Here is a 57,211-nt window from a genome sequence, read left to right on the forward strand (position 1 = left end):
GGGGTGTGGGGGGGGGGGGGGGGGGGGGGGGGCTGGAGTAGGAAGTGAGCCTGGAAAGGTGAACCATAATAACCACATACACACACGCACATGTGTATGTGCACACATGATGCATGTTCTCTGTGCCCAGCATTATGCAAAGCCGCTCACACACACGGCAGGAGCTGTCATGTGGACGGCACTTGGAACAGAGCCCGGCACAGAGTAAGCACATAATAAATGCTAGCTGCTATCATTAGTATCACAATTTTCTAGTTTTACTTTAAAAACAATCTTCTGAGGTCAGCACCACTGTTTCCCCTGTTTATCAAGGGAATCTGAGGTTTAGGGTGGTTAAGTCATTTGTTCAGGGCCCCCAGAGTTAAGGAAGTGGAGGAGCTGAACTGGAATCCAGCTTTTGATCATTGCACCATTCTCGTAGGTCAGGGTCAAGTGGTAAAAGAGCTTAACTATTGAGCCAAGGAGGGGAGATTTCTTCCCGACACAGTGGGGAACCATTGAGGGTTCTGGAACATGTGTGGGTCAGCATCAGAGTGATGCATGAAGGAAAGTATTTAGAGTGGGGGGTATGAAAGATAGGGGTAGAAAGTCATAAGAGGACAGGCCCCAAACCAATTGAGATCTGTTACCGTAGGCCAGACCTGGGACAGGACTGGGGGAAGTGGATTTGCAAGACATTCTAGAGGTGGGGTACCTGGATGGCTCAGTGGGAGTCTGCGTCTCTCTCTCTCCCTCTGCCCCTCCCCCTGCTCATGTGCACAAGCTCTAAAATAAATAAATCTCAAAAAAAAAAAAAAGACATTCTAGAGGCAAAATAGATGGATTTTGTCACCAACAGGGAAGAATCAAGATGGCTGAGGATTTTGGTCTGGGTGCCTAAAACAGCGGTAAAGTCGTAATAGAAAAAGGGTTTTGGAGATGAAAAGGAGAAAAAATGAATTCGTATTTGACCATGTTATTTCTTTGACTCCCATCTCCCTGGACCCAGGTAACAGGCAAGAATAAGAGCTGACAGTTCCTGAACACTCCCTGTGCCCAGCAGTGTCCCAGCACTTTCCAAGTATCAGCAAACTACACTCATACTCATTCAAACCTCCTAAGATTGTTAATGTAAGGAGCATTATTACCCCCATTTCACAGATGAGGAAACCGAGGCAGGCAGAGCTGATGATGCTTGCCCAAACTGCACTCTGCACACAGCGAGGGTCCCACTGATGTGGCTGACCTGTCTCTACTAGGCACAAGGCCTGGTCCACCCATGTCTGACTTGCAGGAGAAGCTGCCTTCCCCACTTGGTGGCTCCCGCTGACGCCTGGGGGCCCTGACATAGAGAGATAGGCGCTATCACTTGATGACAGAGTCTATCAGCCACCAGGCTTTGGGCTGGCAGGGCCTGGTATGCCTTTGTTCTGTCGGGAGATGGCTGACTTCACCACCCCCCTTAAAGGGGCATGACGTCCCAAGGCAAGTTGACCTGCTAAGCCAGTTACTTCCAGTGGTATCATAGCAAGCATGTATCTGGCACTTTTCTGTGCCAGGCTCTGTCCTAATTTTAATGTGTTACTAGATTAACTCTTTAAGTCACTGATATTAATATATGAACTCATTTGATTCGCCAAAGAATTTTATAAAACAACCATATGGAGAAGGCTTTCCTGTTTACCTTACAAGGTGGGGCATAATGGCTTGGATCTGAAATCCAGGAGCTAGAGAGGAAAAAGCACCCTACAAAAGAAATTAATTTTAAAATGCCCCCAGCTGGGGCTGGATTAAAACTTCTAAAATACCTAAAAGCAGAAAAGACGCTGACTCCCACAGCCTCATATAAAATGAAAGATAAAAACAGTGCGTAATGGTCAAACTAGCATAAGAACATCCCACAATGTTCTGATTTCCCCCCACGATGACTATTTTAATCCTTTTTAAAAATATATCTAATCCCTTCCAAAAAAAGTTTGCAGAGTTTTTCTTTGTTTTGTTCTTGGCACCCCTGCTCAGCTGGTGTTCTAAGAGCATGTATTAAGTGTGCCGGGTGCACGGCCCGGCTCTGCCACCAGCCTCTCGATGGGCCACAGAGGGGAAGATATGCATCCCATCTCCTTAGTGTGGGCCGGGACTCCTCTCAAGGCCTCCAAGGCGTGTCCTGGAATGGAAAGGCCCAGGTGGCGTGTGTGTGTGTGTGTGTGTGTGTGTGTGTTACCATTTGTGTGAAAAAGTGTATTTGTATGTTATGTATATGTGTGGTATGATATCAATGTAAAAAAATGTATATTTGTAGGTGCAAATGAGAGAGAGAAAGAGTTGGGAAATGCAATATGGTATCCTGGGACGGAAACAAGGACAGCAGCGGAAAGATCGGAGAAATCCGGATAAACTCTGAAGTCCGGTTAATAGTAATGTACCAGTAGGGGCGCCTGGGTGGCACCGCGGTTAAGCGTCTGCCTTCGGCTCAGGGCGTGATCCCAGCGTTATGGGATCGAGCCCCACATCAGGCTCCTCCGCTAGGAGCCTACTTCTTCCTCTCCCACTCCCCCTGCTTGTGTTCCCTCTCTCGCTGGCTATCTCTATCTCTGTCGAATAAAATAAAATCTTTAAAAAAAAAATAGTAATGTACCAGTGTCCCAGGGTAACGTAAGATATTAACATTAGGAAAAACTGAGTGAGGGGTATATGGGAATGTGGCAACTTTTCTGTGAATTCTAAAATGAAAATTTTATTTCAAGCAAGTCTAGAAGGAATTTTATGAAGTTCTACAATGGCAAAACGAATCTATGGTGCTAGAGGTTAACAACAACAAAAAAAAGGTTACTTTGGGGGGCTTGTTGATGGGCCCTGGGGAAAGTTTTGGGAGCTGGAATGTTCTGTCTTGACTTGGGTGGTAACACAGCGTGGACACAGGCAAAAACTCATTGCCCTGGGCACTTAAGAGACATGCACTTTCTCACAGGTGCTGCTCAAGTTAAAAAAGCAAACAATTAAAAATATAGTCTGGAAAACGTAAGAAGTGTTGGTGAGGATGTGGAAAAAAAGGAACCCTCGTGCAGTGTGGGTGGGAATGCAAACCGGTGCAGCCGCTGTGGAGGACAGTATGGAGGTGCCTTAAAAAATTAAAAATAGACCTGCCCTGTGATCTAGTAATCAACTGCACTACTGGGTATTTACCCAAAGAATACAAAAACGCTAATTTGAAGGGATACACACACCCTTGAGTTTTATTGCAGCATTATTAACAAGAGCCAAATTATGGAAGCAACCTAAGTGTGCACTGCTAAATGAATGGATAAGGAAGATGTGGTACACATATGTGTGTATATACATATATGCACTGGAATATTATGCAGCTGTAAAAAAGAATGACATCTTGCCATTTGTAGCAACACAGATGGATCTAGAGAGTATTATGCTAAGCGAACTAAACCAGTCAGAGAAAGGCAAATCCCACATGATTTCACTCATATGTGGAATTTAAGAAACAAAACAAATGAACAAAGGGGGAAAAAAGAGACAAACCAAAAACAGACTCTTAACTATGTATAGAGAGCAAACTGGTGGTTACCAGAGGGGAGGTGCACTACCATGATGAACAGTGAGTAATACACGGAAGTGTTAAATCACCATATTCTACTCCTGAAACTAATAGAACACTGTATGTTAACTACACTGGAATTAAAATAAAAACTTATAAAACCACAAAATGAAAACAAAAACATATAGTCTGCAGGACTTTACACCAAACACACAAAGACATTCCCTCCTGGGAGGATTTGCCTGCAACTATAGAAAGGAAGCTTTTTAGTCAATATATTGCTGTAGTATTTCAAACTGTTTTATATTAAGAATGCACTCATTCACATAACATTGATTTACCTTTTGATAGACATGTAACACGGACACAGAGAAGGGCACTGATACAGAAGTCCAGCTCCACAAATCTTCCCAAACTTAGTACATCTGTAGAACCAGCACCCAGGTCAAGATACAGAACATCCCCAGCACCCCTCGAGCCCCCAGTTACTTGTTGTTTATCCCAAATTCTGATTTAACAGGGCATTCTATATTTTTTTGCTAAACCCAGGAACTCCGCAGATGCATTTTGCCTATTTGACCGTGCATCGTTTCGAAATTTAAAATGTTAATGTTTACTTTAGAAGACCATCAGGAGAGCCCCGCTTCAGCTCCCTGCTCAGCAGGGGTCTGCTTGCTTCTCCTTCTGCCCCTCTGCGTCTCCCTCTGTCCCTCCCCCTGCTCATGCTCTCTCTCTCTCTGAAATAAATAAAAAAATAAAACCCTAAAAAAAAAAAAAAAGAAGTAGAAGATCAGGAGCAGTGATTAGCAAAGTGGGAATCAAAGCCTTATAGGAATTCAAGTGTTCCTTACCTGTTTCCCTCATTCCAAGCCTCCCTTCTACCCACTGAAAACACAGTCAACCAGGCAAAGGCATTAAATCCAAGTTCAAATGGAGACATTGACCCTGAGACCCTCCATGGTGCGCCATGGCGAGGCTTCAAATGGTCAATGGAAAAAAAGACTGTCTCCCTTTCAAAGATTCCTGTCCGCTAGGCCTGGGAAAAGGTTGGAAACTAACTTCCTGGCCCCAAGTGGGGGGTCTAACAGTCAAGCACCCCAAAACAATCACAGCAGCTAACATTTATGGAGTGTTCACAATGCGCTATCTGATTTAAGCCTCATGAAAACCCTATGAGGTCAGTGTTATAATTATTCCCATTTTACAGATGGGGAAACTGAGACTCAGAAGAAACTTCAGAAGATCAAACAGGCAAGCTGGCCTGGTTTATCAAACCTTGGTTTATCCAATTCCAAAACCCAGAGCCATCACACCAGGCCACCTTGAGGAAAATCAAAAGCAAACATTCTTCCTGTCCTCAATCGGTTTGATGACCAGGACCCTGTGGGACCTGGGGTCCACGGGCTCTCTGCTCTCTGATGTCCTGCTTCCAGCATAGCCAAGGAAAAGTCTGATGCCAGTCAGACTTAGCCAGATTTTCTCTTAATCTTGAGAGTTCGTGTATTTCACCAGGATACACCTTGGTGTCTGTTTTTTTCCACATCCATTCACCACAGATCCTGGGGGTCTTTTCAAGCTACTGATCTGGCTCTCTCCGCAGCGGGAGAAAATTTTCTTGTCTCAGTTACGTACTTTCGGCCTCTCCTCCTGGAATGCTGATTATTTGTACCTCTTCGTTATTTTGCCCCAAGACGCTCCCTGCACATCATTTCTAGGCCAGTATTTGGATCGCAGTAGGGACCATCCATTTTTTGCAATTCATCGACTTAATGTTTAGCTTAGAAATCAGATCTTAAAGCTCCAGGAAGTCACCTTAGAGTTTCACCTGAATTTCCCTAGGTGTTTTGTTTTGTCTTGGTTTTATGGAGTAAACCACATACTTGGTTTTTTAAGAAATAATCAAATTAATCCACTGCTCCATTTTTAAAAGAGAATATTGTGCCATATTACAGTTGAACATAACTACCCACTCTTCTCAGATTTATTACGTATGTGTCTCCGCTTACCCGGCACACAGTAAGGCTTCAATAAATATTTATGTAATCGATATTGAATTCGGGATCAAAATCATTCTTGCTTAAAAACAGAGTACATCTATAAGCACTACGTACATTTTCCCCCCTCTCCTCACCTCTTCTTTTAAAATTGTCAATGGGTAATTTTTTTTTAAATTACCATTCAATAAAATTGACCATTTTCTGGTGTACAGTTCCATGAATTTTAACTTAAGTTTTATTGTTGTAATTAATATTACTCAGTGGCTGATCTGTTTTCTCCAGCTGCTCTGTTTCTCTAGATGTGGGACGTAGGCAGCCTTCAAGTTCCCCAAAGATGTCCACGTCCCAATCTTTGGAACCCTCGAATACGTTAGCTTACATGGCTTTTGCAGATGTGGTTATGGATCTGGCAATCAGGGAACTATCTTGGATTATCCAGGTGGACCCAGTATAGTCATGGGGGATCCTTAGAATACGGGAGATAGGCAGGAGGATCAGAGACTGGAGTGATGAGGCCACCGAATGAGCCACGCAATGTGGACCGGCTCCAAAAAAGGCAAGGAAAGGATTTTCCACTGGAACCTCCAGAAGGATGCAGCCAAAAACTGCCAATCCGGTTTCCATGTCTGACCTTCAGAACAGTGAGACAGTAAACTGGTGCTATTTCAAGCCACCAAATTTATGATAATATTTTTTATAGCAGCGATAGGAAACTAACACACTGGGTTTGTTTTCCGATTGTTTTAGAAGTTGCAGTTATTTTTCTCTTTGGCTCCAAGGGATTTGTGTGGTCGGGGGACACTTCTCAGCCGTAGGAATCCATAGGCAGTAGAAAGGTGGAGGGTCTCGAGGAGGGTCTTGGGCCGTGTAAGCCTACGGCTCGTAGGTAAGATACAGCCACCCCAGCCTCGAGGACAGAGAGGCTCCAGCCCACCCACTCTCTCCAATGCACTCTTGAGGTTGATGCTGAAACCCCTGAAAGTCTACATGGACCCAAACCCCAAGTCTTCCTGGATTCTCCACTCCTAGGACCTTGTCCCAGGGCTCTAGGGGGCTCCTCAGTGCTGACCCAACCCACTGGCAAAGGGAGTGCCTCAGAGTCTCCAGTTCTCTCAACAGAGCCCAAGGCCTGACACACATCCTATGGGCCCTAAGTCCCAGCAGCCATGGGGCTCCATGCTATTCAGGCTGCCATGTTCCCAGAATCCGCCTGACACACATAATCTCACTCACTCCCCCCCAGTAGCCTTATGGGGTTATGCACTATTATGGTCTCCATTTTCCAGATGAGGAAACTGAGGCCCCAGAAGGTTTAGTGCCCTGTTTGAGACCCTGCACCTCTAGCTACTGAGCCAGAACTCTCCCCCAGTAACCCGTCCCAAAGATTCAGTCGAATAAAATAGTCCTCAGGGGGACTAGCTGTATGGGTGCTCTTCAGGGGCACACTTATACACCCACCTGCCTCTGGAGGGCCTGAGCCCATCCGAACACCTGGACCAGGGGCTCCCCATCCCCCACCATGCATTCTGCACATCCACTGTGGCTGCAACAACCATGTTGCTTGGCCATTTATAGCTACTGACTGCTCACACAAGTGTTTTAACGAAAATCCATGGTGTGCCTATTAGCTAGGGAAACATTTATTGTGGTGTTGTCAGAGAACCTTGGACAGAAAAGCTCTTCTTGACTGATCTGTGTGCACATGCATGGGCGTGTGAGTGTGCATGGGTGCGTGCACTACTGTGCGTGAGTGTGCGTGCATATTATGTGCTTCGTGTATGCGCACAAATACGTGGATATGTCTTTGTGCATGTGTGTGTCTGTGCATGTGTATGTGTGTGTGCATGTGTGTGTGTGTGCCCCCACACCTGTGCACACACAGAAAAACAAACCTTTTGTTACTAAAGATTCTGTCAGAAGATGCTCCTGGATAACTCTGACCCACGTGTGACTGGAAAAAGGAGAAAAATTTACATCTTTTTTTGTCACGGCAATAAATGGTTCCTGGGTTTGTGCCCTCAAAATTGAATTTTGTCTTCGCCTGAGAGGGGAGGTGAGTGATGCCTGCCTGGGCCTCATCTCCTTTCACCCTGCCAAAAGCCTCATAAGGAAGGTCTTTTTACCATTCCCACTTTATGTGCTGAGAGAGGTGAAGCCACTTGGCCAAGGTCACACAGAGCTCAGGTTCAAGTGCAATTTTATCTGACTTCCCAGCGTGAGGGCTAAATCACTCCACTCCCCTGCCTCAAACCTTCTCAGGTCGAATGGAGACATTCGAACAACCCCCTCTCAGGCCAGGAGGGCAAAGTCTGCCTTACTCCTTTATTAACTAGTTTGTTCATTCCTGGGAGCCAGGGATCTTGTTGGTTTCTCCCGGTAACGTCCATGGAAGGTTCCAGAACATCAGAGCAACTGAGAACATATTTGTGGATTGATTTGCTTGATAGGATCTCCTTCCACCATGGTACTTGATGGTCTTGCTCCCAAATCAGTATGTTCCGGGGCATTGGCAGCCCCCGGGACTGGTTAGAAAAAGGGTCTCCTGTTCTGAACTCCCCTATGACTCCCCTTGTGTCTGGAATGAAATCCCAAGACTGTGATCTGCCCCACCTGCCTTGCTGGCTTCAACTTGTACCCGGGACTCCCTCCTTCACTCAGCTCCAGCCACACAGGTCCTTCTGCCCCTCAAAGAAGCCAATTCACCCTCTGAGGCTTTTGTTGTCCCTGATGCTAGGAGCGTTCTCTCCCAGTCTCTGCTCAGAGAGGACCCCCGAGCTCACAGGAGGCAGCTCCCGCCCGTGACTTCCACAACTCTCTCATTCCTGTGTAAGATGTGTTACTACCTGAAATTATCTGGGTTATGCATTTCTTTATCTTTGTCCATCTACTCCTTACTCATAATGTCATGACAGGGGGTTTGTCACCGGACAGGAGTCCCCCCCACATTAGCACAGTGCCTGGCACACAGTTGGGGGGAGGATGAATGCTGGGGACACAGAGGATAAGGTGGCCTCTACCCCACAGGGTGTCCGGAAAATTAACTATGAGCATGAGACATGTGTACATGGTGCCTGGCACGTAGCAAGTGCTCGGTAAGTGAAAGATGTCATTTCTTCAATCAACAAGTATTCATTGAGCAGCTGCTGTGTGCCTGTCATGAGCCAGGAGCCAGGGAGAGAGTAGTGAGGAAAACTGAAAAGGACCCTGCTTTCCTGAGCTGACTGTTCACCGACACTGAACAAAATAAATAAGTGAATTACACAGTATGTCAGGAAGCGAGAAGTGCTCTGCAGAAAAACAAAGCAGAGAAGGGGTTCTGGAGGGCAGAGGGTGAGTGGCTATTTTAAACAGGGTGGTGGGGAGGTCTCACTGAGGAGATGATATTTGAGCAAAGATCGGAGGGAGGTGAGGGATGGAGACTTGCAAATGTCTGATGGAAAAACACTCCAGGTAGGGGGAAGTGCAGGTGCAAAGGCCCTGGGGTGGGACCCTGATCACGTTAGAGAATTGTGACAGTCTCCTCTCTGCCGTTTTCTTTCTCAAAATTGACAAGCACAAGTGCCTAACGCCCAAGTGTTGCCGAAAGCGTGCAGCATCTCTCGCTATGACCCAGCTGCCTGTCTCTTTAACCTTGAATGCCTTTTTGGGTCTCATGTGTCACTGGGTGGCGAGTGAGCTCCCCTTACTTCAGAAGAACGGCATGGGGTGGGGGGGCCTTAGGTGGTGTCTGCCTCACCTATGACTGCCAAAAGTGGTCATGGGGTTATTTTTAAACATAGGGAGGAAGTATTTATTGTTCCCAAGCCGAGGAGAGGAGAGTGGGGCAGACTGAGGGATTCTTCTGGGGAAGCAGTGCTGTATCCTTTCCACCATGGTGAGTAGCGAGGGCTCCGTGAGGTGTGATGCTGCGGAGAGGGGGAAGGGGGAAAGGAAACAGCACCTACGAGCAGAGGACCAGAGGGGAGGGGGGGAAAGGTGGCTTTTGAGGGCCCCAGACCCTGGTGAAAAAAGCCGTGCTTGCTGTGTGCGCACAGAGGAACCCCAATCAATGCCCCGATAAGCCACAAATAACAGCAGCTCCCAGGGACTCGCAAAAACAAAATAAGAGAGTTGGCTTTTTTATGGCTTGTCTACTGACCTCTCGAGGAATCAATAACTCCCAGGGCTTGCAAAATGGGATTGAACGCTTTTAAGGATCAAATTGTAATTCTTTTCTCTTGTTCAGGCAGCTGGGGAAAAGAATCTTTTTGTTTTCACCTTTTGAACTTGCAAATTTAAAACCTTTCTCTCTGTGTTGTTTGGTTAGGCGTCCCCCTCCCAAAGCGGGAAGCCACCAAATCAGGGCCAGTCTGGGGGAAGAATTAGGGGCAGAGACTCTGGAGTCAGACTGCCCAAGTGCAACTCCGGTTCTGCCATTCTGTGACTGTGTGACCTTGGGCAAGTGAACCAACCTCTCTGAGCCCAGGCTGACTCTCCAGTAAAATAGCTATGGTACTAACAGCATCTACTTGTGGGGTGCCTGAGTGGCTCAGTCGGTTCAGCGTCTGCCTTCGGCTCAAGTCATGATCTTGGGGTCCTTGGATACAGCCCCGCGTAGGGCTCCCTGCTCAGTGGAGAGCCTGCTTCTCTCTCTCTTCCCCATTCATGCTCTATCTTGGTCTCTCTCTCTCTCTCTCAAATAAATAAAATCTTTACAAAAAAAAGACAGCATCTACTTGACTGGGGGATTAAATGAAATCATGTATGTACGGTGTTCAAGCGTTTGTTCTGTTTCAAGTCAGAGAGAAGTGGGGTCGGGACAAAGGTTAACTTGCTCTTCTCTGCACTGTTTGCCTATGCAAGGACAGCACATTTAGAGAGGAGATTTCACTGCCATCTGGATCAAAGGAGAATTGGGGAGGGGGAGGAGTGGGTTTTAACACCCTGAAAAAGTATCATTTCGTAAGGGTATTCCTCACGGTTTAGTGAGCCTGACGTTCCCCCACCCCCATCAATTCTCTTTCTGTGCATTACTGAAATTTTGTGAAATGCGTTGAAACAGAGGCGGCTGGATCCTGCTGGGGCTGATCTCAAAGTGTTGCCTCCTTCCCCAGAGACGCATCTCCACCTCCCCTAGTTTGCAAAGGAGGTGCTGCAAGACCCAAGATCTCTGACGATCCACCAGAACCAGCATGCTTTTGAGACACATTACTCTGTTTTCCTCTGATCCCTCCGGTATCACCGTTTTGAGATGAGCGTGGGCTTCATACGCCCATTTCACAGATGAGCAGCTGAGGCTCACTCAGAGATGGGACAACCTGACCTAGTTCTCTAACTCCCAGCTTCTGTCTCTTTTCATCGATGCTCCCCTCCTCCCGCCCCCTCCAGGCACCGAAGAAAGCCAAGAAGAGAGCAGAAGGCGCCAATTCCAACGTGTTCTCTATGTTTGAACAGACCCAGATCCAGGAATTTAAGGAGGTGGGTGCAGCTGTTGAACCATCCGCCCAGATGGAGATTCCCACCTGTTAGAGAGAACGCTCCCTCGGTCCACATTCCCTGCAGGGACCTCTGGGCTAGATGTTTTTATCCTCCAAATAACCCCAGATCCAGTCTCAACATGTGCGTGAACCATTTAAAGAAATTATTTCTAATATTTTTTGCTGATCATCAAAGTAAAGCACATTTCTTGTCGAAAATGTTTGGGGGGGATTCAGAAAAGCACAAAGGAGAACAGTAAAACAACCTACAATTCTACCACCCAGAGATAATCCGTTAACATTCTGATATCCATCCTTCAAGTCATTTTTGCATTACGTGTATATAAACTATTTTAAACTATTTCGCTATTTTTCTTTGAGCAATTCCTCATCAACTTTTTCTATCGTTTATTGAAACCACTCCCTATGGTTGGAGGTTACCTTTGTTTAGACTGTACTACGATTATGAATAACACATCTTTGCTTGTTTCCTTGGGGCAAATTCCTAAAAGCAGAACTGCTGGGTCAAAGGCGCTTTGAAAAAGGAACTAAACACCAGGACTGCTGGCCCTCCAGAAACTCTGTACTGATCAGCCTCAAAAGGAAAAAGTGACTTTTCCCCCTGTATCTCCATCAACATTGGGTATTAATAGCCTAAAATATTATTTCTGCCAAACTGAGACGAGAAAGAATATCTCTTAGATTTTAAATTATATAGTCCTCCATTGTTGAATACTAGCCAGGTGGAAACCCCATCACATTCTATGGGAGTGCGCCTTATTAAGTAAACCTAAGTACCAATTAGGCCAAATTAAGCCACTGCCCGCAGGCTTAGAAGGATAGACTCTGAATTAATTTTCCAGCAGTCGTGATGGCTCACACTGAGTCATCCACACTCCCACCTGGGCCTTTAGAGGAAAACATGCTGCAGAGGCCGGTGTGCTCTGTACCAAAGGGGAAACCATTTGGGGCTTCCAAGTGGGACGCGAACACTTACACTTTTTTGTCCTCACTAATGTTGAGATCACAGGAATGCTGTCCCATAGGCCACCAGGGAAAGAATTCCCAGGACGAAATATTCGTATCTGAACTTGAAATTGTCACCTTGCTGGGAGAAGACGCCGCTGCCCCTTCCCCCTCACCCTGTCCCAATCCCTGGAATGAGATCAGCTGCTGGGGGCGTGGGGAAGGGGGTGCAAATACTTTCAGGAACAAGCTGCAAAGAATTCAAAAAAACGTGGCGATGATAAGTCATCTGTACAATGACCTGGGCATTTACAAAGCTCTTGGGAGCCTTCATGGGAGCTACCCAGGAAAGATTACCCGCCCCATTTTATAGATAACTGGGCTTTCTTTGGTGGTAGCGGGGGAGATGAGACCCCAGGTATTAACTTGATTTTTTTAAATAAAAACTTCTTGAGATGTAAGTCACACAACTCTAAATGCACCTTTGTAAGCTACACGTGCAATTCGGTGGCTATTTACTGAAGTCACGGAGTTGTGCAGGTATCACCACTAACTTCCAAACATTTTCCTCACCCCAGAAAGAAACCGCATAGCCATTAGCAGTCATTCCCCATTCGTTCCCTTCCTTCCCCAGCCTCTGGGGATCTATTTTCTGTCCCCATGGATTTGCCTGTTCTGGGGATTTTGTAGAAATCTATCATACAGCATGTGGCCTTTTGCCCTAGCTTCTTTCACTCAGTGTCCTGGGTCAGGGCTCATCCATGTTGTAGCTGGTGTCAGGATCTCCTTCCTTCTTCTTGCTCAGTAATAGCCCATTACGTGGCAAGACCACATTTGGTGGATCCATCCATCAGTTGATGGACATGTGGGCGGTTTCCAGGTTGGGGCTATTGTAAATAAAGCTGCTATGAGCCCTCAGGCACAGGATTCCGTGGGGACAGATGTTTTCAACTCTCTTGGGTAGATGCCTAGCAATGGAATTGCTGGATCCCATGGTAACTCTAAGCGTAACATTTTAAGGAACGTCCAATTTCCAATTTTTGACTCTTGATCTCATGTCCTTCAGTGCTCCCTGAATCCGAGTCCCAGAATCCCATTTTCCCTAGTCCGTAGCCCAATCTCTTGGGCTCCTCCACCCAACTTCTCCTGGGCTGACCAGCCAAATGCCCCCTTCCACAGGCCTTCACCATCATGGACCAGAACAGGGATGGCTTCATCGACAAGAATGATTTGAGGGACACCTTTGCTGCTCTTGGTATGCCCCCCTCCCCCACTAGACCTGCAGGAGGGTCTCCTTATCCCACCTTCCTGAGGGGTGGAAGGTATGACCACTGAAAAGGTCAAGAGCTTGTCATTTTTCAAAGAAACAGCTCAATCATGTTTGGACTTTAAGACAAACGTCGGAAGATAGCTAAGTGTTTTGGCTTAAAGTGTCTTCACATATCTTTCATTTTTCTTTTGAAAACTTTTTTCTGTGATTTTGAATGCAATGCCAGCCCACAATAGAAAATTCACAAAATTCAGAAAAGTATAAAGAAAACTTAAACATTAGGTCACATTCCACTGTAACATTTCAGCCTTTAAGACTTTTCTAGGTACATCTGGTTTTTTTGTGGGTTTTTTGTTGTTGTGGTTGTTTTAAGATGGGAATCATTCTATTTTGGATTCACCTTTTTAAATCTAACATCTCAATAGTGTGAACACAAGTGTATGGAGCTTTTCAAAATACGTGTGTCCAAACTGCCACTACCACTCACCCCCCTCCACTTCCACTCCCAGAACTCAGGGCCACCATGAACAGCTGCGCAGGTTGTGCACTATACCATTCTACAGATTACTATTCATGTCTGTAGCCACTGTAGATTTTTATATTTAAAACATAAATTATCTTAAGAAGTGGTGGCTTTAAAAAATTTACACAAAGGTGCGATATGGGCTTATGGCAGAGGCTAGCATAGGTATATCAGAATCTCCGAGGCTGTGTGGGTTACAGCAGATATAATCTGAAAAAGTTCCCTCAGGAGATTCTGATCTGTCTCTTCCACCTCCAACTGAGAGGGATAACTTATAATATGAGCATTTCCCATTTAAGCAAAAAGTTTAAAAATCTGTTTAAAATGTTCCAGGTTCTGAAGACACTATTATAAAAATAGCTAGTCCCTCCCCCATTAGATGTTTGAGTTGTTTCCAGCTGCCTGGCTATTATAAATAACACTGTGGAGAACATCTTTTCCAGTGAATCTGGGCCCCCCCTCAACTCCATTTCTAATTGTCCCTAGACTAGATTCCCTTAAGTGGAATTACGAGGGCAAATGCCAGGGTCCTGACAGCTGTTTCGGCTCCTCCCAGGGCGGGGGGGCGGCAGTGGCTGACTGTGTGTTTCCTGCCCTAGGGCGTGTGAACGTGAAAAATGAAGAAATTGACGAAATGCTCAAGGAAGCTCCAGGTCCAATTAACTTTACTGTGTTCCTACAGATGTTTGGGGAGAAACTTAAGGGTAAGTTCATGTGTAGGTCCATACGTGTATATTTGTGTATGTGTGTCTGCATTTGTGCACGTGTGTGTGTGTGTGTGTGTGTGTGTATCTTTACATGTCTTCATCTTTGGGCATGAATGAAAGCACCGGGAGGGCAGACAAGGGTTGGCACTGGGGGAAAAAATAAAATAAAATAAAAAGCAGCAGTTCCCATTGCTCCAAGGCTTACCCTGAGCTAGACCTCATCCTCTGCACTTCGGATGTGTTACCTCATTTAGCATCTAGGAGGTAAGTTCTACTCTTATCCCTGGTCTAAGGCTCAGAGATGGAAAGCCACTTGTCTATGGCCACACAGCTAGCAAATGCTGGAGTCAGGATACACATCCCAGTCTTTCTAAATCTAGATCTATGTTTGAGCTTGGGTGTGCTCAGAAATGACTGGATTCTCAGCCCACTCTTTCCAAATACCAAGTTCACTGCTCAGAGGAAGCAGAGCCTTTCCTCCAAGCAAACAGCCTGGCCCTGGCCCCTCCATCTTTGGAGAGAGTTGGGCCCTGCCTCCTGGGGTACCATGGGTTCCCAGCCACCCATGGCATGATGCAACCCTGTTTTCTCTTTCAGGGGCAGACCCAGAGGAAACCATTCTCAATGCATTCAAAGTGTTCGACCCCGAAGGCAAAGGAGTGCTCAAGGCTGATTAGTGAGTGGGATGTGTGGGGGAGGACATGGGAGTTCCCTGCTTCCCATACACACTCCCGGTGCCAACACCTGCTGTTCTCTCTCGGCAGCGTTCGGGACATGCTGACCACGCAAGCGGAGAGATTCTCCAAAGAGGAGGTAATGGCCCCTTGGACACACACTGCACCCTAGCTCCTGTGTGACCCTCTTTCCTAAAACACCCCTGGCCCCACACTGACAGAGAACCTGCTACTGAGCCCTCTAACTCATTTCATTCTCTCAACCACCTACGAGGTAGGGACTAGTATTACTGTCATTTTATAGGTGAGGAAACTGAGGCCCAGGGAAGTTAGTCACTTGCCTGAAAGGACACCACCAATGCTAAATTCCGAGGCCTGGATTCAAACCTAGATTCTATCTGACTCTAGGTCTACCTTCCTCACAGTGCATGGAGCCCTGGTTAGAGCACCAATTTCCTGATGGAGTGAGGGTGGCTTGCAGGGTGCCACACACTGTCATGTATGTGCCACATACTGTCACTGCACTGCACAATTCTTCTGGATGCTGTACTCATAAAATAATATTGTGGAATATCTAGTTGTTGCAACTATTTTCCAGCAGATGGTAGTAAAGTGTCCTGTTGTAATTTTATTATTTTTTTAAAGCTGTATATATGACTTTTTCTGGCAGGTGGCAGTAATGTGCCTGGAAAAAAGGGGCACTTCTGCTAATTTGCCCAAAGTCCTGTATCAATAAACAACGGTCCTGTCGATATTATTAATGAAATATTTAAAATAGCCCCTTCTCAGGCCTGATGCCATCAGGTGTCACATTTCACTAAAAATTGTATTTAGATTTTCCCCTAAAACTCCAGCAGTTAAAAAAGCCTGCCTTCACCTCCTACTAGCTTGGTGACTTGGGACAAGCTCTTTAACCTCACTGTGCCTCAGTTTCCTCATCTGTAAAGTGGGGATGGTAATAAAACTTCCCTGGTAGTGCGCTGTGAGGGTTAAACAAGCTAATACGCACGAAGTGTTGAAGCGTGTGGTAAGGACAATGTAAGTATTAGCTATTATTGGCCAATATGTATTTTTTAAAATAACTAGTCAATACTTTTTAAATGTGGAAACTGCATGTTGAAAAAAAAAATCTAGATTTCTCGTTTCCTCCAAAAGGTCTGGCCTCCTAGCCCACGTGGCCGCATTCGGCTGGCTCTGCCCAGCTGCCGCCCCTGTAGATGGGTTGTGTGTCTGCTTTTAGCCACAGGCCCCCCTTGCTCCCATACACAACTTACACATATGCGATTCCTGCTTTACCTGCTACAGGCTGGATACCCAGGAACATCCCACAGGGTGGTCCATGGGGTCAGCACCTGCTGCAGAGCAAGGAAGGGCAGGAAGCAGGGAGGCAAGGAGGGAGATGTGGAACCTCAGCTCAGGCCCAAAGAGGGTCTTGGCTGCCCCCCTACCTCCCAGGGAGCCCTGGAGCTAGAATAACCTTCTAAGAAGCCCCAAGTTGGGCCCCACACTGATCAGTTGGCTGTGGGCTGCCCCAGAAAGGCCATGACCTTGGGCCTGGCAGCTCTCTGCAGCAGCTGGATGACAAGGCCTTCCTGGAGGGGGACCCAAGTGTCGTGTCTCCACATACACCATAGCCCTGCTGCCTGTGCCTCTGGTTCCTCTCACTTCCCATCCTGTCATGCTCAGCACGTGTTGCTGGTTCATTGCAGATTGAACAGATGTTCGCCGCCTTCCCCCCTGATGTGACTGGCCACTTGGACTATAAGAACCTGGTGCACATCATCACCCACGGGGAAGAAAAGGACTAAGAGGGGCTCACCACCCAACCCTGGGCTTGTCTTTGGTGGGGAGGTGGTCTCTGCCCTCCTCTCACTTTGCCCGGTAATGCTGCCATCCCTGCTACTGGCCTGTTAAGCTGTGTGGCTGCCTCATTACCCACCTTTATCTTCTTTGCAGCCTCAGTGGCATATAGATACCTTGTGGCCACACATCCTGCAGATGGAAATCCATCTAGAAGCTGTGTTGAAATAAACAGGACGTTGTATATTTGTTCATGGTGTTTCTCTGACAAAAGTCCCTTGAATAAGGAAGATCCTTTGCTGGTTCCCATGAAGGCAGAATATGAGCTAGTGATGTCCCTGTTGTCATTATTATTGAATCCTAGTAACTCTTTATTTGAGATAGACCTTTACAGCCACTCAGGACTATTTCTATCAAGGACCACAATTTACTGGAATGTTAACTAGAGGACTACAGCCCTTTTCTTCAAAGAGCTCAAGCATCTGTAGAGCCTAGCTTCCATGACATCCTCTCCTTTAGGATGCCATTGGAATGTTTCTCCCATTGATGTGCTTGGACAGCACATGAAAATTTCTCCCATGAGAAATGAAGAGGAACAGGTCTCACATTCATTCTAAGAATATGGCTCATTTGGCAAAAAATCACATCCATTTACTATAAGAGGTTAATTTCTAATTTCAGAAGTACTAGTTATTTGTTCTGGTCACAATCTCAGGGGGTTCTCAGGAGCCATGGTGACCTCATACAACTCTTGCCTCCTGTCTCAGCTCTTCTGTCCTAATTCCTCTACCGCATCCCAGAGAGGCTCCCAGAACCCTAGTCTAGTCTCTTTGTAATGAGTGTGAGGAGGCACTGGGGTTACAGAACAAAACATTTATTCTCTCTGGTTAAGGTACAAACGTAGCCCCATCCACGTCAGACCGTTAACTTCTTCTTGAGCCTCAGATCATCCACCCTTTCTGGTAGGCTGTCTGAGTGTATGTCCCTGCTTCGAAACTCTCGTGCAGTGTAGTTGCTGAGCACCAGCTGCCGAAGGCTGCTGTGGTCCAGGGGCTGCTCCACTGTGTCAAAGACAGGACTTGTGTGAGGAGCTTGGAAATCAAACCCAGCATGGGGTGGGCATAGGTAGCCTCCTTTCCAGGGACGGTGCCTCTCTACCCGATTCACGGATGCCCAAGGCAAGGATGTCCAAACCTAGTTTGGGGTTCCTCCATCATGCTGGGAGTGGAGTGTGAGCATTCTTGAGGCTCAGGGAGGAAGAGCATCAGTAGAGATGTACCGCACAGGGATGCCCAGACAATAATTATTTTTTCTCCCAAGAGGATGTGAAGGTGAGTTTAGTTTAATGTCAAAGAAACAGGGCCACCATGCGCAGTCGTTCAGGATGTAGACTGCACAGTCATCTGGTGGAGACAGGTGAATAGATGGGCTGAAATCCAACCCCCACTTGATTGCCAAACCATGTCCACACAGAAGGGACCCCTTTTCTCAATTAATCTGTCCAGAGGGGGTGCCTCTTTGAATTCACACATAGGGGCCAAAGAGACTAGCGCTAAGAGAACCCAACGATTACCAACATGCCCTTGAGCAGAAGTGAGGGCATCATCTGCAAGTTCCTGACCTTGTGAGGGCAGCATTACCAGCAGCTGGGCCCTGCCCTCCTCCTTTTAGGAATGCAAAGGGCCAAGGGAAGTGGTGCTAAGGTGGCTACGCCAGACCAAGCTCTTACTCCTGCTAAGTTTCAGCTGCCTTGACTAAATCAAACAGGAGGTGTGCGTGTGTTGGCACTCTTCCCCCAGTCTCCCCCCTTCACCTTTGACACACCTGCACACGTGAAGTGTTGCTTAGAGAAGTGGGACAGGTGTTTTTTTTAATCCAGTTTTCTCTGATTACTAAAGTTGCCTAAGATTATTGTAAAATTTAAACAATTACAGAACTGTTAAACTTAGAAATGCAAAGTTCTCTATAAATTACCACCAGTACCCACTGTAAGTCAGGCTATAACTCCTTTGTTTTTATAGGCATAACCAAGATACTTTACTCCTTCCCTCCCTCTCAACTTCCCTCCCTACCCCCCTCCTCCATCCTCTCTCTCTCTCACTCTCTCGTTACATACATCTCTTTCCCTATTATACATCAGGGTTGTCAAGGGCTGTCTTGGACACTATAGGATTTTTAACAGCATCCCTGGCCACTAGATGCCAACAGCACCCCTGACCTCCCAGTTGTAACAACCAAAAATATCTCCAGACATTGCCAAAAGTCCCCTGAGGGGTAGATCACCCCTGGTTGAGAGCTACTGAAAAAATATATATGTATATTTCTATAATCCACATATATTACAATTATATACATAATTTATATACCCTGTGTGTGTGAGAAAGAGTTCACATTGTCCCATTGCATTCTTTTCCGTGTCTGCAAGGTATTATTATTGCATGGATGGGTGGACTGTAATTCCCATAACCAGTTTCTAATGGGTGGGCATTTCAGTCACTTCCAGTTCGGGCCTGCAGTGAACATCGTCCTACTTTCATCTTGGACCCTTGAATAAATGTTTCTTGAAGGACCAGTTTGCACAGGCGAGAATATGGGCTTACAGGTGTATTCACGTCTCAGCCTCGCCACACGTGAGGCCACTCTGCCCTCCAAAACCCAGGTGGGGCCAATTTTCTCCCCACCTCCAGAGAGAAGAGCTGCTTCCCACAGTGAGGGGAGCATCATGAACTTGTGCCCTGGAAAGGAGGGAAGGTCCACAGCAGAGTCACAGGGGACACAGTTAGGCATCTGGCTTCTGTTATTAGCCAAGCCGCTGCTCCTTCAGCCATGAGGTTGGGGGACATGGTTGGGGGGGGGCAAGGTGGTCGTGGGTGGAGTCAGACTCAGGGGCATAGGGTGAGGGTGACAGATGGGATCAGGGAAACTTGTGTACCTACAGTTTTCCAGTTTGTAAACTGGGGACATTCTAAGGTTCATTTTAAATGGTCACAAAGTAGTGATTTAAAAAATATATACCCAGGATCACTAAACTCCGGGATCTTCATTGCACTGTAGGGAGAAGCATCCTCCCTACGAAACAAGTCAAGGGCCACAGCCACGGTGGAACCCAATGGAATGCATGGGCCCACGAGGCTCATAAAGGGAAACTGAGGCTCTACAGGTCTCCTAGCAACCTGCACAGGTCGCGGGAGGACGAGAACTCACCTTCATCCAACTTGTCGCTGAAGGGGTCAGGCCCGAACACTGGGGGGATGACCTTGATGGGTTCTGCAGGCTTGAGGAGGGCGGAGCCACCCCAGAAAGGGTTGATGAAGGGCGGTGGGGTCTCTGTCTCTGCCCCTTCCATCTCCAGCATCCGCTTGTAGGACTCCAGCAGCAGCAGGTCGTTGGTCTTCTTCTCAATGATGGCTGTAAAAAAAAATCCATCAGAACCAAGAGGGCAGCGGAGAGACCTGGTTGAGGGTGGGGTGGGGTGGGGATTGGGAGTGACGCCCCCTGCTGGAGAGGAAGGGAAGGAACAGGACAAGGTTTTTCTCGTGGGTTATACCATGCATTCTCCAGGGGGCAGTATCACCCCGAGAGGGCAAAATTTGGTTGCTGAGAGGCAAAAAAACCCAAAAACAAACAAACGAAAAAACCAAACAAACCCAAGAAAACCAACCCTGACTTTATAACATAAAACAGATATACACACAGAACATAAACAACCATATAGTGTATCAAGAGAGTTAAAATTGCCTGAGGATGAATATTAGGAAAAGAATGTCTAAAAAGACTCCTCAGGAGGCAAAAATAATGAAAAGGAGGTTGAGAAACACTGGGTTACACCAAAAACTGGGAGCCCCGGGAAGCCCCTTAAACTACCGATTTTTCCCCTGTGCACTCTTTCTCAGGTTTCCACACCTTTGCTCATGCTGTTCCTTCGGTCTAGAATGCCTTTCCCTACACCCCTCCCTGAATAATGCCTGCTGGTGTTTTAAGACTTGGATCAGGGCTCCGTTCCCTGCAGGAACGTTTCTCTGCCTACTCTGGGGGACCTGCCCTTCCTCTGTGTTTCACAGCCCCATGCAGTCAGAGTCTTGTGTTCATTCACTCACTCAACAAATGATTACCGGATGCCTGCTATGCCAGGTGCAGGGCTGGATGTTCCAGATGCATGGAGGAAAAACAAAATGACTGTAACAGTAACAGCAAGGACACAGTCCCTGACCTGACGAAGCTCACAAGCTTCAGTGTATGTGAGGAAGATGGAGAGAAAGACAAATTCAACAAGGAAACAAATAGATACACATATCCCTTGCTATCCAGAGGCTCATTATCTAGATTCGGTAACTACTGGATTTGGATACAATATGTTAAATAAACCTTATACTACCTATACTGTGGCTATTCTTTCTGAAAATCAGGAACCAAAAATATTTGCATCTGGAACCTGCTATCAGATCTCGAAAACCTCATAGATTCAGAGAGTGAGAGCCACTGTACATGGAGACAAACTGGGTGACTGTTACATAAAGGGGCTGCCATGAGAGGGAATGATAGCGTGTGGGGAGGGGAGACCAGCTTCAGGTGGGACAGTGGAGGGAAGTGTTGCTAGAGAAAGGACATTTACACTGAGATCTGAGAATGAGGAAGAACTGGGACAAGGATTCCAGGAACAGCTTGTGCAAAGGCCCTGAGGTGAGAATGTGTTGAGGCGAGGGTTGCAAGACTACACTGGAGAGTGACTTGAGGTGGTAAGCAAGGACTGACAGCAGGATGACAGGAGTTGAGAAATGGAAGCAGGGGCCAGGCTGTGCAGAACCTGATAGGCTGTGGGCAGGAAAGAGTTAACACAGCATCCTGACCACTATCCTTCGAAGGGCTTGCTTCCCAGGTTAGCCTCAGGCTGGCATCAGGGAACTTGGGTTTCAGGAAGGTTCCTATCATCATTAACTGATAATAGCAGCTCAGTGTGCCTAAACTAGGTATACAAAACATGTTTCCACTAAACACCTGTTTTTTTTCCACACCCTTGGCACAGGCTCTCTAGTAAGCTTCCCTGGTTGACATTGTCACAACTCAATGCTGGGGGAATTAAGCACATCCTGTGTGACCCCACTGGGAGAGGATCCTTGGAAGCTTGCTCCTGGCTTCCTCCAGACTTCACCCCAGGCCCTTTTTCCTTTTGCTGAAGGATAAACTTTTGCTGTAACAAATCATAGCCACGAGTACCACCACATGCTGAGTCTGTGAGCCCTTCTAGCAAATCACTGAACCCAGCAGGAGTGGGCATCATAGGAAACTCCCAAACACAGACTGTATCAAGCACTGTAGATTTTATTCTAAGAGCAGTGTAAGCCGTTCATTCCAAACTGTCATGATCTGTGGAGGGGTATCCCTCCTTCTCTATCCTGAGCTCAGGCCTATGGCTAGAAATGTGTATTCTAGTTCATAGGCATTTGCTATGTGGCAGGCACTGCTCTGAGCACTTAATTTCTTCCTTTCCAATCTGTATGCTTTTTGTTTCTTTTTCTTGCCTTATTGCATTGCTTAGGACCACTAGTATGATAGTGAATAGGAGCAGTGAAAGCAGACATTCTTGCCTTACTCCTGATCTTAGAGGGAAAACATTCAGTTTGTCACCCTTAAGGGTGAGGTTAGCTGTAGGGTTTTTTTGTTTGTTTGGTTGGTTGGGGTTGGGTTTTTGGGGGGTTGTTTGTTTGTTTGTTTAGAGACAGAGCACAAGCAGGAGGGAGGGGCAGAGGGAGAGGAGATAGCTGACTCCTGCTGAGCAGGGAGCCCTATGTGGGGCTCGATCCTAAAACCCTGGGTTCATGACCTTAGCTGAAGGCAGACACTTGACTGCCTGAGCCACCGAGGTGCCCCTAACTATAGGTGTATTGTAGACACCTTCAAGGTTAAGAAATTTCCTTCCAGTTCTAGTTTGTCGAGAGTCTTTATCATGAATAGATGCTGAATTTGCCAAATGCTTCTTCTGTCTCTGTTGATATGATCATATAGCTTTACTAAAATTAAATTTTATTTATTCTTCCCAACAACCTTATGAAGTATTGGGTTTACTCCTCATATTTTTTTGGACGAGAAAACGAAAGCACGGAGAGGTTCAGAAAGTTGCCCAATGGCACACAGCTAGTAAGAGTAGAACCAGGATTTGAACCCAGACAGGCCGGCATTAGTGCCCACATGCTTCACCACCAGGCTCACTGCCACCCAAAGAGCAAGTCGTCGTGCCTGCTCATAGAAAGCTCTGGAAATGGTTCCTAGCGGTCCAACGGGCCCCAGCTTGACTCACCAAAGTACTGTGGAAGGTTGTCGTCGGTGATTTTCCCCGTCTCCCCTAAGTGACCCAGAATTGTGGTGGCATCACAGTTAATCTTTTTAAACAGCTTCTCCACCGAGTTCTTGAGATACTCCAAGGTCTTGCTGATTTCCTTGGAGTTGTTCTCATACGTATCTGCCTCCTTCGTGGTCTTCCTCAGTTTCTCCTGGTGACAGACCCCAATTCCCACCCCACATCAGCCAGACTGCCATCTGGGCTCAGCCCCCCGCCCATGAGGACTTTCAGTGTGGATGGGAGTTTGGGACCCTCTGGAAACAAGGTTTCTGAACTACAGATTTTCAAACCTCTGGGGGGATGCAAAATCAATTTATTAAGCCTCAATCAGCATTTTAAAGAAAGAAAGTAAATAGAACAGAAGAGAAAACACTAGTATGCATTGTAGGTAAAGATGGGAAATATTGTTAAATGTACATTTTGTTTCACTTACATATACGTATGTGTGCACAACACCCAGCGTGGAAGCCAAAGTGGGGCTTAAACTCACAACCCTGAGATCAAGACCTGTGCTGAGACCAAGAGTCGGATGCTCAACTGACTGAGCCAGCCAGGCACCCCAGGATTACAGTATCTTTTAGAAAGTGTTTCATGTTTTTAACATTGTGGCACAAGAAGGAATACATGTTAAATTGCAGCCCAATGTATGCATACGTACATACATACATACGTGTGCATATGGGTGTGTGCTTATATGTATTATCTAATCAAATGAAGTGAAAGTTTCAAAAATCAATACTCTCTCATTGTGTGTTTTAATATTTTCTGTTCTGTTTCACTACTTTTAAATGTTGGTTTGAGCCAACAAACTGATTTCACCACTGCAGTTTAAAAACACATCGCGCTAGCCCAGGAGTTCTCAAAGTGGGGTCCCAGGACCAGGAGCATCTGCTCTCCCAGGGAACTTGTTAGAAATGAAAATTCTTGGGCTCATCTGGCAACGTGTGTTTTAACGAACCTCCAGCGACTCCGAGGCACGGTAAAGTTTGAGAAACCCTGCAAGTCCGTCGGATCGCAACCTTCGTTCCCATTGGTATCACCTGGGAGCTTCAAAACACCTGCTGCCCCGACCCCAGCCTCAGAGATTCCGATGCTTTGGTCTGGGGTGCAGCCTGGGCTCAGGAATTTTAAAGCCTCCGACGTGAATATGATTTGCAGCCCGGGGCTGAGAATCCCTGCTCTGGGGCGAGAGCTTCTGGTCACTTCCTGTCTCTTCCTCTGAGTTCTCGGCTTGCTGAGGTGAACTGGGCCCTGTGAAGACTGCCCCATTCCCTGTGGCTCCATATGCATCATCCCAAATAACAGTCCCAAAGGGTCAGTCCTATCCGCACCCCCCATTTTCCAAGTAAGGAAACGGAGGCTCCAAAGCACACAGACAGGAGAGGGAAGCCAGGATCTGAACTGTCACTCAACCACCACACCAGGCAGTCTCCTCTGTCCCCAGTTCCTGGGGCTGCGTGTCCTCCGGTGACAGCGAGAGCTGCCCTCTCATTCTGAAGGTGCATTAAGGGATCCCATGGTTAAATGAACAGCCTGATGTGATGGTACAGCACCTCACACACGGCACCTCAACACCTCTTCACAGTTTCCAGATGAGGAATACTGAGGTCAGAGAAGAAAAGAGAACTTGGGTTTAGCTTCCTTCTACTGAGTGGTCTAAGCCCCTGACCTGGCCTTTATTTCTTGAGCAATTATTTAGGACCAAGGTGATGGTGGTTTTGAGGTTTCACTGATTAACAGGACAACCACAATGATAGCTACGTTCAGAATTCTCTGCCGTGCAGCGTGCCTAGCGTGTACTCGCATGACTTGATGCAAACTTCGCAGCCCACTGCAGTGAGGATGATCATTATTCCCATTTTACAGGTGAGAAAACAGAGGCTCAGAGAGGTGAAATCACTTTCTCAAAGTCGCACAGCTAGGAACTCTTTTCTGAGAGTTATACCCAAGCATTTGTTCCCAGAGCCTGATTGCAGAATAGCACCAGTTCCAACCCCAAGGAAGCAGCTGGACACTGGGTGGCCCTGAACCAAGGACATGGGACCCCAAGCACGTGCTCAGCTTGAGGAGGGTCTCCCTGGACTTGGGCCCTGCCTGGAAGTTTGATGCCCTGTATCTAGGTTCCTGGGAGTGGCCTCTCTGAGCCAGGGCTGCAAAATGGGTGCCTTGTGCTTTGCTGCCCCCGAGTGGCCCATCAGAGAATGGCACTGCCATCCCTGTAACCAGGTGCATGCCAACAAAGAACAAAATACGTCACAGAGAAGGAAAGGAAAATGACCCAGGAGCCTGCGCTGGGAACTACTGGATTAGAGCAGGGCTGTGCGGTCACACTCTCTGGGTTCATATCTTTGTCAGACGTTAGCTCTCCATACTCCCCTTACACCTTAATAACAAGCTCCTTATTGTATTTGGGGTGGCAATGTGCCCAGCTGAAGTTCTATTTCCAATCCTCCCCTGCAGTCGAGATGGCCAGTGAGATGTAAACACAGAAGGCATTGGCTGAGTCTTCACGGAAAGAAACTTTTAAGCTGCCTATCAGTCAGCAAAGTTCTTTGTTTTTGTTTTGTTTTGTTTTGTTTTGTTTTGCCTTCCCCACTTTCTTCCTGCCTGGAACATATATGTGATGGCTGGATCATTGGCGGTGACAATACAACCATGAGGCATCCTTGGGAATGTAAGCCACACACTAAAGATGTCAACCAGGAGGAGCCTCGGTCACTGATGACATCATGACCAGCCCTGAAGGACCTATCTCCAAACTTATTTCTTAACAGAGTAAATAATTCTACCTTGCTTAGGCTGTTGTTACTTTAGTTCCTGTGATTAGCATCTAAATACAATGCAAAAGCTCTTATCCGGTATCCCAGCTCCATGACGTTGGTCAAGTGACTTTACCCCTCTGAACCTCAGTTTTCTCATCTGTATAATGTAGAGATCATAGCACCTACCTCATAGGGCTGTTATGAGGATTAAATGAGATAGTACTAGCAAAGCACTTAGCTTAGTGTCTGGTATGTAGTAATTGCTCAAGAAATGTTCATAATAACTGTCATTGATTGAGAGCAGACCACAGCCAGGACAAAGGGGAAAGAAAAAAATACCAAGGCAGAGGTCTGTCTGGGATTTGCCAGTCCAGGATGAAATTATAGGCACAAGTGCCTGGGCTAGGCATCCTGAAGTCAGGGAATCTTTAAAACAGACAAAGAGACTATAGGGACAAAATTCTGCAGCAATATCTGTAGAGGCGGCAGCCGGAGACAAAGGCTCAGGACATGTCAAGACACGAGCCAGGCCGGTAGAGTCTCGTAGTGCAAATATCGTATTCCTCCTGGGAACCACCACACAGACTACCTGACAGACAGACAAACAACAGAGACTCCCACGTCCCTCCTCCCCACCCTGGTCTTACCTCCATCTCTCTCAGGACGGAGCGGTTGTCATCATGGGATGATTTCTGCTGGGATCGCAAGAAGATGATCTCATCCTGCTCAGGAGAGAACCAGACCATAAGGTATAGTGGGTGCTCCCCTCCACACCACGTCTAAAACTAAGCCTGTACCTCGAGGAGAGATGAGGATTTAAATTACCTGTTTTGCGGAGCCTCCAAACCCCTGGGCCCCTCTTACGCCCACAGAGGTTCTTTCTGATGTTTCTTTTTTTCTTTTTAAGATTTATTTATTTTTATTTTATAAAGAGGGAGAGAGAGAGAGAGAATCTCAAGCAGACTCCCCCGAGTGCAGAGTCCATCGTGATGCGGGTCTCAATCCCAGGACCCTGAGTTCACGACCTGAGCCGAAATCAAGAGCCAGACGCTTAACCGACTGTGCCACCCAGGTGCCCCTAATGTTTCTTAATTAAAAGGAGGATGAGGGCATGGGTGGGTGGGTGGTTCATCCTTTTTGGAGAATTGTCTAGAACAGCACAGTCAATAGAACTGTAATGGTGGCCGTGTTCTCTCAGCACCACCCAGTCCTGCGGCCACAAGCCACTCGTAAGTACTGAGCCCTTGAAGTGTGGCTAGTGCCACTGAGGAGCTAATTTTTAAATTTACTTAATTTAAATGAATTTAAACTTCAATAGCCACACGTGGCTAGTGCTACTATAATGGATGTAAGTCAAGTCCAGAGCAGGGGTTATCAAACTCTAGCATGAATCAGAATCATCTGGAGGTTTGGAAAACACAGACTGCTGGGCCCCTCTCCCAGAGGTTCTGGGCCAGTAGGTCTGGGTGGGGCCCAAGAATGTGCATTTCTTAAAAGTTCCCAGGAGTTGCTGCGACTGTTGATCCAGGGACCAGATTCGAGAACCCGGGCTAGAACACTGCTACCTTTTGAGTAATTTCATCTCTAGGAATCTGTCCCATGGAAATAGTAGGACATGTGGGCAAAGTGGCTGCTCAAAGCTGTCATGTTATTACTTATAATCGCCCCCAGTTAGAGACAAGCTAAATGTCTACTGATAGTAGATCAGTTAAATCAATGATGGTACATTCATGTCATGAGGGAAATGGGTCTCAAATAAAAATACGGTTAAAAATGCAGATTATTAGCAGATTCTCAGAGAATCTAGGTTTGTAGGTATGGGATAGAACTTGGGGAATCTGCATTTTTAAGAAGTAGCTTATGATTCTCCTACAGAGCATCCAGAGTCTCCAGAAGCCACTAAAAAGAACATTGAAGATGTTGGGAGGTATCTCTGATGAATTTCAGGGGAAAAAAGTTTCAAAACAGCATGAACAGTCTAGAATGATCCCAGTACTATAAATGGTCACCTTTCCTGCCTCAGGACATTTGCACTTGCTGTTTCTTCTGCCTGGAACATTCCTCCCCCAGAGATCTGGATAGCTTATTCCCTCACCTACAACTCTGCTCAAATCTTAACTTCTCAACTTCCTGTGCCCTCGCTTGGCTCCAGAACCCCTCCTTACCTGCTGTACTTTATCTTTATATCCACTTCTTACTTTCTAATATATGCTATAATTTATTATTAGGCTTGCTGTTTATTGTTTCTCTCTACCAGAACAGAAGTTCCATGAGGGCAGAACTTTTTGTCATTTTGTTCACTGTGCCATAATCAGTGTCTAGAATATTGCCTGGCACATAGTAGGTGCTCAATAAATACTTGCTGGATAAACAAAACCAAAAGAACATTTTTTGCAATTAGAATATGTAACTCTTGGGGCACCTGGGTGGATCAGTTGGTTAAGCGTCTGCCTTCGGCTCAGGTCATGATCCCAGAGTCCCGGGACTGAGCCCCGCACTGGGCTCCCTGCTCGGCAGGGAGCCTGCTTCTCTCTCTCCCTCTGCCTCTCCCCCCTGGTTTGTGCTCTCTTTCTCTCACTCTCTCAAATAAAATCTTTAAAAAAGAATACGTAACTCTCTATATACTATATGATAATCACTATGTTAAGTTTTAAAAGCATCACCCCCCAAAAAAAAGAAGTCAGAAGGAAATAGATCAAAATATCAATAATGATTATCTCTACAGAATGGGATAATGGATGATTTAAAAAATTCAATCCTTAGTTTCCAAATTTTCTATAATAAGCATATCTTTTTCTTATAAGATTTTTTTTAATTTTTTTTTTAAGATTTTATTTATTTATTTGACAGAGATAGAGACAGCCAGCGAGAGAGGGAACACAAGCAGGGGGAGTGGGAGAGGAAGAAGCAGGCTCATAGCAGAGGAGCCTGACGTGGGGCTCGATCCCACAACGCCGGGATCACGCCCTGAGCCAAAGGCAGACGCTTAACCGCTGTGCCACCCAGGCGCCCCCTTATAAGATTTTTAAAACATTAAGCATTTTCATTAGAAATGAGTGTTTTCAGGAATTATTCAGCAGGTAGTAGCAGCTCTATTAAGTTCCAAAAGGCACACAGTTCTGTAACTTCAAAGAAAAGCTCAGAAGCTACTGTTCTATCCAAACATCATTCTACAAATAGGAAGCCTGAAGCCCAGGGAGATCATGGACTTGCCTATTCTTCATCAGACACACTTGTGTTAAGGCCAGAGACAGGCTGTGTAGCCTATGGAGGGGGTAACATCTTGGTGAATGGGAAAGATCAAGGTCAATTTTGTTTAGTAACCATTTCTTGATTGGGTCAGTTTCCGACTAACGTCCTCACATCCCTCTGCTATGGTATGTCTCTGTCATCCCACTGGGACTAGTAAGGTACTATCTCCTAGAAAATGAGAATCAGGATCCTGCCCACTTCCCAGGTCCCAAATGGACTATCATTCATCCTTCCATCCTTCAGATCTCAGCGCCCGAAGACTTTCCGTGCAATACTGCAGGTGGCCACCTGAGGGCAGTGGTGAAGCGCCTACGCCGGAGGCAGAAGCTTTAAAGGCTCTCCGGGTCCAGCGGGCCTGGGACACAGGAGCACATCGCACCCAGCTGGTGTGGATGTGAGCCAGCAGCCTTCAGCTTCGAGTGGGGGGCTGTGGGGCCGGAGCTGTCAGATCGGATTTTCCAAAAGAAACCTGAAATCCAGGTTTTCATGTGGAATATCCTGATTTTTAAATGTTGGCAACTAATAATTTTTAAATTTGCGGGGTAGGGGATACCAAGCGGAAGAAGAATGAGAGCAGGATTCAACCAGTTATGACCTCTAACCCGGCTCTCTCTCCGGAAGGGGTGACATCAGTTGTTAGAATCCTCATTGTTTCGGATTTATATATTTTTCTTACCTGAACGCTAGTTCGAGCAGAGGTGCCAGAAGAAGACAAGACTGTAAGGGTCCAGGCAACCCCTCCAGCCACCCCTCCCCCAACCCACCCCCTTCATCCAAAACTGCTCCATTTTACCTGTTTTCTATACCGTGTTTCCTCACAACCTGGCTTTAAATGAAAATTTTTGCAGCTTTATTATTATTATTATTATTATTATTATTATTATTATTATTATTTTTGTACAAAAGTTTGGAAAGTACTGCTCTAGTCCAAGTCTGTCATTCTACAGATGTGGAGAGTGAGGCCCGGACAGGGCAGGAGTGGCCACCTGTCATCAGACACACTGGTCCTGACAGAGACAGTCTGTGTGGCTGAAGGAGAAAAGGACACTATCCTCATAGTGAATGGCAAGGTCAAGGTCATTTACTGTTTTTGAGCCATTTCCTGGTTCCTCCCACTGGGTGCAGGGCCATCCTAGGCATCCAGAAAGCAGAGGGAATCCATGATTATTCCTGTCCCCTGGAAGATCACCTTCCAGAAGGGAGACAGAGGGCCGTTCAAGCTCATCTCCCCCACCCCTACCCTCTCTACACACCCTGAGCTGAACATGCTCCATTTTTCCCCAAATCCACCTGCCTCTTCCCCACCCTCTGCCACAGACCCCAGGGGCTATGGCTCTGGGCTCCCTTGTCCCCTGGCTTGGGTTGGACCCAGCCAGCGGGAGGCACCAGCCAGAGATTAGTGGATGGAAAGAAGCTGGGGGTACTTGCCCTCCCTACGCCCTGACCTTGGCAGGTCACTAGCTTAGCCATAATCCCTCCAGGAGACACAAAGAGACACCTTCCACCACACACCTCATTCCTGATTCCAGAAACAGCTCCTTCCTCTCACCTGTTCTGGAACCCTCTCTTGCTGGTCCTGCACTTTCCCCTTGTAATGTCCTTAAACCTTTATAAATAGTCCCTTTTTAAAAAACCCACCTTAAAGCCAAATTTTGAAGGGCCCACCTGCATGCCATCTGTTTCCCATGACCACCCTGATACCACCACCTTCATCCCCGTCATGTTTGAGCGCCACCTGTATGATTATTACCTATCACTATCTATTATTGTCTACTAATAGTTTTCTTTCAATCAGCCAAATTGTGTTCATTTTGTTTATCATTATTTCTTTACTGTTGTTACTACTTATCACCCCAAATAATAATAACCATTAAATCACAAGTTTGCAAGCTACATTTGTCCTAATCCTCATAAAAATTAACTCATCAGTGATAAATTAAACTATTTTCACCTATATTCGGGCTACTAGCTATTCGCACTTGGCCAGTACACCTGCTCCATATTCAGGAAACAGTGACATTGCAAAAGGAAGTGGCTCCCTTCAGCATATGAACAGCACAAGGACCTCAAAGGGAGGAGAAATGAATTCGCAGTGGTGGTGACATTTGTGCAGGGTCAGGACTAATGAGCAGTATTTCATCAGATGAAAAGCAGGACATGGGGGAGAAAATGGCACGAGGAAAGCTTCAGAGGAGGGAAATGCACAGGACAGCTAAGACTGGAGGCTGTGGAAGGTGCCTTTGGGGTCATGAGGGGAGCTGAAACTGGCCGGTTGAAGCCAAATTTTGAAGGGGCTAGAGTGTCACACTAAGGATTTTAGATTCTATGCTAGTCAGACAGTTCCAAAGGCTGTTTATGTGTGTCCTGGGGAGTGAGTTGCCCAAGGAGTCAATTAAGTTTAGGAAATTATGGGCTCAACAAAGGTAAATCGGTTTCTTTACTGCAGGACTTGTCAGAGCCTTTATTATGCTCGAGTAAATCAGTTCTCTTCAAGATGGATTAACCATCTCTCCTCAATTCTGTGAAGCTATTAATTAACAGGGGTCAGCAAGTTCTTAAGGCAAAAGGCCAGATAGTAGATAATTTTAGGCATTGCAGGCCACATATGATCTCTCTTGTGTATATCCTCTTTTTTTTCCCCCTTTTAACCCTTTAAGAATGTAAAAACCATTCTTAGCTCATGGCCTATGCAAAAGCCAACCACAGGCTGTCTCCAGCCATGGCTATAGTTCACTGAACCCTGGATTACAGAACATACCATGGATTATAAATGTCACTTTTGGGGGTGTGGGGGCAGGACCACATTATGTGTTTGTGTCAATTGGAAAACAAATACCAGTTCCAGAAAGGTTAAAATGTAGGGGGGATCCCTGGAGGAATATAGTATTTCCCAAACCGATGAGACCTCGAGGCCCTCTTTATAGAGCATCTCAAAGAGTGTTTCGAGGAACCCACTTTGAGAAAGCCTGCGGTGAGGGTGTGAGGGTCCCAGAACTAGGAAAGAGGAGCTGCCCCAACCTGGATTCTCTGGGTCTTCTTGTGCATCATCTCCATGTCATTGTTGAGCTCCGTGACATACGTGAACCGAGCAAAGTTCTTCTCCTCCTTGGCCAGAAAGTCCTCGATGAGCTGATTTAGGTTCCCGTCCTTGGTCAGCTTCAGCAGCCGGAGGTGGGCCACCTCATAGCTCTCGAAACTCTCACCCTTGCTCTTCTTCCGGTGCTTCTTCGCCTTGAGAGCTAGAAAGGAAAAGCAGCAACCGTGAATCTGGAAGGAAGCTGCTCAGAGCAGTGCCGGGCAGGGAGACGTGCTCCGTAAGGTTGTCATTGTGCCCTGGGGAGGAGGCTAGACTTTTCCAGGAGAGGGGGCAAGCGCTTTACTCCTTAGTCACTTCACAGATATTTAATTGAGTATCTACTGTGTGCCAGACACTGTGCTGGGCTCTGCAGACACAAAATTCCTGCCCCGTGGAGCGTTTAGTGGAGGAATCAGACAAAAGGAGAAATGAAAAGCTGATACCCGTGTAAACAGAAGAAATACATCACCACACTGTGACTCAGGTCACAGAGGAGCAGCATGAGGTGCTGTGATGGGGGAGCTGGGTGGCCAGGGAAGGCCTCTCCAAGGAGGTGACATTTGAGCAGAGTGAAGGTCAAGAGAATCCTGCTGGCAGGCTCAGACCTTGGCAAATTCAAGGAATTAGAACCAAGAAAGTTCTCCAAGCTTTGTTCTCTCCAGCCTGATGCCTGCCACAGCCCCACCTTTCCTAATCTCAGTCTTGTCTCTGATTTAGCCTCCAAGTGGCCATCACAAAGATCTTTCTAGATCTTCCTAGGCACGTCTGGCCATGTGACTCCTTTACATGTTGTCATTTTAGAGAGTGAGAGGTGGGGTTTCTCAGAAACACACTTCTTGCAACACAGTCCCAGATGAAAAGGCAGGAGGAGACAGAGATGCCCAAAGAACAAAGCACAAATGCTGACCCCCAGGCAGGATGGGGGGGCCTCTCCGAAGAGCTCAGATTTTTCACTGTTCAGAAGAGAGTAAAAATAACAGTCCTGAGACTGTTCTCCTCAGAAAGGGCTCTTCTTGCAAGGGTGGCCTGTGGCCATACCTGGGCACCTAAATGGTAAACAGTGCCCTACACGGATATCAGACTTGCCCTAAATGCTAGGAGTGCTCACTGTGCCTAGGCTGTGCAGATGGTGTGTGTGTGGTTCATGCTGAACACCTGCTCTCCTTCTGGGAGGCTGGGACTGGGGTACGCAAGGGAGAGGACACCTATGTGACCAGACCCCAATGAGATCTTCGGCACCGAGGCTCTAATGAGCTCCCCTAGTAGACAACTCTTCATACACGTCACAGGGAGATGCTGGGGGAATTAAGCGTGTCCTGTGTGACTGCCCTGGGGGAAGACTCTGGAAGCTTGTGTCTGGTTTCCTCCAGACTGTGCCCCATGTGCCTTTCCTCTTTGCTTGCTTGTGCTTTGGGTCCCTACTGCCTATAGCCATGCACGTGACTACACGGTGAGTCTTGTGAACCCTCCTAGCAGATCACCAAACCCCACAACCAAGTCTCCTTCCCCAAACAGCGGAAGGAGAACCTCAGAGTAAGGACACAGCCTGGGGGTTAGGGTTGACGGATAAAATACAGGACACCCAGGTAAATTTGAATTTCAGACAAACCATACATTTTTTTCACGTATAATTATGACCTCATTGTAGATAACCAACAAATAACTTTTTATTTCATTATAAAAATTTATTCACTGTTTGTCTAAAATTTAAATTTAACTAGACATTTTGCAATGTTATTCACTAAATTTGGCAACCCTACTCCAGAAGGACTTGGGTCCCCTCACTTGAGAGGGAGAAAGAATGCCTGGAGAGTGTACCTTCTTCCTTTTTGGCCTGCTCCTCGAACTCCAGACGGTCATTCAGCTTGACAAGCAAGAAGGACTTGAGCTTGGTCTCATGGGCATAGACACGCTCCAGCTCTCGGATCTCCAGGTTGTACTGAGAAATGTCCTTCTGCTGGCGGTCCTTCATGGCAGCCATCCGAGCCATGGCTTCCAGCCTGAGCGAGGCAGTGCAGGGTCTGAGTGTCGGAGGCTCTTCCCTTGTCCTCCCCTCTCCCTCCCAGACCAGAGGGACTTGCTGCCAGTGACCATCACCTGTTTTACTCATGGAGGCTCGGGGAGCGGAGGAACAGCCCTCCTTACCTGAATGATGGAAGCTCCCAGCCCTAGACCATCCCCAAGAAATGACTGTTCTGTCATCATCCTCACCACCACCACAACCACCACCACGACCACCATCAGCACCGCCGCCACCACCTCATCATTATCAGCACTCGTGAACTACTGTGGCCCCACCGGTCCTTATATACATATACTATTTAATCCTCACAAATCTCCAAAGCAGTCCTACAATAACATAGTAGTGATGGAACCAGGATTCAAACCCAGATCTCTCCAACTCCAAACCCGGGGCTCCTCACAGCCCAACTATATGCCTCTTGCCCCTACGAGCGTGAGGCCAGGAGATAACCCAGACTAAGACACCCCAGGACTAGAGGCAGGGGCACCCGGAGGAGATGGCACAGCAGAGAGGTTTGAATCTCAGCCCCACCACATCCACCGTTTACCTAGCTCTCAGGTTAAGTATTTCGGCAGCTCTAAGCCTTCGTATCCTGGTCTGTTACAAAATAGGGATATAAACCCTGGGGCAGTTGTGAGGGTTGAAATAATACCCAGAGCACCTAGCATCATGCCTGGCACACAGTCAGTGCTCAGAGTTATGATGATGATTTAAGATCCCTCAATACATAAGCCCGGGGGCAGGGGTGCTCAGCAGGGGCCCAAGAGATGTCTCTGCCCCTAGGGTCTCCCCCCAGCCCACCTCTGCTCGTAAGCCTGGGCAGACTGCTCGATGGCCACGTTCATGGTTTTCTTCTGCATCAACAGGCGTCGTTGGAGTTGCTGGTACACGTTGTCGTAAGCGGCCTTCTCGTACCGTAGGTCCTCAATCTCCTTCCGGAGCTTAGCATTGGTGGTCAGCATCTTGTCGAAGTGCACGGTGACCTGTGGGCAGGGCTGTGCTTCAAAACTGAGCTCACTGCTGGGGCACGAGACAGGCTTCCAGAAGGCAGCCAGAGGGTGGGAAGGTCTCCCCCACCTTCCACCGCAGGTCCACAGCACAGCGGCTGGAGAGCTGGGTGAGAGGCTTGAGTTGGCCACCAAATGGCTAAGTGGTCTTGGGCAAGGTTCTTTCCCCCCACCAACCCCTGGATTTTAAATTTCTCCACTACTTTTATACCTAACTTCCAGTTTTTAGCAATGGCAGGGGATACAGGAAAAAGTAAATGACACCATGAGGAAACAATCAGCCAAGCCCAGAAGGTAGAACTCTCTATAGCACAGCTGACCCAGACTCTTCAACAGGCTGATGGCTGGGAAAAGTTGTAGAGCACTGTTTTGGACTGGTGATTCTTTGTGGGGGGGAGTTATCCTGTGCTTTGGGGTGTTAAAGAAGCAATCTCTGCTCTCTACCCACTGAATGCCAACAACACAGCTCCCAACCCAGCTGTGACAACAAAAAGTGTCTCTTTTTGGAGACAATGTCCCTTTGGGGGCAAAATCATCTCTGCTTGAGAACCACTGCTGTCGACTAAAGAAATTTAAGAGACCTAACGAGCAGGTGAAACTTGACTGGCTCCAACTTTAAAAGACATTTTGGGGCTAGCCAGAGAAATTTTAATGTGGGCAATATTCAGGAAAAAGTATTAATTTTTAAGGTGTGATATGGTTTCGTGGCTATGAAAGAAAACATTTGATCTTTAGAGATGCAAATAGAAGTATTTAGGGGTGAAATATCATGATCTCTGTAATTTACCTTAAAATACTTCAGGGGAAAGAAGGGTGAAACAAATATAGTAAAATGTTACCAATTATTAAATCTAAGTGATAGGTACGTGGGTGTTCATTATTTTATTCCCTCCACTTTTCTGCACATCTTAATAAATGTATCTTAATAAAAAAAACTTTTTTAATGCAAAGTGTTCCCATAGACACTGAAAAGAAACAATGACAGAAAATATTCCTAATGGATATAAAGTAGATTTGATCAGAGGTTTTCAAAGCATGTTCTGAGAAACTTTAGATTTCTGCAAGGCTGAGAAGGGGGAAGGCAAGGTAGGCCCCCAGGATGCAAACTTCAAGAAGGTACTCACTCTCCCAGTGTCAGCCCTGCATTTCCATGAGCCTAAGAGTGAGTGCCTCCTTAAATTTTGCATCCTGGGCTCTTTACTTGCCTCACCCTAGTCCTGGCCCTAGGTTCCTCCGTAGGATGCATCTGTGGCCACCACACAAGGGAAGGGAATCCAGGAACAGAATCATTCTTATTCTTTCTGTATCTTCCATGTATTGTTAAGAAGATATTGGTTATCAGTCCTTTGCACTTTAGTGTGAATTGTACTCCAGGACTGTTGATGTGCTACCCATCCTCTGATTGTGGGATAAAAATGGGAGGACTCTCAGGCCCCACTGAGTAAGTCGAAGAGGCTTTAGGGTCATGGGGTATTCTGGGACCCTGAAAAATAACCTTTAGCGATGGCTACCTAATCTACTAAAAGGCACAGCCCGACCCGGTCAGGGAAGAAGGGAAAAGGGGACCTGTTTGAGAAGCAAGGGAGCACTCCTCTCAGAAATGAAAGGGGACATTACTATAGACCTTACAGAAATAAAACGAATTATAAGGCGATGTACTAAGAACAACTGTAAAACAACAAATTAGGATAAGTTAGATGAAATGGACAAATTCCTAGAAAGAAATAAACTGCTTAATTGACTCAGGAAGAAACAGAAACTCCAAATAGATCTATTACAAAAAAGGAGACCTCTATAGACAAGTCATCATTAAATCATTCATTCATTCATTCATTCATTCATTCATTCATTCAACAGATGTTTGCTAAGTACCTACTCCAAGCCTCACACTGTGCTGGGCATTAATGATTCTAAATCAAGGGAACCTTCAGTTTCACTGAAGTTGTTAATAGTGCAGATGCCTGGGTCTAAGACTTAGAGGTTCTAATTCAAAACCAGTGAACATGGAGAATTACAGATTCTGATTCAAAACCAGGAATCTGCATTTTAACACACATCCTAGGCCTTCTGAGGCATGGGTGCAAATCACTATGCATGGATATTAAAAAGACACTGCCCTGCCCTCCATCCACTTCCAGGTTACTTGGAAGACAGAGATCAGATCCAATTAACTTCAAACATGCCTGGTTAAAGCCTCGTGGTCAGAGTTTGGGGGAAGCTAAGAGCTTTGTATAGTGAAGCACTGACAGGCTTCCCTCCAATTTGCTTGCTCTCCCTCCTGGCTTATGTTGTGGGAACTATAATTCCACAAGTCAGACTGGAACATGTTGTACGTGCTCAGCATTCTTTCCTCCTTTCTTTTTGCTTTTTACCACTTCTCAGCTCTCAGTCCACATTGTTGGATAGGCTGTCCTCTCTTGACTTGGGGGATGGGGGAGTGATCCAAGGATAGTCATGTGACTCAAGTCCATGTATTCCATTCTTCTGACCACAGTGATTGGTTGAGGAATGGGTACTTGACCCAAGACCCAATGGGAACCCTCCCTGGGACTTGTGATTGAACTCTTAGGATAAAAGAGATGGTCCTTTTCTGCTGGTGTTTGTTCACATTGGGGGCTGCCCAAGAACGAAGTCATCTCCACCCAAAGGAGAGATGGACAGAGAAAGTGTCCTCAAGACATATTTGGAGCACCTGGATCCAGCTATGCCTGAAGGCCCCACTTTTGCCCCTGAATTTTTCAGTTCTATGGCCAATTCATTCTCTCTTTTTGTGTAAGCCAGTTTGCAATGTAGAGAATCCTGCTTAATGCAAAAGTCACTATAAAGCGAAAGTGATCAGGAAACATCACTTTTCTCTTTATCAAGTTATGCATGTCTATGCCCAATATTTCCTAGAGACAATATCAACAACCAGAAAACGCTAGGTCTAATAGAGGCATGAGCAGATTGCAATGGGGGAAGAAGATCTCACTAATTCTGCTTGCTGAAGGATAGTATTTGAGCTGCTTCTTAAAAATGAGAGTTTTTAAGTCAAGGCACTAAAAATAGTCATCCCAGGAGGGGTGGGGGATTGGGATAGAGGGGGTGGGGGCAACAGCATGGTGCATAAGTGCAGAGAACAAGAAGGAGAAAGGCACCTGGGGTAACAATGGGCTGAGTGGGTGGAACAGAGCAGGTGGAGCAGGGTGGGTGGTAAGTCTAAAAGGCTGCCTGGCTTGTGTGAACACCATTAGTTCACCTTCTCCTGAGTCAACCAACAAGATGGGTAGGTTCTGCTAATGGCTCCACAGACATCATTCTCTACTCTGAGCAAGGGAAGGCAGAGCTGTTTGCAAAGCTGCAGAGACGCCCCTTACGTACGAGATTCAAACGGGTTTCCAGAACGTGGATCTGCTTCTGCAATTTCCGGGGGTCATTGGCTTCCTGTATCTTTGCGCAGAGCTGTTTTTGGTTTATAATTTTTTTTTCCATCTGAACAATCTGGAAAAAAAAAAAAGGAGAGAGAAAGAAACCCCCCAGCTGTGTTAAATTAACATCTATATGGGTACAAATGCTACAGCTCACTAATGTAAGCATGCTAAAATAAAAACTGCAACTTTCTTTCTTTTCTACAAGTAGAATTTTAATTTCTTTTTTGAATGCATGCTCAACTCAACTTCATCTTAGCCAGTCTGGGACATAATGAGGCAATTTAAAGGTTTTGCTTTTACCTGTGCACGTGAATTTCACTCACCTTTGGGTCCAAGCTTCTTTTGTATGGGTATCACATCACCTGTGGCCAAAGGCATTCCTAACACACTGTGCACTTGAGATTGATTCTGGCTTCAAATAAGTGAAATATACTCTTAACATGGTTGGCAGGGGAGAATTTGGGTGTTTCTTCCTACCCTTGTAGCTCCAGCCAAGTTCTCCAGACCCAAACACCCCTGCCATCACCTTCCCACAGAGCTCACTCTATAGTTTTTCATACAAGTACCAGTGGGTCATGTCATTTCCTCACACCGCCAACAGCGTGCATAACCAACCCGCCGTAAGGCTTCGGCCCACACCCAGGTAGATATCTGTATTACCTGTCCCATGGTTAGCCCCATCTAGAAGCAGCTGGCTAGTGGTAAATCCTAGCAGGTTCTAGAGAAGTTTCTAGAACTATTACCTGAAGACAAGTGCCTGTAAAGACTGGTGAGTGCCAGGTCCTAATGTGTCACAGGTACTTTATCTTCTTAGGGTTTGGGCTGAGATTAGCTCTGAGGCTTTTTTTTTTTTTTTTTTTTTTTTGAACCCTGGTGGGTGAAGGGTCAGGGCGCTCTCACTGTATTTATCCCTGTTTGTCTGGAGGGAGTAGCTTGAATTCACAGTCTGAAGCCCAGCTCCTGTTTGGGAATGGAGATGTTCTACATGAGGCAGGTTAAGTGCTGGGTGTAATGAAATATAAAGTTTGTCAGTTACGTGGAGGCTGGCCTCCAGCTGGGAGCAAGGCACCCCATCCAGGATGGTGGAGAGTATAGGAAACTAGAGCACACACACCCTGCCTTAAGGGGCAGCAGCTTGTATGATGCAACTACAAATTATAGAAAGTGCAACTAAACAGTGGCTCTTTAAAAAAGATTTATTTATTTTAGAGAGAGTGCATGTGAGCAGGGGAGAGGGAGAATCCTCAAGCAGACTCCCCACTGAGCACAGAGCCCCCTGAGGGGCTTGATCTCACAATCCGGAGATCATGACCTGAACCGAAATCGAGAGTCGGATGCTTAGCCGACTGAGCCACCCAGGAGCACCATGGCTTAAACAAATTATGACTTATTTTTCTGTCCATAAACATTGCTGGCTTAAAGTTCAGTAACTCAGGGAAATAAACACAAGATCTCTGTAATCCTCCAGGCTTTTCCCTGATGGCCAAAAAATGGCTGCCACAGCTCCAGCCTTCACAGTCATGTTCCAGGAAGGAAGGAAGAAGCAGCAATATGGGTAAAGGGGTGGTGGAACATATATCTAGAGAGCAAAACTTTCCCAGACACCCCCAAGAGACTTCCCCCTAAATTTTATTGTCCACCCTTAGCTGCAAGGGAGGATGGGGAACAGTTCTTTAGGAGTCTGTTAGAGAGGAAGTAGTAGAGAGTGGGTAAACAGCTATAGTGTCACCACAACACCATTTAGATGCAGTTGCCCCACAGAAATTCAGGCCCAATGTTGCCAGATCTTTCAGTCTTTTTTTGAAGAGAAGCCAGATATCCACACTTTTTATATGAAATCTCTCCATTTTTAACATGTTAACTAATTAAAACAAATTTTGAACACTGAATGGGCCAAAGCCTTCATGTTGTCAGGCTTAATCTGTCCTGAAGATCACTAATCTGGTATACACCCACATTTTAAGGTCTTGAAGGAACCACAGTAGACTGATGAAAGATGGTTTTAGGCAGCAAGAGATGCCAAGCAGAAGACAGAAGAGTGGGGGCGCCTGGGTGGCTCAGTCGTTAAGCGTCTGCCTTTGGCTCAGGGCGTGATCCCCAAGTCCTGGGATCAAGCCCCACATCAGGCTCATCCACTGGGAGCCTGCTTCTTCCTCTCCTGCTCCCCCTGCCTGTGTTCCCTCTCTCACTGGCTGTCTCTCTGTCAAATAAATAAATAAAATCTTACAAAAAAGAAGAAGAAGAAGAAGAAGAAGAAGAAGAAGAAGAAGAAGAAGAAGACGACGACGACAGAAGAGTGGTCCAGAGCCAGGCAGCTAAAAGAGGTGACAACAAACCAGAACTGTGGGGGACATGGTGGGTGGTTGACCCCCAACACCTGTCCCACCCCAGAAGACTGATCCAAGCCAACCATGGTAACTCTATCCCCTCTGCCTACGATTTATTCATTCAGGGATGGGCTGGACTAAACTACTTGCGGCCTCTGAATTTAGAAGGTGTGATTGCTAGGGAAGCTTCTGGAAAAAAGTTTCCTCATTTCCTAAAAAAGCATCATCATAAGAGATAGTCTGTCTTCCCTGTAAGAATCATTCTTTGCTGACGGGCCATCAACAGACCAGATTTGGCCCTTACACTATATTTTGCTGCCCCTGGTCTACCCCAAACAAATGATAAGAATTTCATTTCCCTTTGCCAGTGACTGACCTAGAAGTAAATATATACCCTTGCCCTGGCCAATGAGGGAAAATCAGCTTGAGAGATTTTGTGAAACTCTCCCCCATAAAAGAGGATATCATGTAAGAAAGAACCAGCCCGCCATCCTTTCTTCACTTCACTGAATGTGACGAAGTGAGAAGCTACACCAGCGAAGCCTTGGAAACCATCTTGAGACAATGAGGGGAGGGCCAACCAAGAGGATCAGAAAGAAAAAGACCAACCCACCACTGTAGAGCTACTAAAAATATCCCTGGGACAACCTTTTTCCAGATAGACATCTTATTATGTGAGAAAAACAAACTTCTATCCTTCCAGCCACTTTCTAGTCAAGAACTGCTTTAGTTTACAGCCCAACCTATTCTCACTGGTACATCAAGCAAGATGGCAGCTTGGATGATCAGGCGTCAAGGGAACCGCTGGGTCTCACACAATCTCATAAGGCACGTGGAGGCTGTTCAGGAGTGATAATTAGCAGCCAGGCTTTGGTTCAACTCAAGTCAGATCGCTGTTCTGCTTGGTTCTCCTCTCCTGTGCTCTGCACAGGCAGCACCCCCAACACCACCTCGTTTCAATCCCCGGGAGGGCAGCCTCTCCAGACTACAGCTGCCTGTGCTGAAGGCATGCCCGCCCCTGCCGGAGTTGACCCAGAGACCCCCGGGCTCCAGCTCCTTGTCAAAGGAAGGTGTGTGTCAGCACCTCCCCGTGGCTCCCGTGATTAAACTCAGCCTCCTAGTCCCTTTGGCACCTTTATGTCAGATGTTGCTCTGTGAGAGTAATTAGGCCTCTGCCCGAGTCCGGAGACACAGCCAAGGCTGTACCAACAGAGAAATGTATCGCCTACGGGAGGTGCTCTCTTCAGCATAAAGGCACAGGCTTATTTGCTGTTTGAGGCCAGGCAGGGCCCGGTGAGGTCCCTGCCTCCAGCAACCTCTTGCAAGGAAGCAGCTCTGGACATCGTGTGGTGGGCACCGCAGCAGGGGATTCTGGGACCCGCCCACGGTGGGATAGAACTGGGCAAAGAGGGTTTTTGTACAGGGCACTGAGTGCCATATCCTTTTGAGGATCCCAAAGTAGTTGGGATGCCTGGGTGGCTCAGTCGGTGAAGCGTCTGCCTTGGCTCAAGTTATGATCCCAGGGTCCTGGGATCAAGCCCTGCACCAGGCTCCTTGTTCAGCGGGGAGCCTTCTTCTCCCTCTGCCTGCCGCTCCCCCTGCTTGCGTGGTCTCTCTCTGACAAATAAATAAATAAAATCTTTTTTTAGAAAGTAGCTTGCCCTTTCCTACTGTTTCTGAGGACCCACATCCGCATCTTTTCTTCAATTTTCTGCTTTCTTCACTGTTACTGCCTTTCTCATTCATTCATATATTCATTCATCAATGATTATGAAACACTTGCTCTGTGCCAGACAACTAAGGGTATGATGGCAATCAAGACAGTATGATGGTCCCCGACCTCAACTCAAACTTATAATCTAGGGCTGGAAATGAGCTACGGAGCAGAATTAGTCCTAGGAAAAGGGAGATAGAAGGTATTTTGGACATGGACAGCAGGGGCATCTGGAGAAGAAATGAAGGGACAACCACCCAGCAGAAATAGCGTTTGGGCTAAGACATGAAGGATGACTAGGAGCTCCCCAAGCAGAGAAGACGGGGAAGGGCAATCCAGGCAGAGGGAACAGCAGGTGTAAAGGCCTGCAAGTGAGAGACAGCACTATGGGTTTATGAAAGTGGCCAGTGTTGACAGAACACATAGAAGGGGGATGCAGGAGAGAAGGTGGGAGGGGCAGGAGGGACATAAGATAGCGGAGCCAACAAACCACACTGGGGCATTTGGCCCTTATCTCAAGAACAATAGGAAATTACTGAAGGGTTTGAAGCAGAGGAAAGATGGAATGAGATTTCCAGATTCTTTCAGCCAGTAAATACCTACTATGTGCCAGGCACTGGGATAGGCACAGGATGGGTAGAGAGGGGGACAAAACAGACATGGTCCTTGCCCTCCTGGAGGTGACAGGTTATAGACAGATGACACCTGTGTTAAAGTATACTTACCACTAGGAGAAGGGCTATGAGGGAGGTGCCATGGGGTGTCATGAAAGAAGTTAAGGGATCTTCTGTTTGCCCCCTGAGGTTCACTCTCCACTCTATTCCACCCACCCTGCTCTGGCCCCAAGGGACTGACACAGAGGAACCTATAATGACTCCCTTGCACTGGAGGTCACTGGGTGAGAAGAGAGAGGTTGGGGTATTTATTCCCCCTGGCTTGTTCTCTGTCTTCAGGTTCCAGAGTGTCTGCCCTGCCCACTGTGGCTAACCCTACAGTGCTTCAATGTCCCTACTCTGTGCTCACACCCTTGTAAATAGAGCCTCATAAAACTCTTCTCAAAGTACCTTACTGAGCGTACTATTTGTTTTTGGCCAGGAACCTATTTAATGCAAGGGCAATACACTTAAAATAGGAGAAAGGGTATAGAAAAGGCCTCCCTGAGAAAGTCACATTTAGGCTGAGACATAAAGGACAAGAAGCAGGGATCAGGGTAACATCTGCAAAGGCCCTGAGGTAGGAACAGTTTTCACATATTTGAAAAAAAAAAAACCAGAAGTCTTCTGCAGCTGAGTGAGATGAGCTGAGGAAGGAATGACATGGGATGAGAACAGAAGGGCAGGCAGGGGCTGCATTATGCAGGGCCTTTCAAGCCATAGTAAGGGATAGGACCATTAACACTGTCCAGCAAATGTCTCTAGCTCTTTGTCTTCTGGATACAGGTACTTCCTAGAACCTTTTGTGGATGGGTAGAGTTGACTATTTGGGGGATGGGCAGTAGGGGTATATATGGACTTGGTCAACAATTTTGAGCCTATAGGTCATGGGCAAAAGTGAAGCACTTCCAGGCTGCAGCATTCAATTGCCAGTGTGAGACTTTTCAGAACTCTCTTTGTCTCTGTCACAACACCTGGCAATATTGAAGATGGTGGATATCCCATCAGCCTGGTCTCAGGATGAGAAGCTGTAAGAGCCCATAGCCAATCCATGCGAGACACAGTATGAACGGGGAAGAAACCTTCATTGTTTTAAACCACTGAGTCGAGACCAGGGGTGTTACTGCAGCATAACCTAATCTCTCCTGACTGGCATGGTAAGGGTTTGGGAATTTACTCTAAGTGGAGTGGGAAGGTGCTGAGAAACACAGCAGAGGAATGGACTGGGAGAGTAGGGGTCACAAGGTGGCGTTGTAAGCACAGTCTCCTTTAGAATATCTGGCCTAAGGCATCACAGGTATTCCCCCCCATTCCACCCCCTCCTCCCCTTGCTCTACACTCCAGTTAACCCTCTAAGGGAAAGACCACACCTTCTCATCCAGTTCTGCCAACAGCACTTTCATTGACTTAATCAGGGCCTCGTAGTCATCCTTGGTCTGCAACAGGAAACACAGCTCCATGTGGTTTTTCTCATTCAGATTCAAGTTCTTCGAGGACTTGATGAGACCCAAAAGCAGAGCGATCTCTTCCTGCTCTCCCTGAAGGGCCTTGATTTCCTTGCTGTTGGGAAAGCAGCACGTGATTAACCCTGAACCCGAGTTGACCTTGCTCTGACGCTCCAGGCTCCCTAGCGCTGCAAGGAGACGCAGAGAGGTACCTCCCACCCTGGCAAGCCCCCGCGGGTCCAGGTCCAGAACTCTGACCGCCTGCAACTCCAGGGCTCCGCTCCCTCGCTAGGGGGCCTTGATTTCCTAGGGAACAATTTGCAGCTGTGCCTGTCAAAACCCATTACCTAGACAGCGCGTGGGGGGAGGGGGGCAGGTTCCCTCTTTTGCCAGCAGCTCACGGGCATTTGTCTGATTTTGCTGACTTTCTTTCCAGACTTTACAGCCAATTATTTCTGGTAATGAGAGGCAAGCCCATCAGGCAGGCATTTTCAATTTCACATCAACACAGAGACACGCAGTAACCTCCAACCTCCCCCAGTTTCTCTACGCAGGGTGCTAATGATTTATTAAATCGGCTGACATGAGTCTCCTTCTCTCTCTCCCTCTCCCTCTCCCTACTCTGGAGAGGAGAGGGGTAGGGGTGTGGACAAACAGGGATTTTGAAAAGAAAAAAGGCTGAACAACAGGAAATGGCGCAGCAGCCCATGTTTCTGGCAAAGTCTGGGCACCCAACGCTGTGGACAGTGCAGTCTGCGGACCAGCTGCTTCGATATCCTTTGGAAGCTTGGAGAAATGCAGAAGCTCAGGCCCCCACCCAGGACCTACTGAATCAGAATCTGCTTTGTAACAAGATCCTCAAGTCATGCAGATGCACATTTTTAAAAGATTTTATTTACTTATTTGAAAGAGAGCACAGAAGGAGAAGGAGCAGCAGACTCCCTGCTGAAAAGGGAGCCCAATGCGGGGCTCCACCCCAGGACCCTGGGATCATGACCTGAGCCGAAGGCAGATGCTTAACCTACTGAGCCACCCAGGCGCCCCTGTCCAGTAGAATCTCTGTAATGACGGGAATGTTCTCTATCTGCGCTGTCCGATAGCATCCACCTGGCACCAAGGCTGCTGAGCACTTGAAATGCAGCTAGTGCAACTGAATAACTGAATTTTTAATGTTCTTTCATCAACTACAAATGTAAATAGCCACATGTAGGAGTGTACCCCTACTTCTAGAGCCACTTGTCATCTAAACCTGGCAGCTGGGACCTTTCTCCCCCTCTTAAGCCCCTCTTGGGAGGGGGTCTTTGTTAAGGTGGAGAGAAAAAAAGTGCACAAGAGTCCACCAGAGCTGGGAGTTCAGAGGGCTCAGTAAAAGCAAAAGGAAGGTTTGTCTGCCTCATCGGCAGGGCTGGGACTGGGAGTGAGGTACCTCCAAATTTAAGGAGGCCTTCCCTCTCAGGGGGTACAGGTCCAGGACAAGCACTGAGGAAAAAGTGCCTCCTTAAATACTGTACCCTAGGCACCTCGCTCAGCTCCTCTCTGTCCTGGCCCCTGTTTACAGGTGTTTCACTTGAAGAACCTAAGATCTCCACTTTTCCACCCAGTCCCCTTCAGGTCCATCACAGTGAAACCAGATCAAATGGGCTGCAGTAAAAGTAGTATGAAGGGTAAGATTCAAGAAAAACTGTCAGAGACCCACTAGGAAGGAGGCTTTTCCTGATGCCCACCGGGGGTAGGCTGTGAATCTGGGCTGCCAGGCACAGATGTGCAGGTTGTGGACTGCACAGCCCAAGGGAGCTCTACCTGCTTGAAAAACAATCACTGATTTCTTGACTTATTATATTTTACTGGGAGACGCTTCATCTTGGTCTAACGAAATCCCTACGTAATGACAGTGTTTCCAACAGATGGCAGTAAAGTGTCTTGAGAAAGCGTGCCTTTTCCTAATTCACATGAAGATCCCATATGGACTAGCTCTGTGTGAGTTAAATCCATAGAAAATCTGAACCACCCCGCTTCCCCTATCCGCTGAACTTCCCACATCATCAAACAGTAAGATTTTCTTTCTAATAATGGGCAGTTTCTGCTGTATAAACATTATGGATATACCTAAGGACTTATATTTCTTTGGAGGGACTCTAGGATATTTGTTTTTTCAACTCCAGGGAACACTTTTCTATTGTCTAAAAAAACTATCCACATCATAATCTCTAGGACAACCCAATTTCAAATATCTTATCTTACAGATCCCATAAGGACGCACAGCAGGAAACATCTTTTGGGATAGCCGCAGCCTGGTGATTTCCCCTCCTCTGGGAGCTCTCCCACCACAAATGCTAGAACCAGGGGAGCAACACTCAAGAGCCATTTTGTAGCCGAAGGCCCAGTCCCCGCCCCCTGGCCACAGATGATTGGACCAGGAGTAGACACCTGACCCAAGCTAAGCCAATCAGATTTCCCCTTTCCTGAGAGTTTGGGATTGGAATTGATTCACCGCGGCTGGTCCATGGTAGCTCAGGAGGTGGGGCAGCCATCTCCCCAGCCCCCACTGAGATGCAGACACGGAAGAACAAAACCCATGTGTAGAAAGAAACAGGAACAAGAAATTTTCATTTGGGTCCTTCCCTGAGACATGGGCGTCCTGCTCCCCGGTGGAGTCCTGGTAACAGCTGGCTTCTGAGAATCAATACTATTGAAGCTATCCCACCGAGGTACCCAGATTGGGTTCAGAATCGGGTCCCTGCCCAGAAGCCACATGAGAAGGCAAACCGCATGAAACCAAATCAAATCCAAAGTTTCCTCCAAGTTCACTCAGTACAAAACTCTGACCATCACTTACTGCTGGTTGGAGATCTTCTGCTGGGAGCGGAAGTTAAAGGACTTGCGACTTTCCACCATCTTCCTGAACTGCTGCCTCAGCTTCCGAAGCTCAGCCTCAGCCAGCTGCTCTTTGACCTTCTCCGAAGGTTCCTGGATGGTTTCAGAGCTTTTTCTCCTGTGCTTCTTTGACTGGGTGAGATGGAGAGAGGCACTGAGCAACGGGTTAGGTGACCAGAGAAGTCTACATTTCAGCCCAAGGGCAGAGGGCAGGAGGGTGTCTGGGGGCAGGACTAGAGGTGGAAGACCACCCTTGGGTGATGTCAACTGCTTATCTGTTACATGGAAAACCTGCTCTGGGTTGCCAGGTAGAGAGGAGGCTGGGCCTCATTATTGCATACTGAAGAGGTGGCCTTGCTGTGTGACCTTGGGTGAATCACTTAACATCTCTGAGCCTCCAGTCTCTCATCTATAAAATGGGTGCATATAGATTTATAGATGTGTTGTCAGGATTAGATGAGCTAATATGTGTATAGCGACTAGCACAGTGCCTGACCCACAGGAAGCACTCCATACACAGGAGCTAATACCTACCACCGGCATCTTGAAGGAATTGTGCTTTCGCTGTGCTCAGACACCAGGGAGGTCAAAGACAGTGAGTGCGCCTCTCTCTGCAATGTCCTGTGCACAGCGGCAAAAGAGAGACAATGTGTGAGCCACCCGGCTGGCAGTGTGGGACCCAGTGGCACCTTCTCCCTTCCCCACCCCCTGCACTCCCTTCCTCCTCCCACCACTTTGGCACATGTGGAGGACACGGCAGATGGCTGCCCGGGTGTGAGAAGAGCCTTCTCTCTCTCTCTCTCTCTTTTTTTTTAATAAGCAATGTTTGCCTGAAACCTGTTCCTCTCACAGTTTATTATTAGGAGCCGGGCAGATGGTTCTGGCATGTTGGTTACCCTTCTGCTCCCTGTGTTCCCAAAGAAGAGGGGGCAAATGGCATCAGGGCGATATGTCCTCTAATGGGGTTAAACTGCAATTAATCCAACTTCAGCTTCAGCTAAGGACAGAACACACACGTACAGCTGCCTTTTAAAGCAGGAGCCAATGGTACCAAGAGGCACTTTTATCAAGTCATAACTTGAACTTCATCTGGCCCATGTATTCAGAGGAGGGGACGACAATGTTAACCCTACAAGCCCCAGAGGGCTCAGAGGGCTGTGAGATCCACTGCACCCCGACTCCCAGACCTCAAGGGCTAGATTTCTAGAGCAGAAACTTCAAGCTTTGCCATGCACTGAGGGGTCCTGCAGTCCAGTGGTTTAAAGTATTGGTTGTGTCTATCATTAGATCTCAGCAAAAATTCCTCCTCCTCCACATATTAATCTTGGGCAAGTCATTTCCATTCTCTGGGCCTCATTTCCTCCTCTGGAAAATAAGAGAAGTTCTAGAAGGCACCTCACAGGTTGGAAAGCCTTAAGGCACCTCACTGAGCCTGGCACATAGTAAGTGCTCAGTAAACGGGCTGGAATGATATGGTATTGTATGGATTGTTTCATCTGGTGAAGGTCCAGTGTAATAACTGTTCATGAGGGCTTGAGGAGTGTGCAGCATTCCTCTAGCTCCTGGTAACAACACCCGGATTTGTTTTGGGAAACCGCCGGTGCCTTCGATTCCCATCATTTTTTCTCCTTGGGACTGACCCCACCCCTCCCTTTCGGATTGGAGCATGTGGCTCTGCAAGGGCCAGAGTGCCAGATCCCTAGCTGATCTGTATAATCCTTCCCCCACCCTCCCTGGCCAGTGCGATCATTTTGGGGATGGGAACATGACCCTAACTCGTCCCAGCAGAGTGGGGTTTAAGCTTGAACACTCAGAAGAGAGGGACTTTGGTTCCTGCTGCCCAAGAGCCTGCTGAATGAGGTAGGGAGTGGCTGGCAACCTTCTTGTCTCTGAGGGGAGTCACTCTCCTGGCTGCAGGGAGAATAAAGCTAACATGGAGAAGACAAAATGGTGAGAGATTGAAACTTGGGGACATCATCCAAACCCCTGGACTTAACCAAGCCTGAAGATACCTCTGGGTCATGTCCAGTTACATGAATCAACATATTCTCTTAAAACAATCTGAGAGGAGTTTTCTACCACTTGTAACCAAACGAGTTCTCATGCCCAAAATGCTTAGATCCATTTAGTACACAGATTAAACCCCTACTGTGTGCTAAACATTTTAGGGAATTCAGTGGTAAGTCAGCCTTCAAGATGGTATGAATTCTGTCCAGGGTAAAATAGTAGAAAAGGCTCCACAAAGGAGGTAAATTTTAATTTGGGTTTTGAAGGATGAATAGGAGTTCAACAACCAGAGAAGAAAAGTGGGGAAGGAATTCTGAGTAGAGAGAACTTCCTGGGCAAAGGTTGAGAGCCAAGTGGATGAAAGAATGGTGTGTGCTCTAGGATAGGTGGCAGTATCCAGTGGGAAATGACTAGCAAAGAAATCTGGAAAAGTCTGGATGTTCCTTAAAAGCAAGAATGTAATAAGATCAGTGTGTAAAAGAGCTCAAGATGGGGGTAGAGACTGTAGCAGGATTTACTTGACTGATACAATTTAGGCAAAGGATACTCACTTTGGGACATCTTTCTACTCGAGAGTTTTATGCAGCTCTAATTTCATATTGCCCAGGAGCTTTTCTATGTTCAAGGGCTTTTCTGGACCTCAGTGGATCTGTGATATACCTTTGTAAAAGCAGGACTCAAGTAAACCTGACATTCACTGACAGTGTGATCTACCTCTCTGAGCCTCAGTCTCCTCATCTGTAGAATGGGGATACTCATACCCCCTTCTTAGCATAAACTAATATTTATAAAGCTCTTTAGCACAGTGCCTAGCACATAACAGGTATGTGATCAATGTACCTTGTTTGTGTATCAGGATTGTCAAATATCAATTTATCTTGCTTTACCTTGATTTATTTGGTTGTGTTGTGTGTTTTTCCCCCAGGAGCTGGAGGCACCACCAACTTCCCACCTTTTGCTGATACCCACTCACATGCACAGAGCCGGGCTCCCCCTGGGCTCTCTCCAGCTCTCTCCAGACACCAACATAGGCCTTTCCCTGTCTGTGCCCACTGGGCTGGGCCCACTCTGTTCCCTACAGAGAGATTCACCCCCATTCTCACAGCTGGGCTTTCAGAGCCCCACCAGTATCCTGGCCCCTGGCTCACCACCCTCTCAAACTTGAGGCCCAAGGGCAGGTTCAACCTACCTTCCATCTTTTTTAGTAATCACTGTTTTAAAATGTGAATGTGGGTAATGTACTCACTCTCCTTGCTTCAGACTTCACTGCTCTCTGGTGCCTACCTAAACTCCTCTCTCCAATTCCCACACTCCCTGAAACTGCCTAGAGCTAGCAGGAATTTGAGTTTGCAATTCCAGAAAGGAAACTCAAAGCCTACCCTCAGGCACATGCCCTCCGGTTCCCTGGACCTCAGTCCACCCACTACAGTATCTGTAGTCCGGGTCACACCATAAGCTCTTAGCAAATAGTGTTTGAATGAATGAAGAGATCATCTTTACCAATTAAGATTTAATTAGCTGGGGTTGGGGAGGCAGGCTCCTTTTCTGCTGCTGCATTTTTACAATCTGCCATTAAAGGAAAAGCCAGACCCATGACTACATGGGTACTAAAATACCAGGTCTAGGGGCGCCTGGGTGGCACAGCGGTTGAGCGTCTGCCTTCGGCTCAGGGCGTGGTCCCGGCGTTATGGGATCGAGCCCCACATCAGGCTCCTCCGCTGTGAGCCTGCTTCTTCCTCTCCCACTCCCCCTGCTTGTGTTCCCTCTCTCGCTGGCTGTCTCTATCTCTGTCGAATAGATAAACAAAATCTTTAAAAAAAAATACAATACAATACAATACAATACAATACAATACAATACAATACAATACAATAAAATGCCAGGTCTGAGGGTGGAACCCATAAAACCTGAACCAAGGCTGCCTAACCTGGTTGTATATGCTTGGGGCACTAGCCAAGTCGGGGTACAAAACCCCAAAAATTTTTTTAAAAAGGGATCTTTATAGGGTGAAATGGAAGTTTGTTGGACTTTCTTGAAGTTATTTTACACATTGTAATTTATTTATGTTTAATTGAGGGGGCTTATGATATTTTCCAGGTTCGGGGCAGCTTAAAGGAATGGGCTGGGGCAGCCACCAGCAGGGGGAGCTGTGGAGCAGCAAGCGCGGCCGCCAGGGCGGTGAAANCAGCTGCGGCTGCGGGTCCGACCGCACCAAGACAAGCGCTCGCTGCGTAGCCCCGCTGCACACACCCCCACCCCCGCGTCTGGGAGTTTCGGACCCCTGGAACGGGCGCCTCTGTGACCCGCACAGACGGGCGTTCTCCCCTGGAATGCGCTGGAAGAGAACCCAGGTGAATGGCGAGAAGGTGGAGGGTGGGGGAGCGACACACCTCTCAGCGACCCCTTTCCGGAGTAGCTACCCTCATGATACTCAGTAACAGCCGCTCACACCGCCACTCACTTGCCATCTCAGGTTCTCCCTCATCGCTGGCATCTGCATTCACGGTGTCCTCACTCGGGCTCTCACAGTCCTGCATCCTTACCGCAGCCACACCGGGTACAACCTCGACACGCTCTAAAAGGGACCCATTTCTTCCTGCTCTGCAAAACAAGGGAGAAACAATTTAAGAGAAAAAGAACTTCACCAGTGCGGGGGAATTTGCCCACCATTTTTCTTCAGGAGCACCCACACCCACTCTCGTGAGCATGACACAGGGAACCCTGGTCTGACCCAGGTCACCTGTGACTCCTGGCATGAGGATTTTTCACAGGCCGAATGAAGTCTGGTAGTTTAAAGATAAACATTTTTCATACAAATGGCCCGAAACACAAACTGACCACTTCTTGCGGGGCTAAATTCAGGAAGCAGCCGCGTTACTCAAGGCAAATGATTGGGGGTACTGGTTTCCTAGGGTAATCTTGATTCCATGTGATTTCCGCCATACCACCTAGACCCTGGAATAATTGTAGCTCAGCCATACTAAGATCTCCATTCTCTTACCCCTAAACTCTTGGGACAGGTTGTGTTTTAGAACTTACCATATTTTTGGTTTCAGAAAGTTAGTATGGTACACAAGGAGACATGTTGTCCCTGATGTTGCTGGCAGCCACATTGTAACCATGAGGGAAGTTAGTGTAATGGTGTATCATGTATGGGGTTTGGGCAACATGTCATAACCAGACACATTAACATTTCTGAAATGAAACATATGAATATTCATGCCAAGTAGAATAAAGATTTTGAGCAGCCTCATGTCAGGCCTTGATGATTCACATGAAGTGTTTTAGGGTTAGTGTTCTCATCCTCATTTTACAGATGAGGAAACAAGCTTGAAGAAACAGAGTGAGTTGCAGTAAGTGGAGAAGCCAGAATTGGAATCCAGCGTTGCCTATCTTGCGGGCAACCCTGAGTGAAACCACAGACCCAGACCCTAGCCGCTCTTCTGGAAGCTGATAGCTACCATCTCTTTGATATTTAAAGGGACACCGTAGCCTCAGCTCCATACATAGCCTAGTGACTCACACATCTCAAGTGTCAACGACTGAAAAATGATTAAGTTCAATTAGGTTCAGGACTTGTTAAAAATAGGCTCTCCTCAGAAGAATTTACTCTCCCTGCCTTTATGGGCACAGATCTCAGCAGCCCCCATGCAGAGAAGTGTGAGGCTTTTTAAATTAGAACCTGCCAGAATTGATTCTGCTAAAGGGATCTTCAGCTCCATCAGCAGGGCTGGGAGCAGAGCGAGATGCCAGCTTGCCAAAGCAATGAGCCAGCGGTGAGAAATGCTGGCGATAACAGAGTCCACAGAATGGAGGAGGAAATTAGAATCAAGCTGCAGAGGAGCTGGGCAAAGGCATTTGGCTACAGACCAGGAAGTTGATTGTCCAAATGACTCTTTGGCTACAAGGATCAGAAAACCATTCAAAATAGTTCAAAATGATTTTTTTCCCCTTCTCCAGCATCTGTTCCCCCTTCTTCCTTCCTAGCAGATCCTAATTCGTTCAAGTAACCACCAGCCTTCTCCCATCCAGCTGACCGAAGCTGATTTGTACATGTATCTCCAGGGTAGATCTCAATTACCCTTAGCCAATCCTTTCCACCTTCCTTGCCAATGATTGGACCAGGAATATAAATGCAAGCCAATCAGTGCACAGCATTCTCCTGGAGACTGCAACGCATTCAAGAATAAGTACATAACTGACAATGGCCTAATCAGACAGAAAGGAAGTATTTATAGTCCAGGGTTGGAGGGGACATGCTTTTTCTAGCTCCATGGATGGGAACAGGAGGCATGTTGCCCCCGTTGTTGATGGCCCCTCTTGTAACCATGAGAGAAGCCAGTGTGAGATCAAAGCCAACACATGATGGAGGGAAGAGCCTAGAAACAGTTGCAGAGCAATATAGCTGGAACTCTTATTATACCATGCCTGAAATCCACCTTGACTCTATACTTCCTGTTATAAGGATTCATAAATTTTCTTGCGGCAGCCAAAATCATGCTAAATTATATGAATATTAGGGTCACCATGTGTAAACTGGAGGCACATCCCCATGAAGAACAAGATCTAGGAACTAGAATGCTATCAGAAACCAAATCAGCTCTTCTTTCAACTCTGTCTTTCAAACTACCTGGTCTTGCAACCTGACCTCTTGTTTTTATTTTTATTTATTTATTTTTTAAAAGTAAACTTTACCCCCAACCTGGGGCTTGAACTCACAACCCTGAGATCAAGAGTTGCATGCTCTACTGACTGAGCCAGTCAGGTACCACTGACCTCTTATTTTTAAAGACTATTTTCTTTGCTCTCCTCTTCTCCCAGCTTGCTTCTTTTGAGTTCTTACTTTGGAGTCCAGTTTAACAACAAAACAAAACAACAACAACAAAAACACTGATGTTCTAATCTCAACTTCTTAGGAAAGAGAATTCCAATTGGCCCAGTCTAGATTTGATGTCCACTGTCGGCCCAGTCACAAGGGGTCTGGGAACCATGATGAGGGAACACAATAGCCCCTTTGTAGGAACTGTGAATGTAATCTCACAAACGGGGGAACAGGCAGGGAAGGCACAGTGTTATAGTGGAGAGGACACTGGACAAATTGTTAAGATACCCAGTTCTAGTCCTGGCTCTGCCACTGATTTGGTGTGTGCCCTTACAAAAGTCAGCTGACCTCTCTGAGCCTTAATTTCTTGAGACTGCCAGGGCCGAATTGAGAACTTGAAAGCCTAAAAAGATTGTAAAATATTTCACTCCACCTATGGGTTCAAAATAAAAACAGTAGTAATCCATAAGATAAGGGTCAGGCAGTCTGATGGGATTCTGACTTCAGCCATAATGGTTTTTTTTGGGTTTTTTTTTAAAAGATTTTATTTATTTATTTATTTGACAGAGACAGACAGCCAGCGAGACAGAGAGAGAACACAAGCAGGGGGAGTGGGAGAGGAAGAAGCAGACTCCCAGCGGAGGAGCCCGATGTGGGGCTCGATCCTGGAACGCCGGGATCACACCCTGAGCCGAAGGCAGACGCCCAACAACTGCGCCACCCAGGCGCCCCCATGATGTTTTTTTTAAAACACAATAATAAATAATTTTTGGAAAAGTACATATGGTTTGGGTGTCCCTAATTCATGTTTACAGCTTCAGAGTCCTCCCCAGCAGGATTCAAAACTGACTCCCTCTTGCACCTTCCTTCTACTAAAGCCCAAATCATTGATTGTAATCTCAGTGGCAGGCCTCTAACATAAGGAGTGATGAGAACCGCACATCCTTCAGAAAGTAATGCGGACTCCCACAGCAAGAGCTCTAAAAATGTTTACACCCTTCGACCCAGGAAACCTAAATCTGGGGAGTCTTCCTAAGAAAATAAGTCAAAGGTGGGGGTGCCTGGGTGACTCAGTTGAGCGTCTGGCTCTTGATTTCAGCTCAGGGCACGATCTCAGGGTCCTGGGATTGAGCCCTGCAACAGGCATCCTGCTCAGCAGGGAGTCTTCTTGTTTCCCTCTCCCTCTGCCCCTCCCCCTGCTTGCATTCTCTCTCTCTCAAATAGATAATCTTAAAAAAAAAAAAAAGTCAAAGGCAAAAAAAAAAAATCCATAGACACAAAGATGCCCCTTGTAATAATATCTCTATAGGGGAAAGTGGAAATAAGTAGAGAAACAAAAAAGCCATGTGGAGTGCAAGAAGCCAGACCCCAAGTTGCTCATACTGAAGGATGCCATTTATGTAAAGTACAAAATTGGGGAGGGTGAACCTGTGCAATTAGAAGTCAGAATACAGGTTATCTGCTGGAGGGGAGCTGAAGCAGATATACCGGAGGGGAGTCAGGGGGCTTCGGATGTTCTATTTCTTGATCTGGTTACATGGATAAGCTCACTTGTAAAAACTCATCAAACCACTTCTGATATGTACCCTTTATGTATGTATATTGTGCTTCAATTAAAAAGTTTTCTACAAAGATGAACTAGAGAGAGATTTTTTTTTTAATTTTAATTTTGTACATGGTGGCATATCTATTAATGGGACATTCTGGAATATTAAAAAATAATTACAAAAATAATCACCTCTCTTGGGCATGTGCCTAACACCCCTGTATCGTTTTGCCCACCCTACCCCAGTTCTTTCTCTACCCTTCTCTGCCTGCCCTGAGTCCACATCACCCATGGGCTCTGTTGTCTTCCAGCTGCTGGTTGGGTGTAGCCAATGGGAGGGACCAGCAGGAGATCAGAAGGCTGGAGGAGACGGGGGTGGAGCATTTCTTTCAAACTCCTTTCTTTGAGCATCTTGTCTCTGGTGGTAGCCACCGCGTACCTCCAGCTACAGCTTCTGTCTGGTTGGCTATCTCCTAGCCCCAGCCCTCTCTGGGCCTGGATCACTCTGGTTCCTTCCTAACTTCCTGTCAAATGTTGAGCTGACAAACTAGAGCTGGGATCTTCCACCTCGAGACTTCCTGTTAGGTCAGATTGAATTAAGCATCGTATTTCTTAAGCCTTTATTAAGGGTAGTAATGACTTCCTTCTGTTGCCACTCTTCCTGTGCATCAACCTCCCTTCTCTTAACCTAAGTCTCTTCTTTAAAGTCCCTTGACCCACCTGAGTGGGATTCAGTTTTCTTCTGGGGCCCTGACCGTCATGGCCCCTCCCCCACCTCCCCCTGTGGCAAGCAAGTGACCTTCCCGGACTCAGAGCTGCAGAGAGTCTGCCCTCAGGAGGGGATGGGAACCAGCCTGGGAGTGAAGCCAGCATTAATTTCAATTTGGCACCAGGAGCAGTGCCAAATGCTTCCATCTTTTTTAAAGAACTGGGCCCTCCCCCCTCCCCATATGTGTTCTCGTCCTCTCCCCCCTCATGGTCCTACCTACCCCAGGCAAGGCTATGAACAGGTAGAGCACACTGAGCTAGAGAGAGAG

The 57,211-nt window shown here is 46.9% G+C and overlaps 2 protein-coding genes across 2 annotated transcripts; one reads left to right on the top strand and one right to left on the bottom strand.

Annotated features, from left to right (window-relative positions):
• Positions 1–10,896: 10,896 nt before the first annotated feature.
• On the top strand, positions 10,897–16,927 carry MYL2 (myosin light chain 2). The gene is made up of 6 exons (XM_008688989.2): positions 10,897–10,980; positions 13,125–13,200; positions 14,338–14,442; positions 15,043–15,121; positions 15,210–15,258; positions 16,829–16,927. The coding sequence occupies exons 1-6, from the start codon at positions 10,945–10,947 to the stop codon at positions 16,925–16,927; spliced, it is 444 nt and encodes a 147-aa protein (XP_008687211.2). The 5' UTR covers positions 10,897–10,944.
• Positions 16,928–17,834: 907 nt separating this feature from the next.
• Positions 17,835–52,343, bottom strand: CCDC63 (coiled-coil domain containing 63). The gene is made up of 11 exons (XM_008688988.1): positions 52,227–52,343; positions 47,762–47,931; positions 44,851–45,040; positions 38,737–38,856; positions 35,171–35,352; positions 34,165–34,346; positions 32,289–32,509; positions 26,666–26,740; positions 23,215–23,407; positions 20,124–20,327; positions 17,835–17,980 (listed from the first exon to the last, which is right to left on the bottom strand). The coding sequence occupies exons 1-11, from the start codon at positions 52,341–52,343 to the stop codon at positions 17,835–17,837; spliced, it is 1,800 nt and encodes a 599-aa protein (XP_008687210.1).
• Positions 52,344–57,211: the final 4,868 nt, after the last annotated feature.

The sequence above is a fragment of the Ursus maritimus genome, unplaced genomic scaffold (assembly GCF_017311325.1).
Source record: "Ursus maritimus isolate PB19 unplaced genomic scaffold, ASM1731132v1 scaffold_33, whole genome shotgun sequence".
Taxonomy (NCBI): domain Eukaryota; kingdom Metazoa; phylum Chordata; class Mammalia; order Carnivora; family Ursidae; genus Ursus; species Ursus maritimus.

What these genes read in the sequence shown, in the direction of transcription:
- MYL2 (XM_008688989.2), top strand. Translation starts at nt 10,945, where the DNA reads ATGTTTGAACAGACCCAGATCCAGGAATTTAAGGAG. An exon ending in AGATCCAGGAATTTAAGGAG is followed by an intron (nt 10,981 to 13,124) that starts GTGGGTGCAGCT and finishes CCCCTTCCACAG; the next exon opens with GCCTTCACCATCATGGACCA. An exon ending in GTTTGGGGAGAAACTTAAGG is followed by an intron (nt 14,443 to 15,042) that starts GTAAGTTCATGT and finishes TTTCTCTTTCAG; the next exon opens with GGGCAGACCCAGAGGAAACC.
- CCDC63 (XM_008688988.1), bottom strand. Translation starts at nt 52,343, where the DNA reads ATGCAGGACTGTGAGAGCCCGAGTGAGGACACCGTGAATGCAGATGCC. An exon ending in CAGAAGATCTCCAACCAGCA is followed by an intron (nt 45,041 to 47,761) that starts GTAAGTGATGGT and finishes CTTTCCCAACAG; the next exon opens with CAAGGAAATCAAGGCCCTTC. An exon ending in GCCCAGGCTTACGAGCAGAG is followed by an intron (nt 34,347 to 35,170) that starts GTGGGCTGGGGG and finishes TGCCTCGCTCAG; the next exon opens with GCTGGAAGCCATGGCTCGGA.